Source organism: Lactuca serriola, chromosome 6 (genome assembly GCF_051521515.1).
Source record: "Lactuca serriola cultivar US96UC23 chromosome 6, Lser_US96UC23_V15, whole genome shotgun sequence".
NCBI classification, from domain to species: Eukaryota; Viridiplantae; Streptophyta; class Magnoliopsida; order Asterales; family Asteraceae; genus Lactuca; species Lactuca serriola.
Window position 1 is genome coordinate 18,294,046 of NC_136413.1, and position 72,089 is coordinate 18,366,134.

Below are 72,089 nucleotides of genomic sequence, written 5' to 3' on the forward strand. Positions count from 1 at the left end.
AACTAATCATCTAAATTTAGGTTGGAAACCCTAATTAGGGTTTAGAAAACCATAATGTCAAGAAACCCTAGTTTTTGGAGTTGGTCGGGACCTGCGTTAAAGTTGTTAATTAAACTTTAAATAATACTCAATAATTCTATACAATTAACTTAACACAATATTAGACTTAATGGATTAAGTCTTTAATGGGTTTAGTGTGGAACACTAACCCTAGTTATCATTTTATGCGAAAACCCTATAATCGGGAGCTCTATTTGGACAATGACTGGTCGCGTATTCGGGCTGTCGATTTTAGTATTATTTCACCGAGAATGACTAAGTCAAACCTTAATTAGTCATACCATTAAGTGATTAAGTCCTTAATGGGTTAAGTGTGCTTACTTAACCCTAATCGTCATTTTATGTGAAACCCTAATCGTCGTTTCATGTGACATGGTCATTGTTGCAAGTGACTATAACCTGTGATCGAGTACTGACTCAAGTATCTTTATGTTGGTGTTTGGAATTGTGTTGAAGCTGGTAGAGTCCTTCATTGCTATAGTGGTTATCTACGTGCATATCGTGGTGATTTTTACCTCATTGTACCCGTGGGTCGAAGGCACCAATATTGGCCCACTAGTTTTGATTATCTTCTAGTAGAGGGATGCCTTAGGGACTGTATATAGTCATGTAGGATAAACTGAGGACTCTTGATCTAAGCTCTCTTACATGTTCATTGTTTGGTTGTGGTTCTAGAGTAGGATCACATGTCCGAGTGACTATCTCCACCACTGAGTATATTTGGCCATGCATTCCTTGGATTGTTGATATTTAGTATGATGTTATGCTATAGTAATCTGATAGATATGTGTTCTGGTATTGAGTATGTTGCTATGTTGTAGTGATCTGTTATATTTATGTTTTGGTATCGAGTATGCTGTAGTGACCAGTTAGATATGCCTCCTGGTATTGAGTATGTTGCTTTATGGTAATAACATGTAGAACTGTAAGTTATCTGTGCTTGCTGGTTATCATCTATGGAATGCCATTAGGGGATGTCAGTGGTCATGTAGGATAGTCTGAGAACTCTTGGTCTAGGCTCTCTTGCATGTTCCTTGTTTGGTTGTGGCTCTATAGTAGGACCATCTGTTCGGGTGGCTATCTCACCTCTAGTTACTTATGGTTACGTACTCTATGGGGGTTAGTTGGCAGTAGGATTGTATGTTGTGAGAGGATTAGTAGGCAGTAGTGAGTTGTATGATTGTTATTTGCATGTATTATGTGCTTAATTGAACCTGATTTTTTATATGTCGACATATCGTGTTTGGTTGGGTTGAGGCGGTCCTGCTTTGTACGGTAGGCCAAGATACCCGGTGCATGTCGGCTGTAAGCCGCAGGCACGAAGGCTCGAGAAGAGCAGTAGGGTTGAGGCGGTAGGCCAATAAACCCTGGATATTCCAGCCCGATGGCTAATTAGACCTGTTTTATATCGGCATTCCAACATGGGGTATTCCATCTTGAGGATGACTGGACCCGGAGGTTGATTGGGTCTGGGGTATTCCAATTGATGATTGCTTGGACCCAACATGATTGATTGTATATTTGACCTGTTTATATGGTGGTATTTTTGGGGGAAACTCACTAAGCCTTATGCTTACTCAATTGTTTACGGCTTCAAGTATCATCGGTTATTGTTGGAAGGTGAAGGTGGGACTGTATACACTCATCAACAACATTCAAGATTTTGCGTTTCTACAATACTTTGATTTTTAATAAATGTAATTCGGAATAAATAGTTTTCTTAATTAATGGATTAATAAATTGGGAAGTTTTTATCCTAATAAAAATGAAAATTTTTGGTTGTGAAAATGGGACGTTACAATTAATTTACTATTAACTAATTAAAATAAATTAATTAACATAACAAATCATTTAAATAAATATTTTTTCAGATTTGCTTCATTTTGTTATTGCATGTAGCCCAAAAGGACATTGTTATTTATATTGATATTATCGGGCTTTGTTATGACTATGGACACTAATCTCTATTAGTATGATCATATGAGAATGATAAAATATAACAACAATTATGGAGCACTCGATTGAAAAAGGGTTAAAGATTTTGATTGATTTTTGAGTATTTAAAACCTTTTTGAATCAAAAGGATTTAATTATGAAGATTAATTAATTGTGATTCTCATTAGAACCATTGATTATTTTCAATCCGATGCTCCAAAATTGTTCTTACATTCTTATGTTGTTCAAAATAAAATAATACAAACACTTTTGCACTTCTTGCACCTTTTTATCATGTTTTTGTATATAATTTTGCATATTTTATGGTGTGCACATTAGGTTGCATTTTTTGCACCTTTTTATCATGTTTTTTAATATCATTTTGCATTTTTTGTCCTGTGCACATTTGGTTGCATTTATTGCACCTTTTTATCATGTTTTTGTATATCATTTTGCATATTGCTTTATACATTTTGACTTCATAATCTTGCATTGCATTACACCTTGGGACTAAACTTTAAATTTGGTTATGAGTTACTTTGTGTGAAAGATTTTTAATTGTTAAGGCATGATGCAAGAAACGGGGCTTAGAATGAAAAAAGAATTAAGAAAAAAACGGAGAAAATGATCGATAGTTAAGTTTTTGAAGGCAAAAAGTGGAGAAAATGAGGAAAATAATTTGACACAACCATGTCCCTTTTGACATAGCTATATCACTTGAAGAAATCGTAAAAAGACATCATAATTTGGAATGACACGACCATGTCACCTTTTGATATTTGCATGAAATGGTCATGTACCATGTAACTTTTTAGGCATAACATGATAAGGTTATACTAACCTTTTGTTTTTTTTCCTAAACATGGATTATTAGTTTTTTAAGTATTATTTTTAGAAAAATTAGGCTGGTGGGAGTGGTAATACACTTGTCACGGTCTACGTAGGCATCACGTTAGATTTGTCACACCCCTTTAAAATTTTGTCATTTACATGGCACAAGTTGTCACACGTGCCATGGTATTTTTTTTTAACTAATTAATTAAAAAAACATTTCAAACATACTATTTTTTTAAAACTAAAATTTCATTAACTTCAAAAAAAAAAGCACACAATTACACTTAAAAAACAAAACACATTTGAAATTAAAATAATACACACTTAAACTTAAAAAAATAACACACTTGAAATTAAACTAATACACACTTAAATTTAAAAAACATAACACACTAGAAAAAAATAAATAAATAAATAAATAAAACTTGAATTAAAAGACAACGAGTTTAAATTTGAGCAAACTTTGGGGGTTGCCTCACAATTTGCTAAAACCCAACAAGGCAAAAATCTTTGTTAGTTTCAACACGGTAAGCCTCGAAATCACTCTCTAGCAAAATATTTTCATTTTCACCATTTTCAGCTTCATGCATCACCCTACGAAACACACTATTAAACTGAGTTGTAAGTGTGTTTGTGTGTCCCCATTTGTAGTAGATTTTTTCTTTACCTCGAGGGACCAGAGCTTCGTGATTGTATTTTTTGGTGACTCTCCTCCAAAAGATTGTCGTAGTTAGGTTAATGTGGATTAGGTCTTCTGTAACATCAACTCATGAACGAGCCAACAACATCTTTTCTTTAAGGGACCAAACATGAACCACACGAGTCATTAGCGATGAGGTTTTGAAGAAGATGAAAATAACAAAGTTGTGAAAATTGAATTAAGAAAATTTAAATGAGGTGGAGAATAAATAAGGATGATGGTATTTATAGTTGAAGATTGAGGGTTTAAAATTTGAAATTTTGAAAGAAAAAAAAAACAGATACACTTTTGAAATTAGGTGGTTTTCTGAAGAAAAAAAAATGTATTTTTTGAAAAAAAGAATTTGAGTTAATGGGTAAAAAAATAAAAAGAAAATCATTTTCTCTCTCATCGGTAAAACATCACCAAGGTGCGGCCTGGTGAACACCGAGGTGGATAAGATGCCGAAGCCACTCCGATGAGCCTTAGGAAGAAAAAGTTTCGAACCTTGTTTTAAGATGGGACAAATTTCTAGTTTAAGAACTCTTTTTTTATCTTATTACCTTTGATAGACCAAGAAGGTCATTCTTGTCTTTTGAAGACTGTTTAGAAACAATTACCAGAACAAACGTTGCAACTTAACAAAGATCACATTCAAAAAATGTACAAGAAACTCGTTTGATATTATCTTATTACATGTACAGATAATGTCTAAAACTTTGTAAAGTTTCTTCATCGTCAACTTTTAGTTTTGTTAAAGCTCTTCTTTCTATTCTTCGAATCCATTCTTTGCTTACACCATACAACCTTCCAATTTCTTCAAGTGTCTTCCTTTGATACCCTTTAAGCCCAAATCTTAAAGCCAACACTTTCCTCTCCCTACTGTCCAAATCTTTCATCCGACTATATATTTCATTAATCATATAATTCTTCATTAAGTTTTCTTCAGGAGTCATTGTCGTCAAATCAGGTGTACATTCCTACACAAAGAACACCCAAAAACGTTCATTTTTCAAATCCCATATACATTTCAAGAAATAGTGGAGATAATTTTGCAGGTATTTTCTATTTTAAGAAACATACGTACCCAAAACTTTGCATCAATACCCTGTCCAAATGGTTGATTGATGGAGCCAACAACTCTAAGGCATTTGTTAGCAGATTCAATCTTAGCCAATGAAAGACCTGTGAATTTGGCAATCTCACAAGCATTTGGGCATCTTCCATCACCATTATCGAGTGCTTTTCGAGCTTTTTGTATCCGACTTATAGCCTTGCTCATTGTGAACTACAAAGATACAAAAAAGTGTGAATTCACAACTTCAAAAGGAAGAAAAATGATGAATGGAAGAAGAGAATGACATACAGGAATTCGTATCTCTCTAGCATGACGTGATAGCAACATTAGCAATGATTTTTTTATCCAATATTGAACATAAGTTGAGAATTTGTATCCTCTACTTCGGTCAAACCGTTCTGCACCTTGAAGAACACCAACATTTCCTGCCTAAAATTCTGTAAGCAATCTTTATTGACTAAAAATTGATAAAATGGTGAAAGTATATTGTTTAATCACTACAAAAAATAGTTAAATGGATAAAATGACAAAACTACAAGTGCTTTTCTCTACTTTTCCAGTTTTCTATGTAAGCAAATGCAATAAAAAAATTTAATAAATAAAGAAAACCTGGATTAAATCTTTGAAGGCTATTCCTTGACCATTGTAATTCTTTGAAAGATAGATAACCAAAGATCGTGTACTTCTCAAAAGCTCATCCCTACAACACCAACCGAATTGCAAGTTTTCAAGCAACTCTTTCTTGTCAACTCCTGCAGCTTCTGCCCAACTACTAAAACTAACCATGGGCCCCACTTCTTCTTCTAAAATCATTCTAATCCTCTCCAATTCAGCAACCATCTGCATATTCATTAAACTAAATGAGAAACAATACGGATCAAAGATTCTTACAAGTAAAAGGTCTGTTTGATAACCTCTGAATGATTGGAATCATTCAGCATTCTGAATGGAATCAAAAGCCTCTTAATGGTTAAGGAACCCTACCTTCTCTTAACCATTAGGAGGCTGGAATCAATCAAACACTAAATGATTCTATTTTATCAAACAGACTCTTAACAAATAGGTTTGGGACTAACAAAATGTGACATTGAAAAGTAATCTATTGGAGTTTGAAAAGTCAAACCTTAACACCTTGTGATAGCTCTGCCTCGTTTCTAGTGAATTTGAGTTTTCCAATTTTAGAATTTGATGATCTTTTTGAAGAAAAGTTGACACGTCTTGAATTTTTACGGGTGATGGGTTGTGAGTGAAATTCCACCATACAAACATCATTGGCTTTTGTTGATGTTCTTTCTCTTTGTGACTTTCTTTTTATCTTTCTTGTAGATGGGACAACGGGCTTGACAGTTTTTTCGGTTATAGAGTTAGTTGGAAATGGGTGTTTGGGTATTTGAGAGAAAGAAGTATGCAAAAACTTTAAAGCGCCAAGCTTTTCTAATTGAAACAATATGTCTTGTTCTAGTGTTACCACATCTGAATCAGCAAATGTATCCTCCAATGCAACAAGATTTTCCAAGAGTAATCTATATTGTGATATCTTGTTTGCTTGTAAGCTTGTAAGGAATGTTAATTTATCCTCTCGTAACAAATTTTTAACATTCTGAAAGATCAAATGACAGAGTAAAAAAATCAAGAAATAAGCATAGACTATAAAGAAAGGTTTAAACTTTTGACATTTGAGGTCAAACACACTAAATTCAACTTCAAAAATCTACATGAAATTGTTATAATGTGACAAGTTCGTAGATAATTAGCATCAAGCTTCAAGGTTACTACCTATAGAAAGATATTGGTGTTGATTAATTTCTATGTAAGTATCAATATTGACATTAACAACTAGTATGTTTGACCTCAGGGTCAACATTCGTGCAATAAAGTATAAAAAGGAAACATTTACATTGCGGGTTTCTGAGTAATCAATGTCCAAGATTCGGGAAGTAGATGAACATGTTCTTCCACTAAGAGGATCACTGTAAGAAGTCTCACTTTCCATTGATAGAGATGCCCTCGCTAAATCATAATGGATGTCTTTGCTTTTAACTGTCAAAACAAATTCAATGTTTACAAAAGAAAGTAAGTACTAATCGAAATAGAAATTGGATTATATGAAAGAAAAGAAGTAAAGATACATCTTCGAGATTAAACAACACTAATTCAGTCATGAATTGAAAGAGTATCCATTCAAATAATGGGCAAAAAACATCTCCCTTCTAGGGCACAACAGCTAATGACGAATTCAAGATTGTTGAGGTTCAAATCGGAACAATGAAAAGTTACTGCGATTGAAGATTATGATGTGCGAAATGGAGGAAACATTGAGGTGATGGATGCTTACAGGATGCATATGTGGATGACAAAGATGGCGAGTTGGAAGAGAGACGAGGTTGAACAGAAAGAACCCATTTCAAGTTGATCCTGAAACCCACACCCATGGTGAAAGATACATCAAAAAAAGAAGAATCGAAAGATGGAATTGATAAACGAAGTTGGTTTTGTTTGATTTTTTCAAGGCGTCAGCTCTTGGCCACTGGTTCCCCATCTCAATGTCATACATTAAAAAAGGCTTCCAAAGATTTTCTCTGACTGGCTGACTGCTGCTTGATAAAATATCTTGGTTAACGAGGAAAATGATGATTGTGCATTGAGGCATTAGTGGTTGTACGTTTATTTTTAATTTCGCTATACAATTACCGACTTTTGACTGGACCCGAAAAAACAAACGCGACATCAACAACCAGTTATTGAAAAATAACCAAAAAAATGTAAAATAGTTTGGGAAAATGACTTGTAAGGATAACAAAGTATTAGACTTGTACAAAAAATACCATTGATTTTTTTTTTGTACACATATCACCAATCAATTATAACTTTTGTACACATATGACCATTAAATTTCACCTTTGTTCAAAAAATATCATTATGTTACCGGTAATAATAGGTCACCAGCCACGTAACATGCCACGTGACATGCCATGTGGCTGCTGACATGAATTTTATTGTATATTATGTACACATTATATCATTAAACTATTTTTTCTACATATTATACCATTAAACTTTTTTTGTGTACATTTTACCATTAAACTTTTTGTATACATTTTACCATTAATCTTATATAATTTATTCAAAAAAATATCATTTCAAAAAATACATATTTTTACATAAAATGAGTTTCCATCACCTATTGCGACTCCCTGATTTTGTAAGGTTTGGGGGAAACAGTTTGTTTTTTACAATGATACTAAGAACTTTCTTTTACAACTACATTGTGAATTTATGTTGGTCATACATCAATTGAAACTCACAAGGTTTGAACTTGAGACTTTTATTTGGAACGGCCAAGAAATACTCAATTGTTCATTCTTTTAGCTAATGTCTAGTAAACATATTCTTATAAGTCATTTTCTTAGGAAACTATGTTTGAGGCACACTTATAAACTCATGAAACATTTTGTACATGTTACCTTATTATAATCCTCCTCTTCTTGATTATGGTTAATGATTAAAAAGTGCATTGAAATTATGTCGTTGTTTGCCGATAGGAAAATGACTTATAATGATAAGTTTACTAAAATTTAGAAAATCAGTAAAATCAACATCAGGTGATGGGAAACCTAATTTTATGTAATGATATGTATTTTTTGAAATGATATTTTTTTTCAATAAATTATATAACATTAATGGTAAAATGTGTACAAAAAAAAAAGTTTAATGGTATAATGTGTACAAAAAATAGTTTAATGATATAATGTGTACATAATAAACAGTAAAATCCATGTCAGCAGCCACATGGCATGCCACGTAGCATACTATGTGGCTAATGACCTATTATTATCGGTAATATAATAGTATTTTTTGAACAAATGTGAAGTTTAATGGTCATATATGTACAAAAGCTATACTTGATTGGTGATATGTGTAAAAAAAAAGTTCAATGGTATTTTTTGTACAAATCTAATACTTTGTTACCCTTACAAGTCATTTTCCCAAATAGTTTTTGTTTTGGATTTATTTAGTCTTTATTATTATTTTTTTTATAAAATACGCCTTTATATTTGATTTTTTATAATCATTAAATATTTTTGACCGGTTATACCCGTTTTACCACTCATATATGATTTTCCCTTTGTTTTGGTGAAATAAATTACACATGTGGCGTTCATATGGCAGATTACATAGATAGGGACGTATTACATCCATATTAATTAAGATGATAACGAGTAATTAGGGTTCACGCCTCCATTACACCACTCCACTCTCACCATTCATCTCAAGCTTCTTGAATCACAATCGCAATAAACCATATGACAGAATATGCAAATCCAATCTTGGATGTACACTATGATGGCACGTTTGCACCTACCATATTGGTGTATTTTGATGCAACCATAGCTTTTGTACAATACATGGGTGTATAGAAGTTGACCTCCCCTGATTTCATCTCCTTTCTTGAAAAACTTATTAACAGCAAGTGCAAAGATATGTATTATTGTCTACATGAAGTAAGTTTGGTTCAAGGATTGCATGTCGTACAAAATGAGTGTGATTTTAATGAGTTTCCTGAAGCTGCTAAAGGAAATAAGAGATTGAATTTGTATATGGATCACTATCATGAACCTTTGTTTGATTGGATTCAGGAGGAATAAACAAACCTTGAGGATGATGTTGTTTCCATTAATGATGTTGACTCCATTTTAAAAGATGGTGAGAAAGGTGAACATGAAGATGATGATGAAGTTATATCTATTGAAAGAAACTTCAATGATCATTTCCTGAACAAACTTTGTCCGGTAGAGAATGATCGTTGGTTAAAGAATATGAGAATGCAAAATGACCTATCTACCTAAGACATGATCATACTCAGGAATGGAACAAGATGAAGCCTCGATTAGGTATGAAATACTATACTAGTGTTGAACTTAAATACTCACTTAGTTGTTATGTTGTAGCAAATGGTTATGACTTTGGATATGAAAAGAATGACAATAATAGGTTGTTAGTTAGGTGTTGTTAAGGAAAAAAATCCAACATGCCCTTTTAGATTGTGTGTTTAACATCCAAAAATTACAGTTACTTAAACTTTTAAAAATTCTATTTATTTAATATAAAGTACAAATCATTTCACCATTTAACCAAAACCGTTATCTTTAACTAGAAACAACCATACTAATAAAATTCAACTATGTTCCAAAAACCAACGATCTAAAGCAGCAGAATAAAGTCAATCAAGTCAACACCCATAATAAAACATCAGGTCGTGCCCATGTGTATAGTCATGCCTTTCCTTTCCCTTTTTTGGTGCCTGAAGATCCTAAAATAGTTGTTTATAGGGAAAGGGTAAGCACGACGCTTAATGAATTCCAACACAATATCAGACATCAGCAATATGTATGTTACATCTACCACACAAGTATATCAAGATGCCATCAACTTGTAATCTAAGCATAAAAATCAAATAAACAAACAGTACAAGGCACTTACTAGCTAAAGTCTAGCATAACACTACTCTTACATCCGGACACACAAGGATATACACTGCAACACATGGTATAATGAGGAAAATCACGTGAAATACAGACCAAGAAACACAACAATGCTCTCACTCCCTGCACCGATCACCTCTGTGAACTGAGTGGCACCAAATACAGATAAATCCCTAATAAAAAATCTAAGTCCTTAAAGTTTGATCCAAAGTCAAACAAGTCAAAATCCAACAGTCAATGGTCAACAAAAGTCAACGGTCAACCAAGTGAATACGCACCATGACATGGGGACCTCTTGGCCACAACGTGGGAATACCAGGACAAGATAGTCGTGAAGTAGAGAACCAACACGTCGTGGCAAGCCTATTACCACATCGTGGGAACTAGTAGATTTCCATATTCTTCATTAAGTGCTTAATCTTTACAAATCTAAACCCAAAACTTCATATCTACTTCTTTTCAATGATTTAATGGACAAAGTGTCCAAATTATCCATTAATACTCCATTCTAAGACTAGATCTAAAACCATAAGTACGTTAAGTCCTTAATGGGACCAAAACTTGTGCATGGGACCAAGAATCATCCAAACTAAGGCCTTCTTCTCATTTAATAGAACCTATGGGCCATTAGAGAGCCATATTAAGCTTTGGAGTTCCTTAAACTCCAAGAGCATTCATAGAAGGAACCAAAACCACCAAAAAATGATCTCAAACTTGAATCTAGAAGAAGATGTGTCAGGGTGAGAACTTTATACCCCAAGTAGCTTAGAAAACTAAAGAGAATGATGGATCCAAACCAGCTCCTTGCTTCCTTGTGAACTTCCTTCTTCTTAGGCTTCACCAAATCTAAGTAATAAGCTTCAAATCAATAGAAAAAGCTTTCTAATCTTCATGGAGGCAAGGGTTTTGTTGATGAGGGGTTGGAGGCTAAAGATGATTTCATAAACCTTGAGATTAGGTGCTTAAATATGGAGAAAACCTTAAAAATCATGGGCTTGAGCTGCATCAGCTGCCATGTTGTGGCCTTCCTTTTGCCACGTCGTTGCGACCATCCAAACGCGCATTCCTGCATTAGAAATTCCATGTCGTGGCATAAGATTTTCCCAAAAATCTTACCTCTGACCCCTCTAAGCCCTCATCTGATCCACTTTGGAAAATGGGTGTTACACATGTGCTTAAAAAAACACAAGAAACAACTCACCTCTAGTCCAAAAGAAATGAGTTAGGAACTGAGGAAGTCAAACTAAAAGCAATCGAATAGAATCCTATAATAACACATAAAGTCCTCGATTAGAAAATGCATCAAACAACAAAACTGCACAACTCTGTTCGTCAGGTGCGTCGTGCTATATGAAAAGTGTGTCACGCTTATGCGACATACAACTTCCCGGATGTACGACCTTTGGTGTTCCAGATCGGTTTTTGACTATCCATATGAGGAGTTCGACTAGAAAGATGCTTAGACGACATCCACTCTAACTACTAATCAGGGTAATAACCCATAAATAATGGTCCAAACTACATTCCATTATGCCAAGGGCAAAAGACCATTTTACCCTTCCCTTACTTGACCCATCTAACTTTGGCCCAAACCCATGATGACCTAAGACCCAAAAGGCCTTCTGGTGAGTACACCAAGCGTACACTTAGCGTAATGTTCTTTCATGCAATAAACAATTATTTAAAACTTAAGAATTTTTCCTGGGAACCGGGCGTTACATAATAATTAATTAAACTATTAACTAATTAACAAAACAAGCCGCTCAAATAAATATCTTTTCAGATCTGCTTCATTTTTGTTCTTGCGTGTAACCCAAAAGGACACTGTTATTTATAGTAATATTATCAGACTTTGTTATGACTGTGGGCACTAATCTCCATAAATATGGGTTTGTGATTAAGATTGAGATTTAAGAGTTTAGGATTAGGTCAAGGAGAATTTTGAGTTTGAATTTTTTTAAGAAATTAAATTAAATTATGAAAATAAGGGTTTTTATACGTCTAAAACTATAGGTCCATCAATTTCACATGACTCTGAAAAATAGTAAAATACTTGCGAAAACTCAGAAACTGACAACTTGTTTGTGTTTTTCACATGGTTGACATTTTCACCCCCCCCCCCACACACACACACTGTTAAACTGATGTATATTTGGGTCTATTGCTTAAATTTAAGTCTTAGAACAAGCTTATGAAAACTAGTTACTCTTATATTTATACTAAGCGAATGCCCGCGCGTTGCACAGAAACACCTATATAGTTGAAGTCTTTACAAATATATAATTTTTTGAATATAACAATAACGTTGTTGTTAAATTTGATATAATAATTTGTATATACTAAATTGATATAATATATTGATTATTTTGAATTATATGATAATATATACATTTATTATAACTTCATAATCTCAATCGTTGGAATGACTTTTACCCCCGAGTTACACATGAATAAAATTAAATATAATATATGATTTGATGTTATTTATAGTTGTTTTTATTGTTAATTAATTTGTTAAAATTTATTTGCTTAATGTTTTAATTTCTATCATTATAATTATTTAAAACATCAAACATTATTTTTTGATTTTAAAGGTAACAATATAATCATATATATAGAGTTATTTTTAACTATTGTTATTATAAGTTATTTTAAGCTACTTATTTGAAAATTTTTAACGATTATATAAATATATTTAGGAAGTATTTTAGTTAAACTAATATTAAAATTTAGTTTTTTGCATTTATCACTATAATTTATCACTTTTAACTATTTACAAAATATTATTTGGTTTTTTTAGTCCAATTTAAATTTATATTTAAGTTGACACTGTAATGTTATATTTAAATTAACAATTTAAGTATTTTGTCCAAACTGTTCAAAAATTGTAGTTTTAAACTGATAATGGTTTACATGCAACAACATTTTAAATCTAATAAATTAAGTATAATATGTTAAAATTTAAAGACATAACTTTATAAATAGAAGTAAAGATATTATTTTAAAACTGAAATTTAGTCTATTTATGATTACACTTTAGGTTTGATATTTATTTAACCTTATTAACCAACTTACAATCATTATTAGAAAGACACTACAATTTATCACTTTTAACTATTTATAAAATAATCTTTCGGTTGTTTAGGTTAAATAAAATTTATATTTAAGTTGAGCCTATAATGTTATATTTTAATTAATAATTTAAGTATTTTATACAAATTGTTCAAAAATTATACCTTTAAAATGATAATGGTTTACATCCAACAAAATATTAAAACTAATAAATTAAGTATAATATGTTAAAAGTTAAAAAAACATAATTTTATAAGTAGAATTAAAGATATTATTTTAATATTGAAATTTAGTTTATATATGAATACACTTTAGATTTGATATTTATTTAACTTAACTACCAAATTATAATTATTATTATAAAGAAATTGAAAAGTCATGGGAGTTTCAAATGAATGTGGTGAAAGGAAAAAGGAATAGGGGTTTCAAATGCATGAGATTCAAGAAAAAATGCTAGCTTTATAAGTATGTATGATTAGGTGAATCCACGTGCGTTGCGCGAGAATATAATTATATAATTAAAATAATAACTCTTAACAAATTATTAATTAATATTTCTACTTTGAAAACCAATGTTAGTAGAAAAGAAAACGTGTAGTTAACATATCGGTTTTATTAAACATTATGGTTTTAAGTCATTACGATGTATATCATTATTTGATGATTTTATAAACTACTCAAAGTTATGTAAAGTATATATCAAACTTATGATGATATATATAATGAATAAAAAAATTATGAGAAATAAACTCCACAACTTTTAATAACATAAAAATATTAAAATATCTATTATAACATGTGTATTAACATAAATTTGATATATATATATAAACACTATTAGCCAAAGATTCAACAAAACTAATTTTTTAAATCTTCATATTTGAATCGCAAATCTCTTTAAACACATTAATGTTTTTAACAAGCAAAACTTACTTATATACTACTAATATAAGTTCCAAGTTATAAATAAGAGGAATAGAAAAATAAATTAGTCATTACTACTTAATAAGTATAGGTTAAAAACTATTGAGTTTTAAATAATAAATATATATAAATTATAAGCTCTTGAGTTGTAGTGAGAGTTTCAAATGAATCTGGTACTTGAAATTAAAAACTTAACAATAATATATCAAATTAATAAGGAAGATGAAGAGTTATATAACTTTCAAATCGATATGGTGTTAAGAATATGACATTTATTATAATTATAACTAGGTGAATGTCCGCACGTTGCGCAGAAACACATATATAGTTGAAATCTTTATATTATTTTAAATATAACAATAATGTTGTTGTTAAATTTGATATAATAGTTGGTATAATAAATGAATAAAATATATAGATTATTTTGAATTACATGATAATATATACATCTATTATAACTGCATAATCTGAATCGTTTGAACGACTTCTACTCGCTAGTTACTCATAAATAAAATTAAATATAATATGTCGTTTAATGTTATTTATAGTTGTTGTTATTGTGAATTATTTTTTTAAAATTTATTTGCTTAACGTTTTAATTTCTATCATTATAATTATTTAAAACATCAAACATTATTTTTTGATTTTAAAGGTAACAATATAATCATTTATATAGAGTTATTTTTAAATATTGTTATTGTAAGTTATTTTAAGCTACTTATTTGAGAATTTTAATGATTATATAAATATATTTAGGAAATATTTTAGTTAAACTGATATTACAATTTAGTTTTTGCATTTATCACTATAATTTATCACTTTTAACTATTTACAATATATTATTTGGTTTTTTTAGTGGAACTGAAATTTATATTTAAGTTGACACTTTTAACTAAAGGTTTCTTCCTTTTGCTTCTCTTCCCAGTCGAGGGTTGCTCCCTTCAGGGTCAAAGTCGTAAGGGGGTTCTGTAATTTACGAGAAGTTCCAAAGGAACTAAGACGGTAGGTCAGCGAGACCCGGAATTTTGGTGTATTCCTGCTGACGCCTTTTGTGCTGACTGTTTCTCGACGGTTTTGATCTATTGAAAGAGTCCTTAAGGATTTCCACATTGATAATGATGTGTCTTAGGAATTTGAGTCCTCAATTCCAAAACTCGTATCTAGAGAACTTCGGGTAAAGCTTCTCTGATCGTATTGCTTTCGCGGTTTGTTGTAGCTGCTCTCCTTGGTTTCCTTCTTACTACGAGGGTAGATAAGCAAGTCATTTACAATGACAATGACTAACGGATCCTAGTAAGAATGGCATATCCTATGAATACTGCGAGCAGGCTGGTCCTATCCGAGGGGTATTACTACGGACTTGCAGCGTCCGCATCGAATTTGGAGGATTGTCCTCGGACATCCTTCTCCAATACTCGCGACTGGTGATATTTAGATCTCAGGTCCAATTCCTGAAGGGTACTTCGTTGCTCGCGGTTGGTCAGCCTATTCGTCTATGCGAGGTAGATAGTAAAGGTTTCTATTAGAGATATTGTCGGGGCCTCTGACGTCGATGGAACTACGAGTAATTTGCCTTTCTATTTGAAGAATAAGACCGGAGCTCTCCAGGGTGAGAAGCTTGGTTCCTTAATTTCATTGTTGAGTAGTTCGACAGGTTTGACCTGACAGTTCTTGTAGCTCGGTAGGAAGCATGTGGGTTTGGTTTACGCGACTAGGACTTTTCGGATGGTAGGACATTTACTCGTCCCTCTGGGCAACCTTCGCCCGAAGTTCATGGCAGGACTCGTACCTGGTCCATCTATCATAACTTGCGCATATAGGTCATATGTGCTTAAGATTGGCAAGACATTTGGATGGGTGACTCTGCCCCAAATCCACAACCAGACATGGAACAGGAAATAGGGCGGAAGCACACATCCAATGTCTGTAGAATCTTAATTATACATTATCCTCGTGTATACACGTAGTAGTGGTGGACTAACCGTATCCGTCCCAAGCTTCTATGCTTGAACCTTGTCTGCTACGTGCGTGACATTCCCGAAAGTCTCCTGAAAATACTTGTGATAAGGTTTCGGGATGTATAACACTCCTCTGGTGCGTGTTTTGGGGTTTCACCACGAGAGATGACCCGGAGGTCCGTGCTGGACGCGTTTATGGGAGACAAAGATTCTGATATTCAGTGAGTTAGGTGAAGGGTTCTTTTGTAGCCGTTAAATCGGGAAGATGAGGGTTATATCCTTAAAATTGGATGATGACAATAATATCTTTTTAGACAACATGCGTTAAGCTGTAGTCATAAGAAGAGATCACTAGAGTGATAGAGTATCTCATGTTACTTTTCCTTGTTCCGTTTTGTTTGATGTTATTATTACTGTAGATGATTTATACCACAGTGTCTAGCACTAGTAGTGGGTGTGTTTTCGATAATCAGTAATGATACTTGACATCGTGATCCCTGACAGGTCTCCCTATGATCGAACGGTATATGAACATCGTATGAGAATTGATGTTGGTGAGATTGTCGAGTGGGTGGCCCCACTTAGTTCTTACTGCTAGACACGGAATAGGAGTCAGGATGGAATTATTTGTTTCATGACTTCGGTAATTTGATTATAACTAGCCCCGATGTATGTACAAGTCATCACATCTTACAGGTAATGATCCTAAGATCATATATGAATGCCTTTGGTTTGATTTGTACGAGGGAGTATTTTAACTATTTTTAGAAAGACTGTGATTTTAGCAAACATACCAAATTCATTACAAACATATGGTACTTAAACGTTTTTGTCGTTGGTAACATTACAAAAGTCCTAATATGGTTCCCTATTACCCTTGCTGGTTCGTTTGTTACACTCCTCCGGCTCCTCCGTCATTCTTCTCGGTTGGACACTCTCTCTTGAAGTGTCCCATTTTACCACATAAGTAGCACACTGGGTCTGCCCTGGTGCTGGTGATTGGAGGGAGATGCTGGGTCGGGGCCTTACAGAAACGGACGGTATGTCCTTTCCTGTTGCAGTTATTACATTGTAAAATTCGGCAAGCTCCTGTGTGATGGTAGTTACACTTGTTATACTTCGGGAGTGATCCCTTATATGGTCTGGTCGGCGTTTGGGTGGCAGACCCCGTGGCTAGTGTCGAAGCATGTGTCGTGACCGCTGTTGTAATGGTAGGGGTGGCCACGGGTTGTTGTCTTTTAGTGGATCTTTGAGATTGGTGGCGCTCTTTCATGTTCCAAAACTTTCTCTTCTTGTTCGTAGGTTTGTAGCCTGAGGTATTTTTGCTGGCAGACACCCGTTGGTGTTCCTGAATGTTACCACAATCTGTATTGTCAGTACCGCTTCCATTTCTGCTGGCATTGTTAGCATTGAAATGCGCCATGACGGCTGTCACGGCTGCCGTGACTGCAGCCTGAAAAGTAGCATAATCTATTTGTAGAGTTGGCGCCTTGCTAGTTGGTTGGTTGCCTCTTGGTGAAGACATAGCTCTGTTCCACGATGAAAACGACTTTGTTAGTGGGGATAATTATCTAAAGTGCATTCTTACGATTTATATTTACGCATATGAATTTTTGCACATTACTGTACTATTCCTAGTGTCTCCGCTAACGTTCTTGAAATGGAGTTATGGCCGTGGGTATAAGTAGGTTTCGTGCGGGCGTTAAGCTTTTACTCATCTTAGAATCATGTTTGTCCGAACACGCTTGGCTGAGGAGTTTTGATGGGACCCGGTGATTTAGTGCCTGAATGATCACAATCCATAGGTCTATGAAGAAAGCATCCCCTCAATCATAAGGGTTAAGGGGAGAGATGGTAACGAGTCTTTAGAATGGCTATACGTTGCGAGTTTTCTAACTAAGTTTATCGATCTCAGCTCAATTTATAACGTATTTCGGTTGTTAGGGGCGTTCTGAAAACTGTTCATAACGGGAGTCTTTATATGGTAAACCCATGAATTTTTAGTAGTTCAGTATCCAAGTGAAACCTTGTAACTTGACCCAAGCTAGGTCCTTATTATGACCAATTGATGTATGCTTAGTTATATAATTAAGGCTAAATAGACCTTCGAGTTTGTTAGGTATGTCCTAAGCCCATCTTGTAAATATGATTGTAGTAATTCGGGTTTTGGTGAAAATTTTTGACCTAGATGTAGGTTTACCTCACATCTGTGCATGGAAAAGTTTTGATAGCAACTAGATCTCTTGTTTAGTATGACCGCTTAAATGACAGTGTCGTGCTTACGACTAGAATAGAGTAGCACCAACGCTTACTCACAAACCTAATTTACAAGGTCTTGTGAGCGGTATGAACTCTACTTACGACGATCCGTCCCTTGCGATGCCTGAGGCAAAGTCGATGCACCTTGCAGTTCTGTCAATCGATGCTTGGCTACAATCCTCCTCTCTTTGAATGTCGTGTGTCTACCCCGTTACTCTCTTGCCTCTGCCTGAGTGGCGGTAAGGTCCTAAACAGAGAGTTGGTCTCTGAAATAGTAGTCTCTTTCCGAGTCTTGGGTACGTGAGACAATAGGGTCTGTAGTAGCGCGCAGTTTCCGAACTCGGGTTGTAGTCTACCTGCTTTAATCCCCGATGTTCGCGATCTGCCGGGTCTTCGCCGGGAGGGCTCTGTCAGTCGGTCCCCCGTGGTTGAGGTCATAGCACATGGTGGTTTTTGTCATTGCTATCGACATTCAACCCTCGATCACGATTGCCCAACGGGGCACAGGTTCGATGTAGTCGAAACGGTTCGCGGAAACCCTTGCTATGCATGGAGGATTGATTACCTCCGGTTCCGCTTCTGATTCTCCTCATAACCATTCACCATTTCTCAGGTTCGGATTGGGAAAGTAGGGTTCGTCCGGTAAGTAGGATCTTGCTATGTTGTACTTGCGAGAATAAGAGTGGAAGAGATAATTACTAGGCGTCTAACTCTATAATTAATTACTTATAGGGGTGATCCTTATTAGTTACTTCTATAATGACATAGTGCATACTAATTACATATAACAAGATATGATAGACCTTCGAATAAGTGATCCTACCCTAGATCCACATCCAAACAAGGAAAAAGGAAGTAAGGCAATGACCACAAATTCTAAGTCTATGATTTCTAAGTTATATAATATCTTAGGGTATCCACTTAGGGACTATAGACCTATTATTAAGGATCTATTTAGTTTTCATATAAGTTATGATATCACAAAATACTCCTATAGTATTTTAAACTCATGTTATGTTCTAATGTTCTCATTGTGGTAGTGTTGGTAAGTATTTAAACTTGTTGCCATATCACAACCATTCTTGGGCATGTGCTAATCACTCCTCGGACTAGCATAGTTGATCAGGCTATGCCACTCCCAAGACTGACCATACATCCCCGAGCTTACCTGTGATATCCAACAATCATTACTTTTGTTTTGTTCTAGAACGATGTTGCCCTTAGTATGTATGCATGCATGTATACTTTTAATTAGAAAATTATTTATTTCTAAAAGTATAATTGTTCTGAAAACTTTAAATCAGAGACTTTAGTCCCAATGCATTTATAGTTTGTATATCTTATGTGGTTCGATATACTGAGTTCACTATAAACAATGCTCTGATACCAATCTGTCACACCCCCAAACCAAGGATGGCGGAAACGTCCGGGGGTGGAGGACTTCATGTAGAGTATCACAACAACGAGTATAATAGTGCTCAAAGTAAATACAACCATCATAAATATAATTGAAAAAGTTACACCAAAGTATATGTTTACATGATTCAAATCAATTACATTATGATACAAAATGAACTGTTTGACGATTTATCGTCCCATCCTCAAAACGTGGTTGATTTCCTGTTTCACTGAATTCCTGAGAATACAAGTAGTTTTGAAAAGTGTCAACACAAAGGTTGGTGAGTTCATAAGTTTTTGATGGTAAGAGTTTGAAATTCGATCTTTGTAAAGAGATGTATGTTACCAAGAAAAATCCAATATTTTCCTTACATAAGTTATGTGGTCCTAAATACCAGGACCGAAAAAGTACAAGTATTTGTCATACTTAAAGATATAAAAGTGGTTTCAAATTGGCGTAAAACCCTTTCTGATTTGAGAAAAACTCTCGTAATGAATGGTATGTAGTCTTAAATACTAAGACTGAAAATATACAACGATATTTGTAATTGATATAAAAAGTGATTTTAAATGAACATAAAACCCTTTTTAATATGAAGACGTACAAGTATTTTTCCATACTTAAAGTAATTTCAGTGAGCTAAATAGACATAACTTGCTATTTTATAGTTAGAACCCGTAAATCTTATGATTTGTTAATACCACATGTGAGCTATCATAACCATACTTGACTTAGACGGCCTCGTAATTGCGACGTTCTTCAGGCGTCGCGAAACTGAAATTACACTTGTCACCACAGACCTGCCGGTCTAGCTGTTGCAAGCAGCTCTGGTGTGGGTTTGTCAAACCCAATATAGATCTATACACAACTATCACGTTCTCCCTACAAGAGACTCTAGTTACAATTTACATGACTTTTTGAATTGGTTACTTTGGAAGTAACCCGAAGCGAATGACTCACAAATTTATTCATTAACAGATTTACGTGATCTAAACTGAAAACCTTTGGTAAAAAGTTTGAGAAGTAAATGATACATAAACTATACCTATTATAGTTTATCCAAAACGTTTGTAATGTATAAGAACTCTTTTATGAAACGCATTTGTGCTATGAATCCATAAACTATGCTTGTTATAGCTTAATATACGTGTTCTAAATGAATGAATAATCTTATTATGAATGACTAAGTTTCAGTTTATGATGATAAACTATCAAGGAAACACATTCAATATTTAGAACTTATTGTTATACACTTTGCTCAACATAATACGAAGTGTTATGAAATTTATATGCTGTTAACTAAATTAAACCTTTCTGCACTGTTTTAGAAAAGTCATAGAAAAATCATACGGAGTCAAAAACTAGATCCGTAAATTCTGAGAGTTCCTAAATTGTGTCTAGTTTACTCATAATTTTTATCATGATTTTTGGAAGCCTTTAACTTGTATTAAAATGCTCACATTCACAGACTGGTCCGGATTTGTGTTTGAAAAGACAGACTGTTTTGTAAAAATCACCATAAATTGTAGAAAAATCGTGTGGAGATGTGCAAGTAGTCATTTTAAAGCTAAGAAGTGGAACTACTTGCACCTAAAACAGTTTTGAAAACTAAAATGTTTAAGTTGTCCAAAACAGTCCGTGAATGGAGTTGAACTTTTCTGATGAAGACTGTTAGAAAAGTTTAGTTTTGTTCTTGGTGTTTTACTTGTATTCCCCCTCCCCCCCCCCCCTAAAAACTTGAGAAAACATGAAAATATAGGGGTATGAACTCACCTTGAGTGATTTCAGAAGATGAGTGTTGAAGAAGAGAAGTGTTCAACACAAGAACACTTGAAGAATCATTTGAAGATTCGAAGATCTAACACAATTATGATGGAGTTTGTATAAAATATCCATGATTTGAGTAGAAAGAAGTGAAATAATCATAAGGAGAATGGATTTTGCTTACCAAATGTGGAGGAAAAACCCAAGATCAGCCCTTGAATCTCGAATTCTAGAGAGAGGAAGTGAGAGAGAAAAGAGTTTGATCTTTTTGGTGAAAAGAGAGAAAATGAGAGAAGTGAGGAGAGATGAGACTTTTCTAGCCTTTGACCAATTGTGTGGTTGGGAAAAGGTGGGAAAAGTACAATGAAGTAACTAGGTAAGGGCTGATGGGGAATAGTGACATGGAGTGGGTATGGGAGGTTGCTTGTGTCATAAAATAAAGGAAAGTCAACACTCCACCTTTGTACTTCACCCACTCTTTTGGATAAGGTTTTATCCTTGAAAACGTGATAATTTAATAATTATGGGTCCTTATATGTTAAAATAAAGTTTTGGGTGAAAATCCCACATTAAAACAATTAAAAACGAAGCTAAAATGAAGTCGTAGTCGAAAACCGGGAAGAAAAGCACTTCCAGCGAGGCTTCCCGGAAAGGGGTCGGAGGTTCGGTCCTCCTGAGGCTAGGTCCGAAACGAAGGGAGGCGAGGAAGCGAGAAGCGAAGGCTCGGTCCGAAGGCATCAGAATCCGAAATGGACCGAAGGTTCGGGTTCGGGTGTGGCATGCGAGGTTCGGGCCCGAGAGGACCCTTCGGGTTCGGTTCAGCAGCTTTCGGCTCAGAAGGGTTCGGTTCTTCCAGCTTCGGTTCTTAGCAGGTTTGGTCCCTATAGGGACCTTCGGTTCTAAGAGGACTTTCGGCCCTAAGAGGGGTTTCGGGTCCTTAAGAGGGGTTTCGGGTCCTCAAGCCTATTTTACTCGTTTTTACCCCGTTTCAAGCCGTTTTTGACCCGGTCAAGGGTCGGAATGACCCGAATGACTTCAAAAAGTTACGGAAACTTTTGAGAGAGATTTGGGAGAGATTTCACATACTTGGAGAGATTTGGGAAAGATTTGACATTCTTGGAGAGATTTCACATACAAAGAGAGATTTGGGAGAGATTTCACATTCTTGGAGAGATTTGGGAGAGATTTGACATTCTTGGAGAGATTTGACATTCTTGGAGAGATTTCACATACAAAGAGAGATTTGGGAGAGATTTGACATTCTTGGAGAGATTTGGGAGAGATTTGACATTCTTGGAGAGATTTCACATATAAAGAGAGATTTGGGAGAGATTTGACATGCTTGGAGAGATTTCTCATACAAAGAGATATTTGGGAGAGATTTCACATACTTAGAGAGATTTAGGAGAGATTTCACATAGAGAGGGATAGAGTGAAAACGATTGAGAGAGGTTTCATTTGTGACATTTTTGAGTGTCTGGCTTCGCAATGCAAGGTCCGTAAACCCCGTTAAGCCTTGTTTAAGGATCTTGCATACTCCCGATGAGTATGCAACATTGTTTTATCGGTTTGGCTCGCCACGTACCACAGTTTTAGGTTAAGGAGATCTAGATTTACGCACTTTTCGATTTATGATCTCTCGTTAGAATAGCGAGTTGTTTAGTAAATACATAACGTAAGCCCTCGTACACAAGGGTTAGTTGAGTTGACCGGTTTGACTTGTTGACTTTAGTTGACTTTGACTTGATCGAAAATTGACGGTTGTCACACCAACATACCCTATGAGCGGTCCGGGGAGACTATAGGCCACGTGGTGGACCAATCATGCCGAAGGCTCGGGATAGATCCAGGTAGACTGTAGGCCCTGTAGGGCGGTCTAGTCAGGCCGATGGCCCGATATGCATGTTGATTGATTGATTATTACTAGTATAGTATTATGATGTGGTATTGGTATTTTGGGGGTAGCTCACTAAGCCCTCGGGCTTACAGTTTTTAGTTTATTGTTTCAAGTACTTCAGGAGATCGTGGCAAGGCGAAGGCGTGACCGTATCGATCCTCATCCTTATGATATGATTTTGGGACACTCTGATGAATAATGATTTGAAAACATTTTTGTAAACAAATGCTACTTGCTTTTTGTTGGGTTTTGAGCATTCTGACACTCCTAAGTGTACATGCAACCCTAAATACCCTAGATCTATGTTTTCTCTATTATACATGAAAATATGAACTTTCCAAGGTATTATCCTAATCTAGCATACAAAACAATGAATATAACAAGATAGAATACATACCTCTTTGATGTAGAAAGTCTTCATGAAGCTTGAGTGCCTAGTGCCCCAAGTGTGACACCTCAAATGGTTCACACAACATCAATTGCTTTTGGAATAACCTTGAGAGAAATGTAGAACACTTGAAATCGGCTAGCCCTTCTCTAGAATAATACTAGTACCGATTTTGGTCAAGAATAAGATGCATATATAGTTAGGGTTACACCATGTAAACCCTAATTGACATGGCCTTTCATTTCCATGATCCATGGGTACAAAACACCATGGAGCATCCCTGAAGCATCATATGGGTTTTAGCCCAACTAGATAATCCATGGAGCATTAGCCCACTATATAAGTATGGATGATTTACACAATCAACCCATATATTTAATTAGTCTTCTTTTGATCACTTAATTAATCCTAGATTAATTCTTGATCAATACTAATTAAATAATCTTATTAATATATTAAAACTTATAATATATTAACCAACCTTAAGTGTTATTTCTCTCATTATAGTCTATCCAAATGCATGATGCCATGCAACCCAAATGGACCATGCCGGGTCGGGTCAAGTCTCACCAATTATAGTTATGGACTTAGACATTAATCCAACAGTCTCCCACTTGGATAAGTCTAAAACTATTATTGCGTATGACTTTAGGAACCGATCAACAATCGTAGCTCTCAAAAGCTTCTGTCGAACTCTGACCTTGTCGATGAACTCAACCTTTGTCAATGACTCGTCCATTAGATAAGGGATCATATATTCCTCCATTCTAGATATCATATGGACTGAGACATGGATTATAATCATTCTCTCTGTCCATTTGTTGTTTCCCGATTTCCGATTTATGACGACTGACTAATTGAACAAATCATATCAGTCCTAGCCCGGCCGAGCACTTCCATTTTTCATCATCAAATCATCGAGGGGCCCACAAATATTGCTTTTATCCCGAAGGTAAAAGGAACGAATAAACTTCGACTCATATGGCTTGTTCTACTACTTGTTGAATCATACACAAAGGCACGTTTTATAACACCGAGTTACCAAATGTGTTTTCGTGCAATCAATGTACAACCAACTCATAGTAACAACTCATATCTCTAGGTTTGAAGAATATAAGATATTATCGTCTCATGATCACTCGTGATAAAATCCATGAAGTGATTCCAATGAGCGCGGGTTGAATCCAATACTCAGAACTTATGAGCACTCATGAGTGTTGTAGCCCTTTGTCTAACATCTTAGACCTCTACAAGCCAACCCATGACAGTCTTGATTCATATCTACTTCCAACATATGATCGACTGTGGATGGTTTGAATAACTTAGTCATTCCGGAAGAATAACCTAGTTTATTCTGGAAGTCAAAACATGCAAAATGAAACACAAGAATAATTGAATCCAATATGGTATCAAAACCAATGAACATAAATAAAACATCTTTTATTTATCACCATATTATTACACATTATTCATTGTATACTGTTTCAGCTATCAACTTTATTCTTGAATTTAAAACAATAGTTGCCCCATACTCCAAGCATGTACACTATGTTTTCTAAACACTAGTCATGCCATACACCAAGTCTGCATACTATGTTTGTCTATGATCTTCACTTTGTGAATTAGATCAATTAAACATAAATCCAACGATCCTTTTTCACAGTCCCAAATCCTTACTGCAAATGCAAGAATTCCAAATTCATGCCATTTACTGAAATCTGTTAGATTCTAAACTTATATGCATTGATCCTCTTGTAATGATTATGCACAAAGTCAGAAAGACTTGACAACAATCATTACAGAGCATTCCAAATGAGATCAGCTCTTTGGAAACATCCTTCTTGCATTAAGTTTCCTAATCTTACACAGATTGAATAATTTCTAACTTTGAAACATTTCCATATTCCATTTTGACTATCACTTCTGAACAAAAGGTTCCTCCTTACAGATTATGTCAATATGGTCCTTCCAGAATTATCACTATACTTCCAACTGTCCTTGAGCAACCAATCTTTGGTAAACCTTAGATTGTCCTCGACAATCGCTTAATCCTTTTAGTCATATCCAATTCTAGACCTTTTCCCTTCTTAATGCCCCATGCATTTGGAAAATTTTAGAAAGGATGAATATAGCACATGTAATCGATCTTATATCCGAAGCATATGAGACACGATTCATGATGTCTCACATAAAGACTAAACCAGTCTTTTGCTATAACATTTCCATTTCTATTTGCCAAGTTCTCATAATTTCGATTATGAAAAGGGATGTCGTAATCATAATCAAATTTTAGAACGCAAATAATGGACCCATATACAGAATTTCCTTATGTTGATCCATTCCAACATGAAATTCATATATATCCCTGACTAAATGATTAAAACCTCACGATCTAAACTTATAGATTTGAGATGAAGTATAATAATTTCCTCTCCCTTAATTATAGCAAAACAACTCTTTCCCAATTGAAACTTTTGTTTTCTATAATTAACATTGCTAACTTGCAACCTTTATCATAATTATCATGCTCCCACTAACATGATGATTATTAGCATAACACTTATGCTCCCACTAGCTTTAACATGTACTCAGAAATTAGCTGGACTTCTAGAAATCAATACTTTATTGACTTTCTTACCAAAGTTCAGATTTCTGATACTAGATTGCTTTGATAAAACTTTATCAAAATCATACGCCTCTTTTAGATAGCTCACAGGTGTATCTAAACAATTTTAGAACTATGAAAAGGGATGTCGTAATCATAGTCTCAATTGTCTAGACCTTTGCCACTTCTCACAAGTCCATGTTAGTGTGCCGGTAAACCACACACGCTCCACTAACGACTTTGAGAATGCAAATATCACAATTGCTATCTAGCTAAAATCTACTTAGTGAAAGTGTTTCCTCACCATCATTTTCATGAATCGGAGAGAAACCTTATGACACTTATATTTAATGGTGCATGTGTTCTTATCCATGTGAATTGTCAAAACCATAGTCACAAGACAAGCATAATGACAAATCCAAACTCATATGGACTGAACTCAATCTTGATTTTTTGCCACCTGGCAGCTCAAGGGCCTGTCATTGCTTCTAAGTTGTTGTGCAACCAATTGAGAACTCTAATAACTCATATGAAAAGCAAACTTTAACTAGAATGGGCACATAATATGTCAACACGATAGGTTATAAACCTCAAGTCGTGTGCTAGTGAAGAACTTCAGGTTTTATTCTTGATTAGTTCTTAAGACTTTCAAGACCTTTAAGACTCCCACTGTCCTCTTGACCTATAAGACTCCCTTGTCAAACATCCAATAGATAGTGTGGATTCTAATCAAGACAAACACTTCACACAATTGGCCTTAGTTGGTCTTTGTTTTATCCAAAACATCACAACTTACCAATTTCAAATGTACAAGAGTAGAAAACTTTTACTCTTACATTTGACATGTGTTTTAAACCTTCTCTAAGACATGTCACTCAAGTTACAATCTTGGAGTATGACTCTAAGAATTGTATTGGAACGAAGTATGACTCATCTTCTTGATTTAACCATTTCAACAATTCAAGTTCCTCTTCTTAGTCATAAGAATGCACTAAGATTTCCTTAGAGAACTAATTTTGATATGGTTTCTTAATCATTAAGATGATCATATTACATGATACTAAAGTACTCTCCCATCTTCTTAGATTTGAGAAACTTTTATCCTTCTGCTTAATTTGATTCTTCTTATTCGCTCTGTCATACATTGGAACCTTTTCCAATGTCTCAGAATTACACTTAAGCTTTTAAGTATAACCATATTTACTGAGGTTTAGTAAATTATGACGAATAATCTTATCGATCTTTTGTGGTGGACTTGACCAGTGCACAAGAATGTCTACTCAATCCCTTAGTCCTTCACTTGAATCACATATACATGTGAACAAGGAACTAGTCTTTAATTTTCCAAGATGAAAAATTCTCATCCATCATGCTATACAACTTGCATGATTCCAAGTTCCAGTCCAATTCAAACTTGGGTGATGAAGATCTTTCCTTATTTGGTAAATTTAGACATTACCACAAATGAAAGAATCAATTTCATATTTCCACTCTTGCTATTAATGGAATCATATAAGCAACAATTTTTCCTCAAATGCCATTGTAAGGATATTTTAAAATAAATAAAATCATCATTTTTCCTTTTATTTTAAAAACTTTGCGGAAAAACTATCCTTACAATGCAAAAGAGCATGAAAACTTTGTTGTTATCTATTCCTAAGCAATATCTCATAACTCCTAAGAAGTAGCTCAAGAGTCCGATCTTCAAACTATGCTATAGAAATCCATCTACGCGATCAGATTCAACATATTCTTTCTTTAAGTTTCTTCATTTTTCTTTGATTCTTAAACCATCAACATGTGACCCAGTCACATCATGTATCAAGAATCTCAGAATAGAAACTTAGCAGAGTTAGATAGTGGATTTTACCTGAAGTAGAGTCAAACATCCTTAGGTAAAATTAGGCAGCTTCGCAACTAATGCCCATTCCTTTGGCAATGGACCCTTGATAATGAGACAATCTCAGACTTAGCCTCTCTCTTTACCATTTGGTCAACCGAGTTGACTATGGCCGATCCCTTTCCATTGGGAAGAGAGAGCTTTACTGGATATGCAATGTCATTATTGTCAATGTCCATAAAGTTTTAGGAAGTTGATCTTAGCAAATAGATAAGATCATTAAGGGTCTTGTCATAGTCTATTTCATAGGAGTCCCAAAGGAGCTCACTATGTGACTTAGAAAGTGATTGAACCACCAACTTTCTCAAGACTTTGACACCCAACTCTCCCGGCTTGTCAATATGTAACTACATCTCCAAGATGTGATCACACCTAGACCTTGCCTTCCCAATAGGGCTCTAGTGACCTTGAGCTTGTGGGTTAAGGAGAATAACTGGAGGAGGTGAAAGAAGTATGATTTCCATGGGACATCATCTTCATTTAGGAAAGCTTGTTTCAAGAGATTTGGGAAGATCATAAATGTCTAAACCAGACATCTTTTGGGAGATATTCAAGAATAGTTGATTTAAAGTCCTTAATATAACACCCAATATGAAATATTAAGGCTAGGACCCAACACAATACTTATATAACTTGGAAGAGGGATGCCGTAATCCAAGCTATAAAATATTTGAAGGTAGGTGAATGACGATTCACCAATTTCCACCAAGATAAACGAAATGTATTATTAGGTTTTAATTGGTTTTGAAACTCCTAGATCTTTGAGATTCATTGAACTGTTCAATGGAATGTTTCAATCTCGAGTGTGCCCTTTAGGTTTTGTGACTGGGATGCCGAGGATCACAAAACAAGGTGTGAAGTAACCATGCAAATTACTTGGTACCCTTAAGTGTTTACCCCTCAATCGATGTGCCGGTTAACCACACACGCTCCATTGATACTATGATAAACATTAAGTTACCCTTTGCCTACCTTGTTAAATACGAGTTAGTGTGCCGGTTAACCACACACGCTCCACTAACCGACTTAAATAAAGTGCAAAGTGTAGTTTCATGGATTAGCACCTTATTCATATTTTCCTAAGTAACTAAGATTGGGTATTTATAAAAGGTTTAGTTACTTAGTATTTATCATTAATACTTTTAATGAAGGGAGAATTATAGTCCTTGTCCTACCCGTTGGGCTAACGACCCTCCACTAGTCAAGGAAGCGGTGGGTGAAAGTGGACACCCATTAAACTGCCATTTTATAGGCAGTAACCTTATACCCCCTCTTAAAGACTGGCTTCGTGAAGGAGGCCTACTAACGGTAAGACTGACTTTACTCTTATATATATATTATTGACTTATAATATTATAAGTATAAGGGTTGAATTTTAACTTTTAAAATTCTAAGGGCTAACTTGGAATTAAAGTATTCATAAGTGAAAACTTTTCAAATTCCAAAACTTGAGGGCAAGTTTTGAAACTATTCAAAACTAATTAATTCCATAACTTATGTGTTTAAAGTAGTTTTAATCCAGAAACTCTTCAAGTTCCATAACTTGAGGACAAGTTATGGAAGACCTCAAACTAATAAAAGAATGTAACTTTTCTTTATTTTGTAACTTATGGAATTAATTAAGGTTACACATTTTATTACTTAATGAAGTGACTCTTGAACCTCCATAACTTAAGGACAAGACTCTTCATTTTTGTAACCATTGCCAACTTTTATGAGTTTTATGAAACTTAAATGTGACTTTTCATATAACTTGAGGACAAGTTACAAAAACACATTTTAGAATCAACTCTTAGATTAATTTGGATTGAAAACAACAATTTCACATAACTTCCTATTAATCTAAGCAACTCATACGAACAAGATAATTCAAATCAAACTTTTCCATGTAATTAGTCTAAACTTTAAACTAATACAAAACATGAATATATTGACAATTATCTTTGAAATTGGATTAGCATGAACATTACCACATTAAAAACAAGTTTATAAGTCCAAAAACATCTTAAGGTAATGTTCCTAGTCAAATTCCAGCAAATAAAACTCGAAAATATGTTGTCTGGGGCTCCTACTCGTCGAGTGCATGAACCTACTCAACGAGTAGGATGATTTTCCTCATGGACTCGGCGAGTTCATCAATGGACTCGGCGAGTCCAGTGCCCAGAAAGTCAGAAAATCAATTTTTTTCAGCATTTTTCAGCAATTTGCATCAAGTATAATTGAAAACAAACCTGGCTCTGATACCACTGTTGGGTGTTGAGCATTCTAACACTCCTAAGTGTAAATGCAACACTAAATACCTTGGATCTATGTTTTCTCTATTATACATGCAAACATGAACTTTCCAAGGTATTATCCTAAATTAGCATACAAAACAATGAATATAACAAGATAGAATACATACCTCTTTGATGTAGAAAGTCTTCATGAAGCTTAAGTGCCTAGTGCCCCAAGTGTGACACCTCAAATGGTTCACACAACATCAATTGCTTTTGGAATAACCTTGAGAGAAATGTAGAACACTTGAAGTCGGCTAGCCCTTCTCTAGAATAATACTAGTGCTATTTTTGGTCAAGAATAAGATGCATATATAGTTAGGGTTACACCATGTAAACCCTAATTGACATGGCCTTTCATTTCCATGATCCATGGGTACAAAACACCATGGAGCATCCATTAAGCATCATATGGGTTTTAGCCCAACTAGATAATCCATGGAGCATTAGCCCACTATATAAGTATGGATGATTTACACAATCAACCCATATATTTAATTAGTCTTCTTTTGATCACTTAATTAATCCTAGATTAATTCTTGATCAATACTAATTAAATAATCTTATTAATATATCAGAACTTATAATATATTAACCAACCTTAAGTGTTATTTCTCTCATTATAGTATATCCAAATGCATGATGCCATGCAACCCAAATGTACCATGCCGGGTTGGGTCAAGTCTCACCAATTATAGTTATGGACTTAGACATTAATCCAACAATTTTTATGTATGTTTGAAAAGTTTAAATTTGGCGTAAAAATTCATAGGTGTTACAAGTTGGTATCAGAGCCTTGGTTTGAGTGAATTGGAGGAACACTCGTGTGAATCCAGTCTCAAATCAAGGAGATTTTTTTTGAAAGTAAGTTTTAAAATGGTTTTCAAAATAAAGGATGGAGGGTGCAGAGGGTACGATCAGTCGGAGCATGTAAGTAAACCCCAAAATACCATACAGTTATTTGATATTATGATATGTTAAAACAGCATGCTAGTGCTAGGCTAGGGATCTTCAGGAATCGCATGATAGATTTTCCTGATTATATGATGCCTATTAGCCTAGGGTTTCTTGTATGTGGAATTGACATCATAACTGGAGATGTTTGGTGTATGCATCACGACTGTGCATAATAAAGACCTTATAGCCTGAGAATGTTGATTCGGCCTTCGGGTAGGATTGGATATTCGAAAGTCTATTGGGTCCAGCGTTATGTGTAGCTAGCATGCACTAGCGCTGCAGGGGATGATGGAAGTTTCATGGATGTGTGAGTCATGAGAAGTGGTGAGACTAGATGGGAGATAGTTAGTATTCCTCTAGAAGTGAGGGTTGAGCGCATTCTATGTTGACAATATTGCTAGGGCGTTGTGGTGATACTTGAGACAAATATGGGTAGGTGTGGAAGGTAGTATGGGCCCATACTACTGAAAGCACATGACCCATACGCATAGCAAGGAAATCACAACCCCTAGGGTTTGTGGGTTTTGGTCCCCCGATATTATGTTATTTATCAGATGACTTGTATATATACTCTAGTATGATGGTGACGAGGCGTGTTGCTTCTGGATCCGGATCCGGATCCGAATCAGGATCAGGATCGGGGTCGGGAGACGGAGGGCTGGAGGTGCCAGTAGCACCTGAGCCCGTGGTACAGGATAGGGACCGAAGAGTTGGATGCCAGGATTTGGGAGATTATGCACGACGAGATTGTTGCGGCATTTAGAGCGCAACTGCCAGAGATGTTTGGGTCGATTAAGACCGTGATGGTTGAGTACTTTGATGAGCGATATGCAGCTCTAGCGGAGACAATTGTCGCTGCAGCCACTTCGGCTGTAACTGCGGTAGGGGTTGGAGGAGGAGCCATCAGGGCTTTCCAGTACCGGGACTTTGATAATATGAAGCCCCCAATGTTTGATGATACACAGGATGCGATCAGGGCTATGAGGTGGTTATATGACGTGGAGGGATGTTTCTTCACGTGTTCATGTCCTGCTGACCATAAGGTCAGGTGTGCCCTGAACCTGCTGAGGCTTGGGGCAAAGGAATAGTGGAGGTTGATGACAGGGTTGTATATTGATGATCAAAGAGTTGCTGTTACTTAGGAGCAGTTCCAGGACATGTTCCGCACCCGCTACGTTCCGCGCGTTGAGTAGGAGCAGCTTGCTCAGGAGCTTTTGACATTGAGACAGGATGGGGAGTCTGTGATGGAGATTACCCGTATGTTCACGGAGAGGGCTATGTTTTTCCCAAAGTTTGCTTTAGAGCAGTCTCAAATGACTCGTTATCTGAGTATGCTCAAGGCTGATATTCAACAGTTTGTGTCTACACAACGATGTGATACCCTCCTGGATCTTCAGGAAGCCGCGAGGCGGCGTAAGTTGGAGTTAGAGCTGAAGCTGAAGGAGCAGCGTCAGGCACCAGCACAGTCTCAGCCGATGCCTAAGCAGTTTAAGGCTGCTGATACTCGGGTTGGGAGTTAGCAGAGCCGCACTTGTGGAAAGTGTGGCAGGGGTCATTCGGGAGTTTGTCAAGCAGGAGGTGGGTGCCACAAATGTGGCAAGGAGGGGCACTATGCCAGGGACTGCCGTCAGTTCGCCCCTCCAACAGATATGAGGATTTGTTACCATTGTCATCAGGTTGGTACCGCGCCAACTACTGTGAGGTTTAGAGATGGGTGGCCAGTCAAGGTGGAACCTCCGAAGGCTCAGGGTCGCGCCTTCCAACTCACGGCCGAGGAGGCCAAGGCGGTACCGGATGTGGTTGCTAGTACGTTTTTAGTGAAATCTTTGTCTGCTCTGGTATTATTTGACTCGGGGGCGAGTCGGTCGTTCGTATCTCGGATTTTCAGTAGAGGGTTTAGTGTGCTGGTAGAGGAGCTTGCATGCCCGTTGCGAGTCTCGATCGCCAACGAGCACGGGGTTTCTGCTTCTTCGGTCTACCAGGGATGCGAGTTGGATATTTTCGGGGTGCCCTTCCCGATAGATTTGATTCCTATTCCCATAGGGGAAGTGTGCGTGATCGTAGGGATGGATTGGCTCAGTCGATTTGGCGTCATGATCGATTGTGAAGGTCAGCGAGTGGTAGTTCGAGCCCCAAGTGGGGGAGAACTGGTGGTATATGGTGAGGGCACCAGGATGGGATCAGGGTTTTGTTCGGCAGCCAGGGCTCGACAGTATATACAGCATGGGTGTGTCGGTTATTTAGCGTACGTGGTGGATACGCGGGATAGGGATCAACCCTCAGACATCTTGTTAATCAGGAGGGGATTTTGGTCGATCCGGCCAAGGTGGAGGCGGTTATGCAGTGGGAGACTCCGAGATCTCCCTCAGACATCAGGAGTTTCTTGGGCTTAGCAGGGTACTACCGGAGATTTATTCAAGATTTCTCCAAGATCGCAGTACCCTTCACTCATCTTACGAGAAATGGGGGTGGATTTCTGGTGGGGCCCTGAGAAGCATAGGGCATTTGAGACCCTCCGGCAGTGTTTATGTGAGGCGCCAGTGTTGACACTCCCCGAAGGAGTCGAGTACTTTGTAGTGTTTTGTGATGCATCTATCACGGGCTTGGGGGCAGTCCTCATGCAGAGAGGATGAGTGGTAGCCTATGCATCGCGGCAGCTGAAGCCGCATGAGACGAGATACCCTACGCACGATCTTGAGTTGGGAGCAGTGGTTTTCGCTCTCAAATTTTGGAGGCATTATCTGTACGGGGTCTAATGTACTATATATACGGATCACAAGAGTTTAAGGCGCATCATGGATCAGCCGAACCTGAATATGAGGCAGCTCAGGTGGCTGGATGTGATCAAGGACATTGATTGTGAGATCCTTTACCATCCTGGTAAGGCAAATGTCGTTGCGGATGCTTGAGTCGCAAGTTAGTTGGGTCTTCTACCCCAGCAAGGTGTATGAGGATAGCGGTGGAGTCCCTGCTTGTGAGCTTGATTAGGGATGCTCAGGTTGAGGGTATGAGACCGGAGAACTGGAAATTTGAGAGAATTAAGTGCGAGAGCGCCCGGTTTGTTCAGGATAGTCGCGAGTTATTGACCCGATACGGTAGGGTATGGGTTCCGATGTCTGGAGGGGTTCGGTAGACAATGATGGAGGAGGCTCATAAGTCTCATTTTTCTATTCATCCGGGGGCCACCAAGATGTATCGTGATTTGAGCTTGAGTTATTGGTGGCTCGGAATGAAGCGAGAAATCGTTGGGTATGTTGAGAGGTGCCTGACCTGTAGGACGGTCAAGGTTGAGCATTAGAGGCCGCATGGCAAGCTGCAGCCTCTGGAGATTCCCATGTGGAAATGGGAGCAGATCACGATGGATTTCATTACAAAGTTGTCGAGGACGGCGAATGGGTTTGATGCTATTTGGGTCATCGTGGATCGGTTGACCAAGAGTGCCCATTTCTTGGCCATACGGGAGAGTTCGTCGGCAGAGAAATTGGCCGACATGTATGTCAGCGAGATTGTCTCTCGCCATGGGGTTCTAGTTTCTATCGTTTCCGATCAGGATGTCAGGTTTACTTCCCGTTTTTGGCAGAAGTTCCACAAGGAACTGGGTACGCGACTGCATTTTAATACAACTTTCCATCCGCAGACAGATGGGCAGAGTGAGCGGACCATCCAGAACCTCGAGGATATGTTGAGGGCGTGCGTTATTGATTTTGGTGGGAGTTGGGATTCCTACCTACCGCTTGCAGAGTTCTCCTACAACAACATCTATCATTCCAGTATTGGCGCCCCGCCTTTTGAGTTGTTGTATGGTCGGAAGTGTAGAACCCTAGTCTGCTAGGGTGAGATTGGGCACAAGGTAATGGGGCGGACAGAGGTAGTTCTGCAGACTACCGAAAAGATACAACAGATTAGACAGCGTTTGCAGACCGCTCAGAATCGGCAGAAAAGTTATGCCGGCCGACGCCGATCTGAACTAGAATTTCAGGTGGGTGACATGGTTCTCCTGAAGATCTCACCCTGGAAGGGTGTGATCCGCTTCAGGAAGAGGGGAAAATTGGGTCCCCGTTACATTGGGCCGTTCAGGATTGTTGCCAGGGTTGGCAGGGTGGCTTATAGGCTAGAGCTTCCGGAGGAGCTTAGCCAGATCCACAACACATTCCATGTTTCATAATTGCAAAAATGCATTATGGACCAGGAAGCAGTGGTATTGTTGGATGATATTCAGGTCAATGAGCGCCTGAACTATGTGGAGAAGCCTGTGGCTATTTTGGAAAGAAAGAAGAAGATTCTGCGGAACAAGAAAATACCTTTAGTAAGGGTACGGTGGGAACATCGGAAGGGATCCGAGTGGACATGGGAGTCGGAGGCGGAGATGCACGAGCATTACCCGACATTGTTTATTCCATCGGACTTTAAGGGCGAAGTCTAGTTCAATTGGGGGAGAGTTGTAACGCCCCGATTCTCAAGTATTGTCTTAAACAGGATTTCTTGGGTTAGGCCGTACTCGACGAGTTGGTTGCCCTACTCGTCGAGTAGCAGCGGAGTGGGATCGCGAGTTAAGTGACCTACTCGATGAGTCCATATTAGGACTTGGCGAGTAGGACCTGGCAGATGAAACCCTAAATCCCGGGGGTTTGCACCCTATTTAAAGGAACCTTAGCCTCCCTTGGGCCTCTTTACAGTTCTAGAGAGTCCTTGAGAACCCTAATTTGTGTGTGTGTGCCCATTGTGTATTTGAAGCTTGAAAAGAGGGTCTTTGTGCTGAAGGCCAACATACCCTATGAGCGGTCTGGGGAGACTGTAGGCCACGTGGCGGACCAGTCATGCCGAAGGCTCGGGATAGATCCAGGTAGACTGTAGGCCCTGTAGGGCGGTCCAGTCATGCCGATGGACCAGTATGCGTGTTGATTGATTGATTATTGCTACTATGGTATTGTCGTGTGGTATTGGTATTTTGGGGGTAGCTCACTAAGCCCTCGGGCTTACAGTTTTCAGTTTATTGTTTCAGGTACTTCAGGAGATCGTGGCAAGGAGAAGGTGTGACCGTACCTCTCCTCATCCTTATGATATGATTTTGGGACACTCTGATGAATAATGATTTGAAAACATTTTTGTAAACAAATGCTAATTGATTTTTATGTATGTTTGAAAAGATTAAATTTGGCGTAAAAATTTATGGGTGTTACATTAACCAACTTATAATCATTATTAGAAAGACAATACAATTTATCAGTTTTAAAATTTACAAAATATTCTTTGGGTTATGTAAGTTAAACTAAAATTTATATTTAAGTTGATCCTGTAATGTTATATTTAAATTTATAATTTAAGTATTTTATATAAATTGTTCAAAACTTATATCTTTAAAATGATAATGGTTTACATCCAATAATATATTAAAACTAATAAATTAAGTATAATATGTTAAAAGTCAAAAAACATAATTTTGTAAGTATAAGTAAAAATATTATTTTTAATATTGAAATTTAGTTTATATATGATTACACTTTATGTAACACCTGTTCCAGAAATTGCGTAATGGATGCAAGTTTTTAGGGTTTTAGTGTCGGGACTCGGCGAGTTGGGAGCCCCAACTCGGCGAGTAGAGTCATTTAAAGGACCGCGAGATTTTGACCCTACTCGACGAGTCAGAAGGCCCCGACTTAGCGAGTAGGCGCTGTAGAGGAAACCCTAAATTTTAGGGATTGGTACCCTATTTAAAGGACTTATGTCTCGTTTGCAGCCTCCCTTATCCCCCTTTGTCCAGAGAAACCCTAGTTCGCGCCCTCCCTCTCTTTAAGTGTGTGTGTGTGTATGAGCTTAGAGAGTGATTCTTGGTGCTCTTTTGGAATGAACTTGAAGCTTGAAGAGGTTGTATTGAATGGAAAGCAGTAGATCCAGGATTTCCTCCAGTGTTTCAGCTACTTTAAGGTATAAAGTCGAAACCTTGGCTTTTCATTGCTTATATTTACTTCCATGGAAGTTTATGGCCATTATTAGCATGGTTTGGTATCATTCTTGGATTTGAGTTTGTTATGAGCATATGACCTTAGATCTGGATATCTCAGGGCCTTTGGGGACTTAAACTTGCCAACTTTATCGAGTCTTGGCCCCTTCATGCTCTAAGTCCCTTGTCAAGCTTTTATTAAGTGTTTCTAGCCTTGGATGCCTTGCATAATATCTAAAGCTTGCAACTTTACATGGTAACTACACCATAAGTGGTTGGATATGTGATTTGGAGCTTTGGTTTCCACTATACAGGACTGAAAACGAGAAGGACTAAAGGGACTCGCCGAGTCCTTTAATCAACTCGATGAGTCGGCCAAGGGGTTTACGGCCAAGGGGTTTACAACCAAAGGGTTCTCGGTCAGGAGTTTGCGGTTGAGGGTTTGCGGACGCAAACATTATGGAACTTGACGAGTCATTCAAGTGACTCGGCAAGTTGGCGAGTTAAGCAAGGAACTTGACGAGTGGTTGGGTGTACTCGACGAGTTGAGGTCAACATAAACTGTTAACCTTGACGGTGGATCTTTACTTTGTCCAGGGTTGACCTGAGGGTATTTATGGGATTGTGTCAAGTTAATCACCTGATAATTATGGGCAGTTGAGAAGGAGCAACATGTGGGATATATCTGACTTCAGCTTATCAGTTCAGCATTCGAGAGGTGAGTCTTCTCACCATACCAATGGGTCTAAGGCACCAAGGCCGGCCCATTTTATGTTAGTTGGTATATTTGTTGTGTAGAGGTGTGTGGCATTTTTTTATGCAATGTTATGTGGTAGAGACAACCTTTATGATTGATGGTAGAGATAGCCTTTATGACAAATGGTAGAGATAGCCTTTATGATTGATGGTAGAGATAGCGCCTTTATGATTGATGGTAAAGATAGCCTTTGTGGCTAATGGTAGAGATAGTCTTTATGACTAATGGTAGAGACAAACTTTATGGATGATGGTAGAGATAGCCTTTATGGCTGATGGCAGAGATAACCTTTATGTCTAATGGTAGAGATAGCTTTATAGCTAATTGATATGTGATAGGTGGTAGATGTAGCTTTTATAGCTAATTGATCTGTATTATGTGGTAGAGATAGCTTGCATACCTAATATGATACGTGATATGTGTTACGTGGATTGTGTGTGGGGTATGCTCTGGGGGACTCACTGTAACGCCCGTAGATCAGGGCTAGTCAATTTAGAGACGATAAGCATCAAAAATGACTTTTTGATAAAAGATTATTTAGAATGAATAATCTTAACTAAGTTGTAGTATATGTTACAATGATTCCGTACATATAAAGAACGCCGAAATCCGAGTTATAACGAAGAAGTTATGACCTGTCGAAGTTTCGCGACAGAACCGGCACGACACAGCGTGACGTAAAAAGTGAATTTACGTTAGAGCGATATTTAGACTTAGCAATCTAAATGAAAGTCGTAGAATACGTTAAACCGTGAGCGTGCATAAAAAGAACGCCCAAATCTGACTTCGTATGACGAAGTTATGATTTTTCGAAGTTTCGACTTAGCGGTATGCAGCCTGAATACTTGATTTGAGACCGAGCGGTTTTTAGCCGAAACAATCTAAATGAGAATCAACGATCTAATTAATTGTAGTAAAACGATAAAAGATAGGCGAAAACGGACGTCGGATGAAGAAGTTATGAATTTATAACCGAGTTATCCTGTCCCGGCCTACTAAAAATAAATAATAAAAAATAAAGTCAAAATTTGCCGACGGAGTCTAAACGAAAGTTGTAGATCATAGTCTCACCTACGCGGGGATATAAAGAACGTCGAAAACGGAGTTCGTATGAGGAGGATATGAATTTTTGAAGTTTATTAAATATTTTCGATATTTAATTTAAATATAAATTCGATATTAACCGGAAGGGGGGGGGGGAGTCACCGGCCTTATCCCCATTACGCCCAGCGTAGTTCGGGTTTCCAGCCCCCTATAAAAGGAAGTCGAGGGCAGTCGAGTTCTATTGCTCCATTCTTCCTTCCTCTCGTGTTTTTACCTCGTTTTGCGTGCAACTTATACCCCGAAGCCCCGGTATCATTCCCGAGCCCCGAAGCAAGTCCCGAGGCCCCGAAGATCCCGAGAAGTGCAATTCCCGAGCCGAAGCTCTGCCTGCGAGGAGTCCGGTTTTTGTGAAGATCTTCCAGATCTACCGAAGAATACTACTTCTACAAGTCGTAGTGCTGTCCGATCATCTTCTAATCAAGTGAGTGTGTAGTTACTTTCTTCTAACGCATAAATATTAAGTATTTGCTATGAAATACGAGCTATGTGTATAATATAAAGTTGTTTATATGTGTGGGTGTATAGTCCCTTTCATAAACACGGGTATAATACAAGTATTGTTTGAATGTATTAAGTATATGTTTGGGTGAGCGTGTGGTCACTTTCTTCTAAACACATAAATATTAAGTATTTGCTATGAAATATGTGCTATGTGTATAATATAAAGATGTTTATATGTGTGAGCGTGTGGTCACTTTCTTCTAACACATAAATATTAAGTATTTGTTATGAAATACGTGCTATGTGTTTATATATTGTTTGTTTATTTGAGATGAGTATGGAATGGATGAACTATATAGGTTTTAATGAGTTAAACTGTATATATATTTTGTATCTACGAATATGTTGGGTAGGTCATGGGTACATGAGATCCGTGAGTATGGATCAGATCAAGAGGTTAATTTTAGATCCATGAGTATGGATTAGATCAAGAGATTGTATTTAGATCTGAGAATATGGAATAGGAAACGAGATAAACTTGTTATTAATCCGGGAGTATAGATTAAGACTAAGTTAATTGTCCCTAGTCCGGGAGTATGGATTGGGCACAATTATAGATCCAGGAGTATGGATCAGATATGGATTAAGATTAAGTTAATTGTCCCTAGTCCGGGAGTATGGATTGGGCACAGTTATAGATCCAGGAGTATGGATCAAATCAGGATTAAGGTATAGTTAATTGCCCCTATTCCGGGAGTATGGAATGGGTACAATTATTGATCCGGGAGTATGGATCAGATCAGGAGGTTAGTTTTAGATCCGTAAGTATGGATCAGGTAGTTTTAGATCCGTGAGTATGGATCAGGGAAAAGGTTAGTTTTAGATCGGTGAGTATGGATCAGTTTAAAAGGTTAGTTTTAGATCCGTGAGTATGGATCGGGTGAAGAGGATAGTTTTAGATCCGTGAATAGGGATCAGGTAAAGAGGTAAATTTTAGATACGAGAGTTTAGATCGTGTCGTTGTGAGGATCGATGGGGTGGGATAAGAGTTGCCTTTATATGGTGAAATTGTACAAGTTTGAATGTTCTATATTTATAAATTTATGATATAATATTGTAGGATGAAAACCATATATGCTCACCAGGCTCCCAAGCCTGACCCACTCAGTTTTCTTTGTATCACATGTATCGATACGAAGATATATTTCACAGAGAAATTTAAAGGAGATATAAATCATTAGTATAATTGAATGTAAGTTCTGTTTATGCTTATATGTCTGTATCGGAACATGACATCCCGAGGTTTTATTATTAAATGAAAATACATTCTCTTTGAGAAATGTTATGATAAGTTATTATCATATCTTGTTTTGGGAACAAATTCCGCAACCGTTTTCTTTAAAAGATTACTCTGATTTTATAAAACAAAGCATAAGAAAATCGGTATTTTCTGGCCGTGAAAATGGGGATGTCACACTCACTAAGCTTTGCGCTTACGTTTTACAACTTTGGTTTCAGGTATCATCAATTTGGAAAAAGGAGGGCTCGGGTTGATCGTAATGCACACACCTATGATTTCCCCAATGAATGATCTTGGGATAAACTCTGATAAATGTTTTAATTAACAATGTTTTGGATGTTGGCATAAATGATATCTATGTTTTTTCTATATTAAAAATGAATTTTTTACCCTTGATTTTTGGGTCGTTACACTTTATGTTTGATATTTATTTAATCTTTTTAACAAACTTATAATAATTATTAGAAAAAAATTGTGAAGTCATGGGAGTTTCAAATGAATTCAGTGAAAAGAAAAATACATGAGAGTTTCAAATAAATGTGATGAAAGAAAAATGTTTCCTTTATAAGTATACTAGACGAATTTTCGCGCGATGCGCAACACATGTTAAAATATTAAAAAAATATATGTTTCAAATGGTTGTGTTATTGACATTAACTTTGAGATAATATTTTTACACTAATATATATATATATATATATATATATATATATATATATATATATAATCTCAATTATTTTGAACAATAATATTCATTGACATCAACCCACATTTCTCATTAACAGAATTAAATATAATTATCTATTTAGTGTTATTTTTAACAATTATTATGATTTATTAATTATATTTTTACTTTTGCGATCATTTTCTAATTTCAATAATGATGTTCATTTAAAATACAATTATTAGTAATAAGTGAAAGAAACTTTTAAAAATCACTTATTATTATAATTAAAATGTTAAATATATACTAAAATATAAAGTGATAAGATAGCCAATTTGCATTTTAAAAGAGACTTACATGCAATGTTTTAAAACCCGGGTCGACCCCGCCGGTTCAACCTCTTGGACAGTGACCCGGGGTAGAAGGCGGGTCAATTAAGAACGTTTTTTTTTGTAAAATTACGGACCGGATTGAACCGGCCGGGTTTCCCCTAAACCGTGGTTCGACCGCTTATGTTGAACCAGTTAAAACCAAATTGACCCGTTCTAATAGGGTTTGGATAGTTGGATACAAGTAGCGAATGCCAAAACAACGAGTTGTTTGCGGTTTCTTCAATGTTTTTCAATGTTTAAACTTTATGGACATCAAATTATCAGTTTTATATGTTTATGCATTATGCACGAAAGTAAAAATATATAAAAATAGAAAAAGATCATAAACCGGGTTGACCCGACGGTTCAACCGGTTGAACTGGCTGACCCGTGAACCGGTCATCACACCGGGTCAACTAAAAACCCGGGTTTTAAAACATTGCTTACATGGCTAATATGGATAATATGACGTATCAATGATTTTTAATTAATTATTGTTTTGAAGCAACACGAACATACAAACATATATACAATAGTTAATTAAATATCATATATATCACATTCTATAACATATGATCGATAACATTAATCTAATCTAATAATGTTAAAATTGCAACCACAAAATACTATGATATTCTAAAAAGAAAACTTAAACCAATAAAATGGTCCAAAGCCCTCAAACCAACACAAAAAACTTTAAATTTGTTTTCTTAGTGAATTTTGTATGTAATTTATATTTGTGTGTCTACTCAAAGATATTAGTCTTTTTATAGTAGACTATCCATTAATTGTTTATTAAATATATTATATAAGTTATAAAACCTTTGAATTGTTAATCATTATTAAGAGACTTTTGAGTGATATTCATTAAAATATGAGATTTCAAATGCATTAGGTGTTTACAAATTTTTGTGGGGGGTTTAAATGAATGAGGTTCAAGGAAAAATGTCTCATTTACAAGTATAGTATGATAGTTTGATATATATATATATATATATATATATATATATATATATATATATATATATATAGGTCCAGGTTCATTTGAGACCATGCTAATTTTATGAGACCGTGAGACCAAATCTAAAAATAATTTTAAAATACAAAATAAAAGGAAAAATCCAAAAAAAAAATTTAATTATTATTTTCGGAACTTTATTTACCTAAAAAAATAAAAAAAATACCGTTTTTTTTAAAATACGTGAAATATTCTAATAGAATATTACACTGTAAATTTCTAATATGATTTTTAGAATGTTTAGAATATTCTACTAGATTTGCCAGATATGTAGAATATTCTAAATATTCTACTAAAATATGTAAAAAATGTTTTTTTTTGTATTTATTTTTTATTTTTTTTGAAAAATATATATTCCAAAAATAATATTGGAAAAAAATCGAAAATTTTCAATTATTTTGCATTTTAAAAATGATTTTGTTCTATCTACTAAATGAATGGTTATGATTGCGTCTCACGGTTTCACAAAATTAGGCTGTCTCACATGAACCTAACCATATATATATATATATATATATATATATATATATATATATATATATATATATAAGATATGTATATCATATAAATAATTGATTTTGATGCATCATTTTAATCCTTTCAATTCTTACACTTATAAATATTTAATTTTAATTTTATAACATACATATGTGGATATATACGTTAAACAAATCATATATGATATATATTTTCTTAAATGTAATGTAATTTTGTCGTAGTAGGATAGAAAAATACTTTCATATGAAAAACATATCACAATAAGTCAGTCATGTTTACATATATAATTTTAAAAATAATGTTATCTTTTAAATTTCGTCTTGTAATTGTGTTGTTAAGGACAATCCAATCAATAAACAAGAGAAACTAAACATAATCAAAATAGAGAAACTACAATTAAATAAATAAGAAAATTAGATGGTTGAATAAATACAAATAAAAATATTACATAAATATACATTTAACTCTACAAAAAAAAAAAAACCCACATCCATCTTTTTTGCTCAAACAAAAAAACACATATCTTTTTTTCCTTTGACATCATTTAATCATAGAAACTTGAAGAGAATTCTTCACTTTTCTTCAATCAAAATGTTTTTCTTGACAATGAAGACTCACATTGATATTTCAAGCACAACATTGATGTTTGGAAACTCACATTTAAGATTGAGTAATACACACAAATCACATACAAAGATTATAGTAAAAACTGAAGCTAGCCGGGAGGAGAGACAGAGATCAGATCTAGATCTAGATTTGGTTTGAGATATAATGAGTTATGTGTGTGTAAGAAAGTAGGGGGGGTGTTTGGCTTAGCTTTTCAAACGTCAAAAGTCCTTTTTGGAAAAGTTACAAAAAGTTAGGATTTCTTGACTTTTCCAAAAAGTTCATTTTCCTTGTGTAAAAAACTTCAAAATTGACTTTTAAAACTAGTTTGCCAAACATCTTTTGCTTTTTTTTTTCTTTTCCAAAAAGGACTTTTGGCTGAGCTAAGCCAAACACCCCCTAGGTTTTAATAAAACTATTAGTGGAGTAGACAAAAATATCCTTAATGAAATCGGTTCTTAAATGGTTCTTAACCTTTAGAGGTTCTTATTTAATATTTTCTTTCTTTATATATATATATATATATATATATATATATATATATATATATATATATATATATATATATATATATATAAAGTTATTGGAAATTATATAAATAATGTAAAAGCTATTAATTAAGAAATATAAAATATCATTTAGGTTTCAAATTAGGTTTCAAATCAATAAGGTTTTAAGAAAACAATTTACCTCTAACGATATAAGTTTGAATGACAACATTTATAAGTGATAAATAGATAGATAGATTTGAGTTGATTACAAAAATGATATTATACCACACTAAGCCGATATCAGTACCCCAAAGACGAAATGCTTGGCTGTTGCAAGATTTAACAGAAAAAAGAAAGAAAGAAAAGGAGTTATTAGCACCTTGAGAGAATAATGCATGATGGATAGGATAGGAATTTGTTATTTAACCTATATGACACCATATTACAAGATACATCTAACCATAACCCAACGCATCATATAATGTTGTGAATTCTGGAATCATTATATATGAGTCATGGCGTACGTTTATTATAAACACATAAAGAATTAAAGATGTATGTGATAGAATTTACATTGATGCCATTATATTTTACAAATATCAAAACTACCACCCACCCACAGACCCACGTTGCAAAAAGAAGTGCAGGTTACTTGGTTTGGATATTATTATTTTTTGTCTTGTAATATCACCCCAAGTCACAATATGCGACAAAAAAGGTAAAAAAAAGATCTTCACGATAAATTGGCGAGATAACTAATTTGTCGTTTTATGGGGTACGAAAGTGGACACGTGGAGCGTGATGGTGATATTTGGATAAGACGAAAGGACAATACAATATTTCCAGCAGTTAGATTATGTAGGGCCTAGTTTGGATTAAATCCATACCGTCAGTTACGCTCCTCACAGACCGTCGTATTATCTACTCCCTTCCTGTATAGTTAGCTTTTAACTTAACCATAGTTAAGATGTCGATTTATATATCAGCTCCCTGATCGGAGAACAGAGAAGACAGGAAGAAATGGTGATCACTGGGAGAGAAACCCTTAATTTACATCAGTCAGTTGGCGGCGCCGGCAACCATCCATGGGAGATGATACTAGAAGTTCAAAGCGCGAATGCCTTCTTGCCGTTCTCCGGTAGCTCCATGAACGACGACGGATCGGCCATGTTTGAAGACTTAACTACGATGCAGCTCCATCACCTCCTTTCGAACGTGGAAATGGCGGAATACGGTGATCATGCTTATGAGGTTGGGGAGGAGTGCGGCGATGTACAAATGGACGATCAGTTTTGTATGTATGAGTTCAAGGTGAAGAGGTGTGCACGTGGGAGGTCACATGACTGGACTGACTGTCCGTACACTCATCCCGGCGAGAAGGCTCGCCGCCGTGATCCACGTAAGTTTCATTATTCCGGTAATCCTTGTTCGGAGTTTCGCAAGGGATCGTGTGTGAAAGGCGACTTATGTGAGTTCGCACACGGTGTGTTTGAGTGCTGGCTCCATCCGTCGCGCTACCGTACTCAGCCGTGTAAGGATGGCGTCCAGTGCCGCCGGAGAATCTGCTTCTTCGCGCACACTCCTGAACAGCTTCGCATCTTGCCGCCGAGTCACCATGTGTCGACTCACTCGAATCGTCACGAGTCGTACGACGGTTCTCCGCGTCGACTGGTAACAGACTCTCACTTCGGCTCGTCGCCAACTTCTACTTTGTACTTCCCCCATTGCTCAACCCCGACGGATTCGCCACCGATGTCGCCTGTATCGTCTCTTGGTCCTAACCCATTCGCTGATCTGGCTTCCTCGATGCGGAATCTGCAAATTGGGAAGGCCAGGAGGTTGGGGATGAGTCTAATGAATGGATCGCCGTATAGTTCACCGCACATTCCATACGCCGTCCGACCGACTCCATCACGTCCGTCATTGAAAGCGTTGGAGGTATGGGAAGAGGGTGGTGCGACGGAGGAGCGGATGATGGAAAGGGTGGAGTCCGGTAAAGGGGTTAGAGCTCAGATTTACGCTAAACTCAGCAGGGAGAACTCGCTCAGTGAGTCGTGTGGTGTGTGAACTCGGCACGTCAATTTGACCTTTAATTAATGTATATATATTTACTATTTAGGATTTTGGATGAGGATAATGAAAGTGGAATATTAAAAAAATATTAAATGGCTGTAGATCCTAATGCCACGTGGATTGTCTTTTTCATTAAGTAATCTCCGTTTACTTTTAACTCTTTTTCTTATGTATAAAACTACGTAGTTTAACAAATTGGCAATCATACTTTCTATTAGTCTGTGTATTTTCACATAAATTTTAATTTTTTTTACCGGCAATTTTATTAAATACAGGTAGCAAGGGACATAAATTTTAGTTGAAATACAAAATGCTGGAATGTGCAGAAATCCAGACTCCAGACAGAATGGAGGAGGGGGTGTGTCATTGCTCGACACTTGCGTAATCTTATAAGTCTTGTAAATTAAAATTTTATTTTTATATTTATTAGATGTGAGACCCGTTTAAAAAAAGATCAAATATTAAAATGTAAATTATTAATATTTTTTAATGTATAATTTTAAAATAAGAACAAAAGAAATATATTTATTGTAATTTAATATTATAATGATATTTAATACTTTACATATATAGTATATGATTTTAATTTTAAAAATTGAAACAAAATTAACAAAGTAGATAATATTTATTTTAAAAATACTACAAAATGACAAGTGTCAAAACTAATGAGAGATTGACATGTGGCAAAAAAAATTTCATTTATTAAGGAGGATTATAGACATGGGCTAAACATGTAAATGAGTGTAGCAAGAGTAGAGAAGAAATACGAAGGAGAATGTATGTTGATTGGTTGATTTGTATTTTTTTATATATTTTTATTTTTTTCTCCACAATTAAACCTATTAAATTATCACATTTTTACTCCCTATTTTTTTTTGTGCTAGACATGTTAAACTTAGGTGTCATGAAAAAAAACTTAAAAGTTCTATGTGACAACATGTTAAGAGTGTTACCAATCCCTTTAGCCTTACACGAATGGTGAACCTATCCTATCAGTTAAAACTTTTGCCCCTTCATTACTATAATACTTTCAACATCTAGTTAAATAAAGAGGAAATTACAAATTTAGTCAAATATACTAATTACTTTGTGGAAAATAGCCAAAAAAAACCAAAATTGCATTTTTAGCACAAACGTTCTTTAGCCATTTGTACGTTCGCAGGTGAGTTTTTTTTCGTTGTATATAACCTTTCCAACCTAAAATCTGCGATTTCCTCTCTGTACACCTGCGATTTTGTGTGTGTTTTGTTTTTTGTTTTTTGTTTTTTTATTTTGACTACGAAATTGATAGGGTTTAACTACGAAACAACCTTATGATATATAAAATTTTTCAAAAAATTATCATTTTTGTTGTTATTTCTTTGGAAAATTTGTTTAAAACCTCTCTAAAAAATGAATGAATATTTGGTTTGCGTTGTAACTGGCGGGAGGTGGAAAGAGAGAGTTTCTCTAAAAAAGACAGTGAAAAATGAAGAAAAAAAACATTTTATACAAAATAGCTACAAAATCATAGATGGAATGTACAAAATCGCAGATGGAAATGCGAAATCACAGATGGACTTAGTCCATCTGCGATTTTAAGAGCTAGTTTTATAATTTCGATTTTTTTTGGCTATTTTCCACAAAGTAATTAATGTATTTGATTGAATTTGCAATTTTCTCTTAAATAAATCCTCAAATGGGTAAGCTTTTTTAATAACTTTTTATGAATTTTACTTATTGACCATCATCTATCTAAGATGTTCATATATTTTTTTTCATTTAATTAATTATCTTTAAACATATTATATTTTAATATTAAATATTTTAAATTAAGGATATCATTATAAATTAATACATAGATATTTCATAAATTAAAAACTATGATAGAAATAATTAAATAGTTATATAAATGAAAAATATTTAAAACTATAATATAATTAAAGGGATAAATATAAAATATGTTAAAAGTAAAAGAGGTTAAATGTTTAATGTTTGACACTATATTGAACTCAATATATATGGAGTGTTCAATATAAATACACAAAAAGCAATTCATTCCAACGTTGTTAAATGTAAATAAGCCATGAATCAATATAAAAAAGCTATAAAATAAGTCCCCACTGGAGATGCTCTTATATGTACTTCAAATGTTTGGTGTAGAGCGTGTGAGTGGATAAGTATTAGGGCGGTAAATCGAAAACTGTTGACACGATACAAAATAAAATTAAGATGAAATTTAAATTCGATTTCGTGTTTGTGGTTAGTGTAAAAAAACATTATTATGTATCGTGTTTAAAGTTAGAAAATGAAATTGACACGATTTAGCTTAGTGTTCGTCGTGTTATGTATGATTAAATATTAATTAAATATATTGATTATTATTTTAGGTTATCTTTGTTGTGTCGTGTTTGTTGTTTTTTAATTGATTCGTTTTTGTGTTAGTTAAAAAAGTACATCGCATCGTTTCGTGTTCGTGCTACATAAAACATTAACGTCTCAGATAAAAACACGATACGATTGTTCGATTTGTTATCCCTCGTAAGTATATGTTTTGATTTTTTATAGGGTAAATTACATTAATCGTCCATCGTGCATGTGCAAAAATGCATGTGTAGTCCCCGTATTAAAAAATTAACTCGAACCGTCCTTCATTTATTTTAAACTTGTACGTTGCATCCCTTGTTAGTTTATATAATTCATCATTTGCCTAACATAAAATGACTATATTGCACATATTATTTTATTTTGTATTTATAAGGAAAACATTAAATGAATTTCAATGATTTATTTTCACATATATTAATAATCATTAAACAATTAAACCTATCACCTCTTATGATACCTAGAAAAACCCTAACTCTCCATTCCCAACTTTTCGTTGTCCCTCGCCTCCCTTGAAATCAATATTTGGACACCGGAGATACAACCACCTCCAGGAACGCTCTTAACCGCCGCCACTGACCACCATTGCCTTTTCCTTCCCATGTTCACGTAGGAAATAACTTCACCACCTTTTCTTTCTTTCTTTCTTTCTTTCTGCCTCTTTATCTCTCTCTCTCTCTCTCACACACACACACACACACACACTCTCTCTCTCTCTCTCTCTCGTCTCCCCTGATCTTCGCCTGAAACCCTAGTGTCGCCTGTAACAACAACAAATATGTTCTTCCCTCATTCTTCTTTCCATCGGTCCTTAAACCTATGGACTTAACCACCTTCATCTCTTTCTCTTCATCGTTCTCTATTTGGCAATAACACTACCACCCTCAAATATGAGATTGAGTTTCAAAGTTGGTGGTCATGGTTGTGGAGATTTATGTTGATGGTTGGGTTCGAGTTTTCTATCCTTTAGTTCTTGAAAATTATCCATGAAAGAAGGATCTTCAATATCATTTGCAGAGATAGCTTCTTCTTTGTTCTCATACTGAAAAGCCAAATCAAGAAAGCGATGAGAAGAAGAGGGGAAGAAACGAGATGGAGCTTTTTAGCCATAATATTTCCAACCCCATCGCCTTCATGATATTCCTTGCTTGACACTACAAAACTTGCATAAGCTTTTAGACGAATGATTTTAAGTCAAGATGGGTTTGAATTTCCAGATCTAGATACATACCTTAATGGGTTCTCGATTTATGAAGTGTTCGAGTTTCATATATGATACATATTTTATAGGTTGAATTTTGATATTTAATAGTCAGATTTAAGGTTCAGCAATGGTGGTTGTGGTGGTGGAGATTGACGGTGAGTGGTGGTGATTTCCTAAGGGTTAAAAGAAGAATACTGATATAAAAATTGAGAGTTATAGAAGGGGCTTATTTTATTTTCTAAAAGGTATACTCAATAAATAATAATGGATAAATTATTACAAATAAAAAATAAAAGAAAAAAGAAATCGGTAAGTGTAATGTAATCGTTTCATGTTGGTAGGGACTAATCGTGTAAGAAAAAATAACCCCAGGGACGGTCCGAGATAATTTTTTAAAATACAGACTAAACGTGCATTTTGACACATGCACGATGGACGATTTGTGTAATTTACCCTTTTATATATGAGAGAACATATAGTACAACTCTGTTTTAACTATTATTTTCAAAGAAATTTATAAATTTAGCCAAAAAGGCTAATTACTTTTTTTAATAGCCAAAAATTAGTGAATTTTGGAAAATAGTCATACAATTTGCAAGTGATTAGCCACTAGGGGTGAGAATGGGTAGGGTTGAGTTAGTTTTAAGGTAAAACCGATCCCAACTTACGTATTTTGGTTTTTAGGTTTTAGAACCCAATGGATTCGGTTTTTGACTAAGTTCGGTTTCTCGGTTCAACCTATAGATTCACATGTTTTAGGTTTAAACCCATTTTTCAGAAAATATAAATAAACTAACAAATTAATTAAAAAAAAATTCAAGCCATTTAAAACAATGAAAAATACCAAAGTCAATTACATACTTCAAAGAAATATTAAAACTACGAAGTTTTGAAGCTCATAACCAAAACATGAAAATCTAAGTAATATAGAAATAGTTGGGTTGGGTTGGGTTGGGTCGGGTTCATATTGGTTTTCAAAACCATTGGGTTTGGTCTAGGGATGGCAAAAAAACCCGAACCCGACGGGGAAACCCGAAATCCGATTATTTTGGGTCGGGTAACGGGTCATTATCGGGTTCGGGGCATGGAGTGGGTTATCCTCGCCTCGCCCCGATTATATATATATATATATATATATATATATATATATATATATATATGTTAATTGCACGCATTCAAAGATAAAATACTTACTGTGAACAATCTTTTTAGTTATTAACAATCCGGTGTGAATGATCATTTTTTATGTTTTGACGTATTACACTAAAATTAAATCAAATAATTTTTAATATAACGTCAAGTTAATTTTATTAAAGTGATTCATCATATTTCTAATTTAAATGGGAGGCTAGAACACGTATTTTTTATAAGACATCGGGGTACCCTAAAACAAAATAAAGATTTCGTTATGAATTGTTGTAAACCAGATAAGATACCCGAAACCCAACGGGAAAACCCGAACCCAACCAGGCGCCCCGATAAGATACCCGAAAGAAATCGAGGCGGGTTTGGGAAACCATGCCCCGCCCCGAACCCGCCCCATTGCCATTCCTAGTTTGGTCAGCTTCAATGGGCTGGTTTTGACAGGGCAAACCCAATGCACATTGAAAAGTTCGGCTTTTAAAATTTTAAACCCAAACCCGATGTTTTGGGTTTGATTTCGGTTTTGGTTTCAGTTTATCAGTTTTTTTTTCGGTTTTTGGGTTTTGGGTTTCGGTTTTGCTCACCCCTATTAGTCACACATGTGAATTCATACCTTCCAGCTGCTATTTGAGCGTGTTGGGTTGCGATTTGGGTCCAGCAACGGCCCATGGACCGGACATATAAATATCCTATTTTTTTGGGAATGCCTTCATTTTTTTTGTTTTCATATTACAAAAAATTCTCTCAACCCTTCTAATGGCTGAAAATATGTACTCTCTCGAAAACTTTGTAGGATCTCTACTTATTTAGTGTTTTAATAATGTTTTATTAGCTTTTATACATCTAGGAATATGCTTCTTTATGATTTATTTTGCAAAAAAAATGAAAATATATGCAATATGGAGAGAAAATTGCATCTAGAGCGTATGAAAGAGAGCAAATCACATCTAGATCATAGCAAATAAAAGATGTATGTTGGGTTTTGAGAGCTGCTTAATCTTCAAGGTTCCACGTTGGGGCCATTTCTAGTTGATGAAATTTCTTTGGATTGTCTTAGTTGCAAGTTGTGTTAGTATTTTGTAGGTCTTCGTTATGCTTAAGGGCCCTACGGTATTAGGAGCTCATGTCGAGGGTTGTAATGAGGATCTCCTTGACTGTTCTTGTTTGACTGGGACTTGGGGGGTCTGAGTCATGACGCAAAGTCCTGATAGGGATAATTAAGGTTCGCAGGTTCGATGGGTGAGTTAGAGATTGATTAAGAACACGATTGAATCAATGAAAGTTGTAAATGGGCATGAGATCTAAATAAGATTTGTTTGGCTCAATATAGTCTGAAGGGTACAAGAGGAAATCCCAAAATACCCAAAATGCCCTCAAAGTCAAACTTGGTCAAACTTAAATTCAACTTGTCAATGTCAACTGGTCAAACCCACTAAACCAACTGAGTCAACCCAACCAATTCAACTCAACAAAGGTTGACTCATGCGAGTACGCGAGGTGTAACCCAGAGGTACGCTTAGTGTATGTGAAGCCTCGCATTGACCAGCTTATGGGGTGGTTGACCGAGTACGCGGGGCGTAACCTCGCAAACCCTAAAACTTCATTAAGTGCTTAATGGCTTAAGCACTTAAGCCCATACTTCAAATCTACAGTCCAAATGCACCCCTAGAGGCATAAAGTCTCCAACTTTATGACTTTACACGTCCATAAAGTCCTTAACATAAGGTCTTAATCCATTAAAACCTTCTACAAGATGCATGAAGCAATTCTAGACATTGGGGCCTCATTTTTATGGCTTAGGACACTTCCTAGGGTCTGGAAGGACATCTCAAAACGAAAATAACCAAACATGCTCAAAATGAGACCTTTGGGACAAGAAAAGCAACATAAAACTCCCAAAAATGGGATCTAACAACCAAGACATCAAGATATAGACTTTATACCTTCTGGATCTTCACAAGAGGGAAAAGATCCCATATCCACAAGCTTGCTTCCACTTCAAGGCTTCTTGATGCAACTTCTTCTTCCTTCCACACACCAAAAACACACTCTTAAGCTCAAAACACACACTACGGGGCTATGTTTTTTTAAAAACGTCTCAAAGGTTGAGGAGGTTGAAAAGGTGGAGAGAAATGAGCCATAAGGATGCTTAAATACCACCCAAACCCTAAAATTTCGGGTTTCCTCCTGGTATTAGTACGCCCAGCATACATAAGTGTACACCCAACATACCCTCATGTATGCTTAGAGTACTCCTAATTTCCAAAATTACAATATTGCCACTAGGGCTTCAAGGCACCTTTTCTTGGACTTAGGGATCAAAACGTCATATAATAAAATTATAGGAATGAATTTAGAAGTACCTGAACCTCGGCATGTTACGATTCTCCCCCACTTGAACTAGACTTCGTCCTCGAAGTCTGCTGCGGTGAACAAATCCGGATAATGCTCCCGCATCTCAGCCTCCGACTCCCAGGTCCACTCGGAGCCCCTCTGATATGTGCATAATTAGCCATATGTTTAGTATAGATTTTTATTAATTTTTAGCTAATTAATTGCATAATATGGACAAAAGGTACTTAATAAGGTTTAAATTATATTTTCAATCTAGAAGACATAATTGGAAGCAAAAGGAAGGAGAAGAAGCAATTAGAAGCTGGAGAATGAAGAAAGAAGAGAAAACCTAGAGATACTCGGCGAGTCCACGAAGCTACTCGGCGAGTTCCGAAGAATGTTCGCGAAGTAATGCCAGAATCCTTACCGCATACGGATTTAACGAAGGAACTCGGCGAGTTGGAGATCTACTCGCCGAGTTTCCCCTGTTTTGAGATAAGTATAAATAAAGAATCTTATTCCGAATTGGGGGACTTTCTGGCTTTCTTGGAGGATAACCTGCGATTGAAGAAACCTTTGGAGACCTGAAGAACCCTAATCTTTGATCTCTGGAAGACTCAAGGCGAATTAGGTTAAATTTTCCACTTAATCTTAGGATTGAATCATGTCTAGCTTAGTTAAATTCGTTTTTGAGCTTGTTTTTATTGTAATCATGAGCTGAATTTTCGTAGTTTCTGTTTAGGAAAGACCAAGTTACTCCTATGGTTTGATTATTACTTTTTTTGATTGATTATTGGTGATTTTATTAAATTAAGTTTGTTAAAGAACCTTATGCATTAACCATAACTATTTTCTGTTAATTGGAAGACAATTAGGCTGCATGAACATCTCTTAATTGTTAATCTCATATGCTTTAAGTGAACACTTCATCATATGCCTAGGATTAGTGAATATGAAACTAGGATTAATTAGAGAATGGGTAAATTAATGTGTGAGCTTGTTTAAGAAACCAACAAACAAGAGGTTAGTTGAATTACCAATTTGATTAACCAATTACAATCTTACTTAATCCAAATAATTGAACTAGGGAGTTAATTAGTTTAAACAATTGGTCACTGCTTGAATTGATTAATTTTCTAAGGGTTAGTAATAGTGAATGCGAACCTAACCACTATAGTTGGTAACCAATATCAATTAATTTATCACTTTATCATAATATTAACCATAGGAGTGAATTGGTTGGACCTAAACAGAAACCTTTTATTAAATTTGGTGAATTTTTACTTGTTTTTAGTTGCTTAGTTAATTGCTTGTTAGGTGGTATATTTAAGTTTCTAGTCTTGTAATACTAGAGAAAAACCATTTACTTTTATTACTTGTTTAGTTAAAATTAGTTATCAGTTTAATTTCCGTTCCCTGAGTTCGACACCCTACTTATCCAACTATACCACTAAAAGACAGGTTCACTGCCTTTGTGTGCTAAATTTATATTTTTGAAGTAGGATTAAAACCAGTGCATTTTTCACACATCAAGTTTTTGGCGCCGTTGACGGGGAACGGTTCAAAAAATTAAATCTAATTCCTAATTTTATCGATCCTTTGTGTGAGTTTTTCTTGCACAAAGTTAAATTTTTAGTAATTCAGTAAGTAGGTTAGGTTTTAGTATTTATTGGTTTTTAATCGTTTTATTTAATTCTGACTATTTTTTTTTTGTTTCATACAGCCTACTCGCCGAGTGCAGTCGACCCTACTCGGCGAGTTCACTGTTGTTTGACAATTTAGTTTTTATTTTCGTTCTGTTTCATCTTTTGTTCTTTTTATGCATTTTTCTTATTCTGTTGCAGGCTTTTCATGACCAGAGGATCCAGCATTCCAGTAGTGCCCCCTTTTGAAGACTCGGAATCCATGTTAAGGAAGAACAAAGGCAAATACGTTGAAAGCTCGAATACACCTAAGAAGTCGCCTTTGTCTAACTTGAAGACAGTCTTTGGGAAGAAGAAGAGCAGCAAATCAGGAGCATCCAACGCCTCTTTAGCAAGCGAGTACCCAATCAAAGAGGACACCGGGTACGAAACCGAAGGAGAAGAAGAACCTACATTCGGGCACGATTCCGATTCCGACAACGAATTAGCTATTCTCATGGCTAACATCGATGAAGTCCCCATGGGGGAATGGAAGAAGAGGATACACGATGATACCGGACCGGGACTTGTGCAATCCGCAATTCCCGCAACTGCCACTTTTGAGCTAAAGGGTTACATTCTTGCTCTACTCAAGGAGATCCCCTTCTACGGAAAAGACCACGAAGATGCTTACAAACACTTGGATGAAGTCAATGATGTAGCTGATTATTTTAATGTTCCAAACGTGCCTCGCGAAACTCAGCTACTTCGCATGCTTCCGGTTACATTGAAGGGTGCTGCAAAGGATTGGCTCAAGTCACTTCCCCCCCGGATCCATCACTGCATGGGGCAAGATGAAAGAAGAGTTTATGGATCAATTCTTCCCACCCTCCAAAATATCTAAGTTAAAGAAAGCCATAGCCAACTTTGAACAACAAGCTGGAGAGTCACTTTATGAAGCTTGGGAGAGGTACAAGAGTTTACTAAGGAATTGCCAACATCATGACCTTAATAGTCAACAAGAGGTCTCCATTTTCTATGATGGAGTGAATGTTACAACAAGGCAATTACTTGACTCGCAAGGTCCACTCACAAAGAAAGCACCCACGATGATAAAGCAACAAATTGAAGAATTCTCTAAGCATTCTAGAGAATACCACAATCCAAGGAATGATGTGACAAGGGTATCAGATTATGCAGCTTCATAAGATTTGTCCGTAGTCATGGCTATGTTGAAAACCATGGATAGGAGGATGGATAAAATGGATCAAACGATACATGCTATTCGGTTGGGTTGTCAGAATTGCAATGGACCTCATCTTAATAGAGATTGTGACTTGGAAGAGAATGGGAATAAGAAGGTGCAAGTATGTTACTCAAGTGGTGACCGTTATGATGAAGATTGGCGGAAACCCAAGAAGGAGTGGCTTCCTTATGAGGAGTACAAGAGGGCTAAGGAGGAGAAGTTTAAACAAAAAGGAAGAGATTTTTACCAAAAGGAGGAGCCGACACAAGAAAGGAAACCAAGTTTGGAGGATATGCTTACCAAGTTTGTAGCTGCTTCAGAAAAGAGACACAATGACCATGATGTTGCAATACAAGAGACAAGAACAATGCTTAGGAATCAACAAGCATCTATCCACAACATAGAGACACAGCTCCTCCCAGTATATGCTTAGGAACGATGCTTGGGAACCCAACGTATCAAATTCTTGTAGAAGTATATGTCAAGGAGTGTGGTGCATGTCAAAGAGCGGGAAACATCTCCTCCCGAAATGAAATGCCACAACATAGTATTCAAGTGTGCGAAGTATTTGACGTATGGGGATCGATTTCATGGGTCCATTTCCAAACTCAAAGGGCAACAAATATATTTTGGTGGCGGTTGATTATGTATCCAAGTGGGCGGAGGCACAAGCTTTACCAACTAATGATGCTCGGGTGGTGGTGCGCTTTTTGAAGAAGTTATTGTCAAGATTTGGAGTTCCTAAAGCCCTTATAAGTGACCGAGGCACTCATTTTGCCAATGACCAATTAGAAAAGGTGTTAAGGAAATATGGGGTAACCCATAAATTCTCTACATCTTACCATCCACAAACTAGTGGGCAAACTGAAGTGACAAATAGAGCATTAAAGAGAATTTTGGAGAGATCGGTGGGTAGCAATCGAAAGGAATGGTCAGATAGACTAGATGATGCACTTTGGGCCTTTAGAACAGCTTTCAAAACACCTATTGGTACTACACCATATAGGCTAGTTTATGGGAAGCAATGTCACTTACCGGTGGAAATAGAGCATAAAGCTTTTTGGGCTTTAAAAATGTGCAACTTTGATATAGCTGAACTTAGAAACAACCGGTTGATGCAAATGAATGCTCTTGAAGAAATAAGAAATGAGGCTTATACTAGTTCCTTGATTTATAAAGAAAAAACCAAGAGTTGGCATGGCAAAAGAATCAAGGGTAATATAGACTTTCATGAAGGGCAAAAAGTGTTGCTTTTTAATTCAAGGCTCAAACTCTTTCCGGGCAAACTAAAGTCAAGATGGGATGGTCCATTTCTAGTGAAGAAGGTGTATCCACATGGAGCTATCGAGTTATTATCAAGAGATGGCACTCCTTCCAAGGTTAATGGACATAGAGTGAAAAAGTATGAAGAAGGAATCCCGAGGAATGAAGACATAGAAGAAGGGATGCTGCTGGAGGGCATGGCAAAAACGTAGAACGGAAGGAGTCCAACTAACGACTCCTTAAAAAGAAGCGCTTCCGGCAGGCAACCCGAGTTTAGAGTTTGCATTTCTTTTCCCTTTGTTTTTCTTTTTCACTTGGAGGATTTGTTTTCTTTTCATTCTTCTTCTAAAATTCTGCTTAAAATGATTGCTTGAGGGCAAGCAATGCTCAAAGTGTGGGGGTGGTGGTTTAAAATATTCGAGTATTTTTCAAATTGACTAATGAACTCGCCGAGTTCATATGATTACTCGGCGAGTACTTTCTGAAATCCACGACAAATCGCGAACACGCATTTCTACTCGGCGAGTAGGTATTTTTACTCGACGAGTACAAGCATTTAAACGGGTTTTTACAATCTGTAAATAATGGTTTCTTTTTACCCTACTCATTTCACCAGCCGCCTCCCTGATACTCGTCGAGCATTCTCTTCCTCTCAAGCCGTTCCCTTGATTTTTGTTGAATCTTCATCCACAAGGCAAAAGGTATGATTTTTCCTTTGTATTCTTGTTAAGGGTTATAACTTTATCAATTCTTGGTTCTTATTTTGCTTAATTCCAGATTTGGGGGTTAATTCCAACTCTAGGGTTTCGATTTCACCATGAATTAGGAAGAATCGGACAACATTTCTTGTAGATTTGTGTTTAAGGGACTTAGAACAGCAAACCCCTTTGCAAATTTATGTGTTTTGATTGACCTAATATGGTCCGACGGATATTTGTTCTCGCAGTTCATCCTACTCGCCGAGTAGTTCATGGACTCGGCGAGTAGATGCTATGACAGACCTGTTATGATTAACTTTAATTGCTGGGTTTTGTTGATGTTTTTCTGCAGAAAGTATGTCCAAAAGAGGTCAGAGTTCAAGGGGAGGATGTCAAGGAGACATTCCATGGCTTTCTTTTCAACAAATAACTTCAAGATCTTCACAAGTCCGTGCAAAGAACAGATTGGAGGCTCTCAAGCAGAAAGAAATTCACCTTCCCAATGCAATCGATTGGGATTGGTTGGGTAAAATTGGTTTGGAAGAAGAGTTGACACCTTATTTGGTGAAATCATTTGACTTGGGTGGATCCACAATCATTTGTGATGGATGGTTGCAGCTATTCAAGATTCAAGAACCTGTGTTTGCAAAGCTATGCTGGGAATTTTTTGCTACTATCTCATTTCGGGGTGGTAGTGAATATTATAACCTAAATATCATTTCTTTTTCACTTGGAGGGGAGCTGCGACAGTGCAACATAGCGGAACTCACCTGGAGGGTTGGTCTCTATGACCAAAATGTCATCATGACAGAGCATTTTGAAGCATTTCTAGAACAGTGCCACAAGGATCTTCCCGAGGAGGTTGTTGCCTCCACTTGGTGGAATACTATTGCAAATCGGGTGTATATTCCCTCTTCTGCTCAAGAGGGCCATATTCGTTCTCCAATCCACCGTCTCATCCACCACCTCATCGCTAGTACCATAAATATGAGGAAGGATGATGATAAGGTTCCAACCCTCAACATTTTCTATCTATGGAGCATCATCACCCCAGACGTCTTCTGCAACTTGCCTTATTGCTTGGCCAAATATCTTGCAGACGGAGCGGTTAAAGAGAAGATTACCTCCAAAATTAATGGGGGTATGTTTGTCACAAGGATTGCAAGATCATTTGGGATTTTGGATTTACAAGAGGCGAGGGCGTTGACTGTCATTTCTCCTCCTCCATTTAGCACTACATTATATCGGAGGGTGAGAATTGTGGAAAAATTTGGAGATTCATATGCTATTCCACATGTAGACAAGGTGGTTGCTCCCGAGATGCCGGGACGAAGGGTTAGGCAAAGGCACGAACGGGACCGAGAAGACCCACCGGTTATTCCGCTGGAAGATGAGAATAAGGGATGGAATCAAGTGGAATATAGGAGATATTTGGATGACATTGCTCAAGGTGTTAACTACAACAATGAGTCATTCAACTATCTTTTTCAACAAATGCACATCGCCCCAAGGCCCGGGCCCGGGTATCCTTACATTATGAATTGGGAGGAGAGGATGCAAAGGAGAAATAATCAGGCAGGATGAGGTGGAGCTGGAGGGGAAGATATGGAAGAAGAAGTTTGAAGTTTGATTTGGATGTTTTTTATGTTTTTATTGTGTTTGATGATAAACTTTGATGTACTTGGATATTTTTAATTAGGACCTTGGTGTGGTTTGCTTTCACTTGTGATTACATGTTTTTCAGGTTTGAAGATTAGGAAGCATTTAGGAGTCAGTTTGGTCAAGGTTCAAGTGAGGATTGGTTTAGAGGAGAGTGCGAATTGTTATATTTAAGGTTGAGTCCGTCAGGATTGGGAGTGACCAAGTGTGTTATTACTAAGGAAAATAGAAGAAGAGTCACTAGAGTATTTTGATTTAGCACCTCAGTCAAAAACCAACAGCAGGGAAATTTATTTTCGACTCAGCGACCTACTCGCCGAGTGCACTTAGGGTACTCGCCGAGTACATGTGCAAATACGCGACTATCTGCTAAATGTCGATCTACTCGTCGAGTTCACGACTTACTCGCCGAGTCCATCAACATTTCACACTCAAGATTCGCTTTGGGCACATTCACTGCATTTCTTATCCATATTTTTCATGAAGATTCATTCCTGGCAGAATTCTAAGAGCTTTGTCCTAAACATTTGGAGCTATGTAGATGTTTACCATACACGACATGACACCCAAGGCATGGATGAGCTGTTCCCATGTCTAAAGTCATTCGAAGTAGGAGCTTAATTGAAGATGATCAGCCTCGCGACTGCTACCCCAGGGGAGTTTGTTCCAATTCCCTCTACATTTCATATTTTTTTACTTTTCATGCATAACATGCAATGGGGACATTGCATGAATTAAGTTCGGGGTAGGGGTTGGTTACATTTTAGTAAATTTAGAATCCTAATTTAGGGTTATTCTATAAATTTTTTTAAAAAAATCTTGCATACCAAAAATGTTGCTTAGGGTTTAACTTAGAAAATTTTGGAAAAAGTAATTAGGATTCCATGTTAGAATTATGTTAATGATTGCATGAAGACCCAAATATTTAGTTGAGCCTATATATGTTCTAGTGCATTTGTGGCTTCTTTATTCCAGTGAATCATAGGACAGAAACACGACCTTGCTTAGTCCGAAGGATGCAATATGTTTAGCATCGTGTACCAGAAATGTATCCAGGAAAATTATTATTTTTAGCCAATAAAGGTTGAAGTTAAGCGCCCCTGCTTAAGCATATAGGGTTTTGAAAGAAAAAAAAAGTGAGTTACATGTAAAAAAAAAGAGAATTACAAGAAAAAGTTGTAAGAATTTTGGAGCAGTCATAAAGTGAAGACAAAAGATCAAAATTCAAAAGACTCAAAAAGTTGAAGATACCAAAAAAAAAAATTAAGAAGTTGGTGAATTCAAGGAAATCAAGATCAAGTTATCAAAAAAGCGAAGAATTCCAAAGAGCTCCATAGTGGTATCATAAATTGTAATTTCTAGATTATGTACGCTTGGGTTGCTCAACCAAAAATACCTTGAGGATAAGAGTTTTTTTGCGGATGGATTCGGAGGGATGCATAAAATGAGCATTGTTCAGGATAAGTGGGTGAATGTTTATGAGGATTGTAAGTATTTGGAATATTGGGGGGTTTTTTAGGAAAATTTTAGACACAAATGCATGCGTTGCAGTTTTGGCCTAATGGCTGGGTTCAATTGGAGTTGTCTTATGTGATTCGAATGTGCTAAAATTTGGTTTTTCTTGGGGGCAAGCAAAAGTCAAGTGTGGGGTATTTTGATATGTGCATAATTAGCCATATGTTTAGTATAGATTTTTATTAATTTTTAGCTAATTAATTGCATAATATGGACAAAAGGTACTTAATAAGGTTTAAATTATATTTTCAGTCCAGAATACATACTTGGAAGCAAAAGGAAGGAGAAGAAGCAATTAGAAGCTGGAGAATGAAGAAAGAAGAGAAAACCTAGAGATACTCGGCGAGTTCCGAAGAATGTTCGCGAAGTAATGCCAGAATCCTTACCGCACACGCATTTAACGAAGGAACTCGGCGAGTTGGAGATCTACTCGCCGAGTTTCCCCTGTTTTGAGATAAGTATAAATAAAGAATCTTATTCCGAATTGGGGGACTTTCTGTCTTTCTTGGAGGATAACCTGCGATTGAAGAAACCTTTGGAGACCTGAAGAACCCTAATCTTTGATCTCTTGAAGACTCAAGGCGAATTAGGTTAAATTTTCCACTTAATCTTAGGATTGAATCATGTCTAGCTTAGTTAAATTCGTTTTTGAGCTTGTTTCTATTGTATTCATGAGCTGAATTTTCGTAGTTTCTGTTTAGGAAAGACCAAGTTACTCCTATGGTTTGATTATTACTTTTTTGATTGATTATTGGTGATTTTATTAAATTAAGTTTGTTAAAGAACCTTATGCATTAACCATAACTATTTTCTGTTAATTGGAAGACAATTAGGCTGCATGAACATCTCTTAATTGTTAACCTCATATGTTTTAAGTGAACACTTCATCATATGACTAGGATTAGTGAATATGAAACTAGGATTAATTAGAGAATGGGTAAATTAATGTGTGAGCTTGTTTGAGAAACCAACAAACAAGAGGTTAGTTGAATTACCAATTTGATTAACCAATTACAATCTTATTTAATCCAAATAATTGAACTAGGGAGTTAATTAGTTTAAACAATTGGTCACTGCTTGAATTGATTAATTTTCTAAGGGTTAGTAATAGTGAATGTGAACCTAACCACTATAGTTGGTAACCAATATCAATTAATTTATCACTTTATCATAACATTAACCATAGGAGTGAATTGGTTGGATCTAAACAGAAACCTTTTATTAAATTTGGTGAATTTTTACTTGTTTTTAGTTGCTTAGTTAATTGCTTGTTAGGTGGTATATTTAAGTTTCTAGTCTTGTAAAACTAGAGAAAAACCATTTACTTTTATTACTTGTTTAGTTAAAATTAGTTATTAGTTTAATTTCCGTTCCCTGAGTTCGACACCCTACTTATCCAACTATACCACTAAAAGACAGGTTCACTGCCTTTGTGTGCTAAATTTATATTTTTGAAGTAGGATTAAAACCAGTGCATTTTCCACACATAACCCTCCGGTGTTGCCACTATACCTTTACCAAAGGTACTTCCTTGATACGCAAAACCTTTACCTTCTTTTCTAGGATAGCCACCGACCCCTCAACATTGTTCAGGCGCTTATGTAATTTTGTGTGTTCTTATTTTCCGCATCTTGTTCATCAAATTACAATTAGGGTTTTAATCCCAACAAAGACTCACCTCAATACTGAACGGTAGCTAACTAGATCGGGACTCCAAATATCCACTCTACACAAACCCTATAACATAAACAATTCCTTAAATACAAATCAAAATGTCCCAAAACACTTTAAAGGTCAAACTTAGTTAAAGACTATGGTCAAAAGTCAAAGTCAACGGCCTCAGTTGACCCAACACGTCGAGTTTCTCCATCATCCGAACAGATCGGGAAAATCCCATCAACTCGTCGAGTTGGCCAAAAATCCAACCTCTTAATGCATTAAGTTGGTACCATCGAATCTAGGGACTCCAAATCTCAGATCTCATCCAAAATGATGTCTAGAAGGGTAAAGTTTCCAACTTTACCCTTAAGAACCATCCAATACGAAGCAACCTAAACCCTAGGCTCTTTAGACTGAGTCTTGATCCATTAAGCCCTTGAACTCTCCCAATATAGTCCCAAAACACAGATCTAGAGTCCAAAGGTTGGATAATCACGTAAAGTTTCCAACTTTACGTCCATGCAAGCTAGAAATACACTCTAGAGCTTAATAAGGACTTAATGTAACATCCCAAAATTCAAGACCAAAAATTTCTTTTTAATAAAACATTACTTTAAACAAAGACATCATTCCAAAACATAATCTGAGTATAAGTTTTCAAAACACATGTTTATTATCAGAGTAAACGTTCCCAGGCTGACTAATCTATGGTGTGTGCCATGCGATCACCCCGAGCTCCTCCCTCCGCTACCGGAAGTACCTGAAAACAAAACTGAAAACCGTAAGCACGAAGCTTAGTGAGTTCCCCACCTTACCACATACCATGCAAAACCATATACTTCACATACTGGGCCACGCCCGCTATCCTGGGCCTCGCCCTCTACTTTGGGCCTCGCCCGCTACAACGGCCCCGCCGCTCCAGGCCCCGCCTGGCTTCAAGCCCCGCTCGGATACAAATCTGTTTCACTTAGGCCTCACCTGTCACAGGGCCTCGCCCACTAACATATAATAGCACATAAACATATCACATAACATTACATAAACTAAACATATACTAACAACTCTTGCTCTAAGGCCTCGCCTATCTCTGGGCCCCGCCCGTGTCCTGCTACTGATGAGTCATGGAACCTCGTCCATACTCCCGCTGATAGTGAGATACGGGCCCAGCCCACCCTCACTCCTTTCCTAACTTGGGCCTCGCCCCTGCTCTGCTGCTACTGAGATGTGGAACACCATCCACACTCTGCTATTGGCGAGATACGGGACCTCGCCCACACTGACCTCCCTACCAGGCACATACAAGTATCACACAGACAAAAAGTATAAACTATCGCACAAACCGCTCCTTGGGCACCCGCCCTCTATCATTGGACCTCGTCCAAATATCATACTAGCATACTGTGCCTAGGGCTAACCCCCGGGTCTTCTACTCATAACTACATGGGCTGGCATTGTGGCCGTAGACCCATTCATACAAAGGGAAACTCACCTGATACTGTTGAACTGCTGCTGCTAACCCCTTTGACCGCTACCTGACCACTGACTCCGAACTGCTGCTCCGCTAGCTCCCCGAGCTACCAATATCAACATAACACTTAGTCTAACTGACCTTCAAAGGTTAACCAAGTCAACTCTGGTCAAATTCAACGTCCTGGTCAAATTCAACCTTCCAGGTCAACCCTATGTTGGATTAGTGTCTAAGTCCATAACTATTTTGGTATGTACTTGACCCGATGGTGCATGGTCCTTTTGGGTTGCCTTCACCAAAGCAACTTGATTGGAGAAATAAATAGAAAGAGAGGATAATATGATTTATTAATATGTTATAAGGATAATATATTAAAGGAGAAATCATATTTGTTTAATTAATATTGGTCAATAATTAATTGAGAATTAATTTTGTGATCAAGTGTAATTAATTAAACTAGAGGGGCTGATTTGTAATTATGTGATAGTTACAAAATAAGGTAAGAATTATCTTATAAGTATGGTGAACGAATTTAAGGTTGGAAAGCCTTAGAATTTGAGTATGATAAGGATTCAAGGATTATCTTATTGGTTGCTTAATGGATAATCAACTAGATAAGGATAATGACTGAAACCCTATCTCTACACCTATATAAACAACCCCAAGGTCATGAATTCGTGTATCCCTTCCCAAGAAGTCTTAGAAACGAATTCTAACCTCCCTCCTCTCTCCTTATACCTTCTCCACTTGCTTATGGTGTTTGTAAGCCATTAGAGGAGTGACACTTGTGACTCTTTGCTTTCCAAGGTCAATTCAAGGAGGAATTGGATTGTTATTGCTATATAACAATCAAGGTATGTTCTTAAACCTATTTACATGTGAATTCTGATTTCCATATGCTAGAATTAGGGTTCAAAGTCTTGGATTCAAAGTATGTACAATAGAGAAACCTAGATCCGAGCTTTAGGGTTTGTATGAGCACATAGGATGTCTTATGACCAAAACCCATCAGTGGTATCAGAGCCATGTCTGGTTTCTATTGTATTGATGCTTGATATGTTTAAAAAAAATTCGATTTTTGGTGTTCTGCTTGATGGACTCGGCGAGTCCCACTGTGGACTCGGCGAGTTGCCCCTACTCGGCGAGTTCTAGAGGGTGACTCGGCGAGTCGGTGCGTCAGACAGTGCTTATCTCGGGATTTCTTGCTGTTTTTGCATTGGGATAATTACCTTATCATGTTAGATTAATATTAATCCGATTATATGATATATTTGACCATAATTTTAATCTAATTGAAGATATTTATCAATTAATAGGATAATTGTTTCCTTATAAGATAATTGATTAATTATTTTAAGTAAATTGATAAATTATTTTGCAAGAAATCATCAAATATGGATAATTATGTGATTAAATGTTAATTTGAATTATTTGTTATTTGATCCTTGTTGTTGTGAAAAGTTTCATATATGGCCCTTTAGGTTTTATAGTTTAAATTTGAACCCCAAAAGTTTTGAAATTTAAATAGTTGAAACCCTAATGTTTTGAAAAAGGTTTCAAAACTTGCCCTCAAGTTTTGGAATTTAAATTTTGATTAAATAGTTTAATTTTGATGTATATTTAAATTCTAAACCCTAATGTGTTGAAATGTTTCAAAACTTGCCCTCAAGTTTTGGAATTTAAAAGTTGATTAAAATTTTAATTAGGAATGTTAAATTCTAAAACTCTAGTATAGTTTTGAAAAAGTTCGAATCACACCCTTATGGTTTTATTAACTAATTAAGGTGTTTAATTAAAGAGGTTTAATAAATCCATAAAAGTTTAGGTTTACAATTTAAGTAAATTAAAAGTATAATTGTTAAATTGAACCACCTAATATTTTAAAAGTGTAAAATACACCCTATACTATATATAACATTAAAAGTATAACATTATATATATGTATGAGTAAAAGTCAGTCTTACCGTTAGTAGGCCTCATTCACGAAGCTGGTCTATAAGGAGTGTTTAAGGAAATTGCCTATAAAATGGCGATTGAATGGGTATCCATTCTTACCCACCGCACTCTTGACCAGTGGAGGGTCGTTAGCCGAACGGGTAGGATAGGACGAAACCTTCCTTTATAAGTATAATGAAGTATAAAAGTAACTAAATGTTTTCAAAATTCCCAATCTTAGTTACTTAGGCAAAAGTGAATTGATGCAATTCCATGAAATTACACTTTGTGCCCTTGCGAAGACGTTAGTGGAGCGTGTGTGGTTAACCGGCACACTAAATGGGTCTAAGCAAAGGTAGCAAAGGGTGACTCAATGTTTGTCATAGTTCGGTGGAGCGTGTGTGGTTTACCGGCACATCGAATAGGCGACTGTAACATGTGAGGGCACCATGTAAGTTTGCATGGTTATTCACACCCGCTTTGTGATCCTCGGCATCCCAGTCACAAACAAGAGGGGCATATCGAGATTTAAACATGCCATTGAAAGTTCAATGAATCTCAAAGGATCTAGGAGTTTTCATAGATTTAAAACTTAAATTTCTTTTTCGTTTTTCGTGGTGAAAATTAGTGAATCGTCATTCACTTACCTTCAAATATTTTGCAATTAGGGTTACGGCATCCCTCTCCCGAGTTGTAGAACATTGTGTTGGGTCCTAGCCTTAGTATCTCATTTGGGTGATTTACTAAGGACTCAATCAATCAACTAACTTGAATTTGTTTTTCTCCCGTTTTGTAGATGTCAAAGTTCGACAACTATGGTTTTCCCAAATCCCGTGGAACAAGCATTCCACATGAAGATGATATTCCACGATTCGATCGAGGATCAAGAAATCATGCTTCACTTCCTCCTCCTCCTCCTATTGTTCTCCCCAACCCACAAGATCGAAGAATTGAAAGGTTCAATATCACTAAAGCCCTATTGGAAATGAAACATGAAGATGGTAAACCCGTGTGTGCCCACGTTCTAGGAATGAAATCACACATTGATAGGTTGATAATGTTGGGTGTGTCATTCCCAGATGAGTTGGCTGTGAATTGGGTTTTGCAGTCACTTCCTGAATCATATAATGAGTTCAAAAGAAAGTATTATATGATGAATCATGACGACAACCTCATTGACCTAACTTACATGCTCATTGCTGCTGAATCAGAAATGATTTGGCGAAGCAATGGAGCGTATTTGTTGGAAAAGTCAACCAACCATGCTTCCGAGGACGTTCTAGGAGAACCGACCTGCGTTTGCTGCCAAAAGAGAGGGCGTTGGATACAAGTCTGCCCAAAGAGCCTGAAGAGTCCAGAAGCTGGGAGAGTCAAAGAGTATGGCTGCGCTTTAGGTAAAATCCACTATCTAACTCCATTAAGTTCCTATTCATTAATTCTTAATACATAATGTAATAAGATTGCATTTGAATGTTTTACAGGATCGGTGAAAAGAAAGGAAGCTTGGTGAAAGAGCAAGATGAATCTAATCACAAGGAATGGATCTTGATCGCATGGACTTGAAGATTAGATTTTGAGCTTAGATAGTTATGATAGAGTTGTTAGAAATTTTCTTTTGAAATACATAGTTTTCAATGGATTTTGCATTGTAAGGACAAATGTTTTCCGCTGCTTTTATAAAATAAATTTTTGTTTGACTTATTTATTTATTTGTTTATTTCCTTACAATGAAATCGTTATGAAAATTGGTGTTTGAATATTTCTACAACAAGTGGATATGATTCTTATTTATGGTGTTTATGGAAAAGTCGAGAATTTACCAAATAGGGAGAGTTTCTCATCACCCAAGTTTCAATTGGACAGAAACTTGGAATCATGCAACGTGGATGCACGATGAATGAGAAATTTCGTATTTGGAAATTAGACTGATTCATTGACAAAGTGTCAAGTGAAGGACTAGGAGATCGAGTACACAAAGTTGTGTGTTGATCAAGTTCACCATAAGAATAACAAAGATATTCGTCATGATTTACTAAAAGGATTAGTAAATATGATTATACTTACAAGATTAAGTGTAATTCTAAATTGATTAAAGGGTTTAGATCAATAGTAGAACGAATAAGAAGAATCATATAGGCAGAAAGATAAAAGTTTCTCCATTCTAAGAAGAAGGGAGAGTAGCTTTTATGATTTATGATAGGTCTTAATGATTAAGAACAATATCTTAATTGATCCTCTAAGTGGGTCTTAGTACAATTGTATGTATAAGAAGAGGATTCAAGGATTGAAGAAATGGTTAAATCAAGAAGTCTATCATACTTCGTTCCAATAACAAGTCTTAAAGTTAAGATTGTGACAATGAGTGAAAAGTATTAAAGGTTTGTAACTTTCATTAAATGTGGAAAGTTATGATGTCTTGGTTAAGACAAAGACCAACTAGGACCAATTTATGAAGTCTTTTGATAAAAGCTACACTAACTCTTGAATATTTGTTTGTCAAGAAATGGTTTTTGACAAGAGAATCTTATATGTCAAGGAGTCAGTGGGAGTCTTAATGGTCTTGAAAGGTTTCAAGAACAAATCAAATAAACCTTATCGATCATCACTAGCACATGAGTTGAGGTTTACAACCTATCGTGTTGACATTATTTTGATTCTGTGCCAATCCAATCAAGTTAATTATGCATGTGAATTCTATGAGTTCTCATTTTGAACGCATAAAAGGCAAAGCACCTTAATCAATGAAAGGTACATTGATAGGAATGGGTGAGCTGCTTAACTACTTGGAAGACATGGTGGGCAGCTGTGCTACCATAAAGGCAAGAAATCGAGATCAAGAAAGTTCGATCCATAAGAGTTTGAATTTGTCGTAAACTTTGGTTTTGACAAATTCACATGGATAGGAACAAATACACTGTTTAAATCTAAGTGTCATAAGATTTCCTCCTTCATGAAAATGATTGTGAGGAAATGCTTTCACTAAGACAGATTTTAAGAAGATAGTGATTGTAAAATTGCATTCTCGAATTCAATTATGGTTACGGCATCCCTTTCCATAATTTGAATTGTGAGGTTTGGCAATTAGTCTTAATTGTTTAGACACACATATGAACTATCGAAGGCAAAGGTGTATAAAGAATCCTTGATAAAAGATTATCAAAGCACTAAGTATTAGAAACATGAACTTAAGAAATTCAATAAGTATTGTTTTCTGAAAGTTAAGATGTTTATGAATACATGTCGAAGCTAGTGGGAGCATAAGTGTTATGTTTTATAATAATCATCATGATAGTGGGAGCATAAATGTTATGATTGTATGATTATTAAGGAAAGTATTGCAAGGTTAGCAATATTAATTATAGAAAACAAGAGTCATACTTTGCAAAGTTGTAAGAGTTGAAAGGTTGTTTTACTATAATTAAGGGAGAGAATATTATGCTTCATTTCAAATCTAAAGGATTAGGTTGAGAAATGTTAATAAATTTAGTCAAAAGTACATAGTGTGTTCTTAAAATTTCGATTATGATTACGGCATCCTTTTTCACAATTCGAATTTTGAGAACATAGCAAATAAAACATTATGCGTCGTGTCCCATACGCTTCGGGTATAGGATCGATTGCAAATGCTTTAATGTTTGACCATTCTAAAATTTTCCGAATGTCTAGCACATTTAGAGGGAAAAAGGACTAGAATCGGTTTAGACTAAAATAATTAAACAACTATCAAAGGACAATCCAAGTTCGACGAGGATTGGTCGCTTGTGAGTAGTTGGAAGTATAGTATTGGAAAAGATGGAAATGTTTCCATATTGGATGGACCATATCGACATCATTACGAATAGATAAGATTCTATTAAGAATGAGTTGTCATATGGAAAATATGGAAGCGTGTCCATATTGGGAATTGAATATTGAGAAATCTATGATTAGATTAGAAACTTCTATGCAAAAGGATGTTCAAAGAATGTACTTTGAGTGAGAGACATCACATCTATGGAATTGTCTTGTAACAATCTCCGATAGAAGACTTTGTAATATCATTGGCAATAGTCTTTGTGACTTTGGTGCAGTGACATTACGAAAGGATAGTTGCATAGAATGTTAGAATCTAGCATATTCTATAAGTAGCAAGAATTTGATATTCTTTCACTTATGAAAAGGATTTGGGGTTGTGAAATGAGAATGATTGGAAATGTGTTCAATGTGATCTAATTCACAAAGTAAGAACCATAAGTAAACATTGTGTGCATGCTAGGAGCATGGGACAAGTGTTGGAATTCAAGTAAGAAGTTGATTACCCGAAACGACAAATAATGAGTAATCGATATGGTGATAAATAAAAGGAGTTTTATTTATACTCAAAGGTTTGAGGCCATATGGGATTAGTATTATTCTTGTGTTTCACATTTGCATGTTTTGACTTCCAGAAAATTGAGTTTATTAAGAATAATCGAATTATTCAAACGGGCCACAGTCGTTCATATGTTGGAAGTAGGTATGAATGAAGACTGTCGTGAATTGGTATGTGGATTGTCTAAAAGAGTATTAGACATAAGCAAATGTTTGCTGCAACGTTCATGAGTGCTTATGAATGTGATTTAAGCATTGGATTAAACCCACGCTCACTTGGATCACTCCATGGATTGTATCACGAGTGATTGGTGAGACGATAACATCTTATATTCTTGAAACTGAGGTGTGTGAGTTGTATCTTGCGAATCGGTTGCACATTGATAATATGTAAACGCACCAGTAACTTGGTGTTATAAAACATATTGTTGTGTGTGATTCGGTGCGTGAGTACAAACAAGCATTGTATCAAATTTTATCCGTTCCTTTTATTCAAAGTAGGATAAAAGCGATATCTTTGGTCCCCTCGATGGTTTAGTGATGACAAACGTAAATGCTCGGCCGGGCTAGGGCTAATTTGATTTGTTCAATTAGTCAGTCGTCATAAATCGGAATCGAGATATAGTACAAAGAGAATGATTTGAAATCATATCTCATATGATATCTAGAATGGAGGAATATATGATCCCTTATCTAAGGACACGCGTATTTGATATGATCAGAGTTGACAGCGGCTTTGGAAAGCTACGATTGCAGATCGGGATCCGAAGTCATACGCAGAATAGTTGTTAAACTTATCCAAGTGGGAGACTGTTGGATTAGTGTCTAAGTCCATAACTATTTTGGTATGTACTTGACCCGATGGTGCATGGTCCTTTTGGGTTGCCTTCACTAAAG

At 36.2% G+C, this 72,089-nt stretch overlaps 1 protein-coding gene, 1 non-coding gene and 1 pseudogene across 2 annotated transcripts; 1 reads left to right on the forward strand and 2 right to left on the reverse strand.

The window, feature by feature from the left end:
* Positions 1-4,124: 4,124 nt before the first annotated feature.
* On the reverse strand, positions 4,125-7,165 carry LOC145058510 (RNA polymerase sigma factor sigC-like). Its single transcript, XM_079006406.1, has 7 exons — positions 6,922-7,165; positions 6,484-6,626; positions 5,710-6,186; positions 5,196-5,426; positions 4,875-5,015; positions 4,596-4,796; positions 4,125-4,488 (listed from the first exon to the last, which is right to left on the reverse strand). The coding sequence occupies exons 1-7, from the start codon at positions 7,016-7,018 to the stop codon at positions 4,201-4,203; spliced, it is 1,578 nt and encodes a 525-aa protein (XP_078862532.1). The 5' UTR covers positions 7,019-7,165; the 3' UTR covers positions 4,125-4,200.
* A 38,480-nt stretch (positions 7,166-45,645) lies between these two features.
* LOC145058089 (zinc finger CCCH domain-containing protein 23 pseudogene) lies at positions 45,646-46,949 on the forward strand (annotated as a pseudogene).
* Positions 46,950-56,301: 9,352 nt separating this feature from the next.
* On the reverse strand, positions 56,302-56,408 carry LOC145060857 (small nucleolar RNA R71). The gene has a single exon (XR_013687039.1). It is a non-coding gene; the product is annotated as a small nucleolar RNA R71 (small nucleolar RNA).
* Positions 56,409-72,089: the final 15,681 nt, after the last annotated feature.

Coding starts and splice junctions, on each gene's coding strand:
- LOC145058510 (XM_079006406.1), bottom strand. CDS start 7,018: ATGGGTGTGGGTTTCAGGATCAACTTGAAATGGGTTCTTTCTGTTCAA. Junction 6,187..6,483: donor ATTACTCAGAAACCCGCAAT/GTAAATGTTTCC, acceptor TTGATCTTTCAG/AATGTTAAAAATTTGTTACG. Junction 4,489..4,595: donor GTATTGATGCAAAGTTTTGG/GTACGTATGTTT, acceptor TTCTTTGTGTAG/GAATGTACACCTGATTTGAC.